Source organism: Myxine glutinosa, chromosome 5 (assembly GCF_964187855.1).
Source record: "Myxine glutinosa chromosome 5, kmMyxGlut1.1, whole genome shotgun sequence".
NCBI classification, from domain to species: domain Eukaryota; kingdom Metazoa; phylum Chordata; class Myxini; order Myxiniformes; family Myxinidae; genus Myxine; species Myxine glutinosa.
The window spans coordinates 135,368,856-135,440,944 of NC_136265.1; the positions used below are offsets into that span (position 1 = coordinate 135,368,856).

Genomic DNA, 72,089 nt, shown 5'->3' on the forward strand with positions numbered 1-72,089 from the left:
GGGTCGTCATGGCGACCACTTTTTGTTGAGGCAGTCCGGCAGGTCGAGATCGGGACATTGGATGGCTCCACGCCGAGATGGTGCGTGGGATCTCGGCCCGGGTAAGCCCCCGTCCCTGCACCGAGTGCCGGACGCATCCAGCCGCCGGCACAAAACAACCAGCATCCATTGCTTGGCTTTACGAAGCCGGGCTTTGGACAGGAATTGGCGCACCGAGAGGCATTATTGAGTAGACTGGGTGATGAGGTTAGTGTTTTGGACCCAAAATTAGAGAAAAACAAAATTTGATGATTGGCAAGGGATTGGCAGTAGTGATTGGCAGATGATGGGTAGTGAGTGGCACAATTTTAATTTGTTGAAATTTGATGTGCAAAATTGGTAGTGAGCGATGGGCCCGGTGGGTAAGGCTGGCATCCCTGCCGCCCTTCCCATGGTGGGGCAAATGCGCAATAGCTTATGGGGTGTATGGCAGTGAAAACTAGCCCGGGTGGGTTAGGTTATATTGTAGGGATCTAGCGGAGATGACATTAGGTGACGTTAAGGTTAGATAGTGACTGATACCTGTAGTGGGGACGCAGGTAGATTAGTATGGATGATAATGACGTGGGAGCGCAATAGTTTAAAGGGACGACTGGGAAGCGCAAGTTTCAGAAGGGAGTAGTTAGCTGAGATGATGCCGTGTGTGTGAGGATGGAACAGGTGTGATTGCACAGGTGTGCAACTGGACAGGTGTGTGGAGCAGTGTGTGAGTAATGAGTGTTGTGGATCAGCGCGAATGCGCTTGGGGAGAGAAGGGTGCAGGTGGCACCAGGTGTGAGAGCACAGGTGTGCAAGTACAGGTGTGTGGAGAGAGTTGGAGTAAGTGGTACGGAGTGGTGTGCATGGTGCGAAGGTGTGAATGGGGGAAGAGTGGACCCCCATCACGAGTACCCGGGGCGGGTAGTGTAAGTGTTAGGTAGAGGGTACAGGTAAATTGTGGTTGGATATTGGCATCTGTGGTGCGGGTGGCAGAATGGTGTTGTGGATGGGTGCATTAGTGTTGTGGAAATGGCTGGGCGTGTAGCCTGTTAGTGTGTGTAGTTGGTTGGGCACTCCACCACTGTGAGGATGTCGGCCAGGTGAGGCCGCAGGGGGGCTCTGGGAGCCGGTAGAGTTGTGGATGGGGCCCGAGGATCCGGAGGACGGACCCGGGTAGCCCAGTGCCAGAGAGGGCACCGAGTGGGGAGAGCGCCAGAGGGCCTTCCCCAGGTAGTTAGGTTAGGGTAAGGAGCAGGTAAGCTCGGAGGCAACTGCAGTGGTGGAGGTGTGCAGGTGGGTAGACCCACTGGGAGAGGTACACGCCACAGCCCAGAAATTGTGCGAGGGCACCGGGAGATGAATCGGGGGAGTGAGACCCCAAATTGAAAAGCACCACAGTTTGGCCAATGGGAATTGGTTTGTAGAACCCATAGTGTAAGAGGGCCAATGGTTTGGCAGGAGAAAGACCCCGGGTAGTGTAAAGTTGTTAAAGTCATTTAGGGAAATAGTTAGGATTGATGAACCTGTCGCACCATACGCAGCCACTTACCTGTGGTGATGATGACTCCACACCTGTGTTTTCTTTGTTTTGTTGCAGGAAATGAGATTGCTGTGGATTGGTGAGACGCATCACGACGTGGATGAGACATTGGGGTGATTCCATCTCTCCCTCCTTAGGAGGGACTGATGATGAATTGGTGATGGCAAATTTTGATGTTGAGTTGGAGATGGCAAATTTTGATGAGAGTTGGAAATAGCAAATTTGATTGGTTAGGAGGGAGAGAAGACGAATTTGGTTTATGGGAGGAACGGGGAAGACAGTAGGGACGTTTGTTGATTAGTAAAATAGATGTTTATGGGTAGTGTTGTGTTTTGTGGATACAGTAAGGGGTAAGGGAGGGGCCATGTAGGTTACCTGGTGGGGGGGGGGGGGGAGCGTACGGTAGGAACGTACCTGTCTCACCTGGTTCCCATGTGCCCCCAGTGTGCATCACCTTGTATTGCGTGCACTTTTGCGCCCTTACCACGATCTGGCTTTGGGGCAGAGAGAGAGAGGAGAGAGAGGTGCTGGCTTCGCAGTTGTGGGCCTGCACTTTCGCTGCTTGCTGCCTGGATCGATACACCATATGGACCGCAATGTTTGTGGCCACCCACCATGGACCGCAGTTCTTATGCGGCCAAGCACCACCCATGGATGGACCTATGGGTCAACGTGGCACCTATGCCAAACAGGTGAACCACTAATAGTTGGCACCCTGACGGCCACAATAAGGAAATGGACGTGGTTGGCGCCTTTCTTTATTTTTTTGAAAGAAGCCAGAAGGCCAAGTGCACCACACGAAGGCAAGACCAGCGGCAGAACATCGGCCGGCTGCGACACCACACAATGATCACTAAACATTTTATTGGTGCACCGGATGGTGCTGACTGTGTGATGGGGTGGTGCTTTTGGTGCTTGGAAGGGGTGCTCTGCACATTATTAAAGGCCGTAAGGCCACAGAGCACTCGTGGGTTGGTGTATCGATGCTGGCATGCGTGCTCTCTCTATGCATAACATCTGCATGTGTTCCTCCAAAAACAGGTCCTGGATCGTAGTGTAAATATCAGCGTAGTCTTGTAAATAATGCTCCCTACCGGCTGTATGTTTAGTTTGCGAATTCTTTCCGCAATTCGGTTATCCTGTGGGTGTGTTTCTGTGAGGAGAAGGGTGCAACGTCGCAGGGGGACATATTTACTCATTGGTGAATATCTGTAAAACTGTCGCACTCAGGGTAGAGTTAATAGTAGAGGGAACTACATCTGAGTGCCACACTAAAATAGGTAAAAATTTATCGGGTCGGGACGCCCCGAGGGTAGAGAAGGGTGCAATGTTGCGGATATGGGACTTGGCCTCAATATCCGCTTGTAAATACTCCCCTATTTCCCCAATACTCCCCAACTATCCCCAATCCCCCATTCCCTAGTCCCATTGCCTGTAAATAACACTGTAGAACCGACCTTCCCCTTTTTCCCCCATTAAATGTCGTGCCCAGGTCCACCGCATCTCACGTAGACAACTTTCGGACATCTTGCTAGTTATTCTTAGTCTATGTCAGTTAAGGACTCGTTTCCATTAATTCTGACTCTTCGTTGCACCAGAATGTGATTATATGGCACCAGTAGTGAGTTTAGGACCTTCCCATACCTCCTCCCATCTTCTTCCCCAAACAACAACTACAACAACAACTACAACTACAACAACAACTACAACAACTACAACAACGGCGCGGCGCGGGGGAGTGTGCGTCCTCACACCGGCTCGGTTAGCCGCCATTGACCATGCGCTCCGACGGGGTTACCACGAAGGGGCTCCCTGTCAGCCCCTCGTCAAGGGCGGAGCAGGTAACCCCCCCCGCACGCACCCAATGAGAAGCAACGGGCCGATTCCATCTGGGGCGGAGCTAACGAACCGAGGGCGTGTCACTCCCCGCCGGATATACGCGGCCACTTACCGGACGTGACGGGAGATGCGCCCCCGACTGAAGAAGACAAGTCGCGAACTTCCAGCGCTGAGAGCGACTTCCCCGCATCTCTAGACCGGACCGGGTCGATCCTGCCCTGAGCCCAGGTGCACCTGGAGCCATCGATTCTGCCTTTCCTTGCCATCAATCCCCGTGTGAGTCAGTTTTTGTCCTGTTTATCTGTCGTCTGTCGGGGCTATTATAAGAGTGTGTCTAAGTGCCTGTCTTCCTATGCTGTCCCTCTTGTCGTTGTAATCTGACCTTCCGCCCTAATATAACCTCCTCCGGAGGTCTTGAGAACTGAACCCTTGGTGTCGTGTCATTTTAATCCAGCCGTTGTGTCTTTTCCATCATTGATTTAGCATAGCGCGATTTAGTCAACGTTCGAGTATAATCGGGTAACTTGTGCGGACACGGCGGCCATTCCGCTCGGCCTACCCTAACATCAAAGTCGTGTCTGTAACAATATATATATATATATATATATATATATATATATATATATATATATATATATATATATATATATATATATATATATATATGAATTTTGGGGTAGGCATATATAGATTTAGGTAGATCTGAATAGGTATCATGCTTCGAAAGCGCGGCGTTATGTGCGCTGCTTGCGAGCAAGGAGGAAGCGGACAAGCGGTAACTTATAAGCGTCTTTATTTCAGGAGCTCACTGTAACACTAGCCCGCTCTGGGCTGCGCGCCCCATGTATATCCTCAGGCCACGCCTACCCCTCGGGCGTGGCCCTCACCCACTTGGTGCGCGGAATGATGTCACCACGCCAGTGGGCTTTTGTGTCCGCCACACGCGCCCCCCCAGAATTCCCGCGCACCTGGAGGGCCAGTTTGCGGGGCAGACGAATGACCCGGCCGAAGCGCCCCCTGGCGATCGGCGGCGTCCGGGGTGCAGGGATGCCAGGTGGGATGCCCCTGGCTGCACCTGGGATGGGTGCAGGACCGGGGGGCGGTGTGGCGGCGGGGCTGGGCAGTGCCGGGGGTCCGCCCGCAGGGGGGCGGCCCCGACGTGGGGGTCGGGCCACTGGCGGTGGATGGTCCACGTCGAGGTGGGCCGGCTTGAGGCGGTCTACCGAAATGCGGTCGGGAGTACCGCCGATGTCCAGGGTGAAGTGCTTCGACCCGGTCTCCAGCACGTGGAAAGGCCCGTCGTACGGGGGCCGCAGTGGTGTCCGATGGGCATCGTGGCGGACGAAGACGGACTCTGCCGTGCGAAGCTCCGGGGCGACGTGCGTCGGTGGGTGCCCGTGGCATGCCGTTGGCACCGGGGCGAACCTCTGGGCGGTCTCTTGCAGAGCGGAGCGCTGCTGTGCCGCAGACCATGGTGCCGTGGAGGAACTCGCCCGGCACCCGCAGCGGTTGCCCGAAGACCAACTCCGCCGCGGATGCACGCAGGTCCTCCTTGGGCGCCATCCGGAGGCCCAGCAGGACCCAGGGGAGCCTGTCGACCCAGCCACCGTCGCGGAGGGTGGCCCGGAGCGCGGCCTTCAATGAGCGGTGAAATCGCTCACACAGGCCGTTAGCCTGGGGGTGGTAGGCCGTGGTTTGGTGCAGCCGGACCCCGAGCCCCTGCGCGACCGCCCCCCAGAGCTCCGAGGTGAACTGGGGGCCGCGGTCGGACGAGATGTCTGAGGGGGCACCGAACCGGGCGACCCAGGTGGCGATGAAAGCCTGCGCGACATCGGCCGCCGTTGTCGACGCCAAGGGCATGGCCTCCGGCCACCGGGTGGTGCGGTCCACCATGGTGAGGACGTGGGTGAAACCCCGCGAGGGGGGCAGAGGTCCCACCAGGTCCACGTGGACGTGGTCAAACCGGCGTTCCGGCACTGTGAACGGGGCCAACGGGGCCTGGGTGTGCCGGTGCACCTTGGCGCGCTGGCACGCGAGGCACGTCCTGGCCCAGCCGCGGACGGCCTTCCGGAGGCCATGCCAGACGAACTTGTCGGCGATCAGCCTTTGGGAGGCCCTCGCGCCCGGGTGGGACAGGCCGTGGATGGCGTCAAACACCTGGCGCTGCCAGCCCGTGGGCACGATGGGGCGAGGACGCCCGAGGGAGACGTCGCACAAGAGGGCCGTGCCCGCGCCGTCGAACGGCACCTCGGTGACGCGGAGGCCCGTGACGGCGGTCCGCAAGGCCTGGACGTCGGGGTCAGCGGCCTGGTCCGCTGCCATCCGGGCATAGTCGATGCCGAGGTGGACTGCGTGGGCGACGGCCCGGGAAAGGCAATCCGCCACCGGGTTGTCCTTCCCCGCGACGTGCTGGATGTCCGTCGTGTACTCGGACACGGCCGAGAGGTGACGCTGCTGCCGGGCCGACCACGGCTCGGTGACCTTGCCCATCGCGAAGATCAGCGGCTTGTGGTCGACGAAGGCTGTGAATGCACGGCCCTCGAGCAGATGGCGGAAGTGCCTGACCGCCAAGTGAAGCCCGAGCAACTCGCGGTCGAAGGTACTGTAACGGCGTTCGGGCGGGCGAAGCTGCCGGCTAAAGAACGCCAGCGGTTGCCAAGCTCCACGCACCCATTGCTCGTGCACCGCGCCCACCGCGTAGTCCGAGGCATCGGTGGTGAGGGCGATCGGTGCATCAGGCGCCGGGTACGCGAGCATGGTGGCGTTAGCCAAGGCGAGCTTCGCGCCCGTGAACGCCGTGTCCATCTGCTCGGTCCAGGTAACATCGCCTTTGCCCGGCTTACCTCGGAGAGCTTCGTGCAGGGGACGCAGGAGCTGGGCGATACGGGGCAGGAACCGATGGTAAAAGTTCACCATGCCCAGGAAATCCTGCAGCCCTCTGATCGTGCGGGGGCACGGAAACCCCTTCACCCCCTCCACCTTGGCCGGCAGGGGGACGGCTCCGTGCCTGGTGACACGGTGCCCCAGAAAATCGATTATGGCGGCGCCGAACCGGCACTTTGCGGGGTTCACAATCAGGCCATGCTGGCCCAGGCGTTCGAAGAGCGTGCGGAGGTGGCGTAGGTGCTCTTCGCGGGACGCGCTGGCAACGAGGATATCGTCCAGGTAGACGTAGACAAAATCCAAGTCGCGCAGGACGCTGTCCATCAGTCGCTGGAACGCCTGAGCCGCATTCTTCAGACCGAAGGGCATGCGCAGGAACTCGAAGAGTCCGAATGGCGTGATGACCGCCGTCTTCGGGACATCCTCCGGCCTGACGGGGACCTGATGGTAGCCGCGTATGAGGTCCACCTTCGAGAAGAAGGACATGCCCGCCAAACGGGCGGAAAAGTCCTGAATGTGGGGAACGGGGTAGCGGTCGGGGGTGGTGGCGTCATTGAGACGGCGATAGTCCCCGCACGGTCGCCATCCCCCGCCGGGCTTCGGCACGATGTGCAGCGGCGATGCCCAAGCGCTCTCTGAGCGCCGAACGATGCCGAGTCGCTCCAGGGTAGCGAACTCCGCTTTTGCTACCGCCAGCTTCGTCAGCTCGAGGCGGCGTGCCCGGGCGTAGACCGGTGGCCCAACGGTGGGGATGTGATGGGCCACCCCGTGCTTGACGGCCCCCGCCGAGAAGGTGGGCCGCGTGAGGGCCGGGAAGCCGGCAAGGAGGCGGGTGAATGCGTCCGCTGCCGGAAGCGTACAGACCAACGTGGCCGGAACCGAACCGTTCGGCAAGCCGCTTGGCAAGCCGCTCGTTGAGCTGCTCGACGAGCTGGACAACGCACAAGCGAGCGAGCTGAACGTCTCGGCCTGGACAAGACGTCTGCGCTTGACGTCGACCAGGAGCCCATTAGCGCACAGGAAGTCCGCGCCAAGCAGTGCCATGGGCACGTCGGCGGTGACGAACGTCCATCGGAAAACCTGCCCTCCGAACCGCAGAGAGAGGCAGCGTTTTCCGTACGTACGGATGGGCGTCCCGTTTGCGGCAAGCAGCGCGGGGCCCCCACCCGCGGCATGCTTGTCTGACGTGCCGGCGGGAACGACACTCACCTGCGCTTCCGTGTCGCACAGGTAACGGCGCCCGGAGAAGGTGTCCGTTATGAACAGCAGGCTGCTCGAACGGCCGGCGCTCATCGCCACTATTGAGCGCCGGCCCGGGCGTTTCCCGACCTGTTGAAGGAGCATGGCGGATGACACTGCCGAGCTTCGTGGCCGAACTTGGCGTGGAACCAGCACCAGGTGGTGGAGCTGGAGGAGCGCGGCTGGCTCCGCCAGGCCGGTGGAGTTGGCGGGTTTCCCCGCGGTGGCGGTTTTCGCCGCGGCGGTGGGCGGGGCGTGGCGGCGGTCACGAGGTGCGTATCAGCATGCTGCGTATGCTGTATAAGCTGATGCTGTGGATCAGCAGCATCAGCAGCATCAGCAGCATCAGCCACGAGGGCCGTGACGGCCACGCCGACTCTCGCCCGCGTGTCCGAAGCGGCGAAGTACTTGTCCGCCTCGGCTGCCAATGCTCGGGGTTCCGTTACCCCGGTCCCGGCCAACGCGAGGCAAACCTGCGCTGGAAGTTGGCGACGGAAAAGCGCCCGGAATAGAGAACCGGGGGCTTCGTCGCCCAACAGTGACAGCATATGGTCCATTCGGACCGACGGGCGCGTGTCACCGAGCTCGGGGAGATCCAGGAGGCGGTCGGCCCGTGCGTCGTCCGTGAGGCCGAACGTGGCTAGGAGTAGCCGCTTGAGTGCCTCGTACTTGTGGCCGTCCGGTGGGTGGCGAAGGACGGACACAACTCGAGCGGCCGTGCCGGGCCCGAGGGAGGCGATGACGTGGCAATAGCGCGTGTCATCGCCGGTGAGGCGCCGAAGCTGAAATTGGGCTTCGGCCTGGACGAACCAGACTTCGGCCTGAGCCTCCCAAAATTCAGGAAGTTTGATGAAGTTGGCCATGGCAATGGCGTCGTGTGTGGAAGGATCGCTCCGGCAGATCCAACGTCGAGGGGGTCACCAGTAAAGCGCGGCGTTACGCGCGCTGCTTGCGAGCAAGGAGGAAGCGGACAAGCGGTAACTTATAAGCGTCTTTATTTCAGGAGCTCACTAACACTAGCCCGCTCTGGGCTGCGCGCCCCGTGTATATCCTCAGGCCACGCCTACCCCTCGGGCGTGGCCCTCGCCCACTTGGTGCGCGGAATGATGTCACCACGCCAGTGGGCTTTTGTGTCCTCCACACTTCGTCTGTTATGCTAGAAAAGCTCACCTGTAATAAGTTCTGTGTTTAAGCGGTTTGTCGGATAAAGGTGTCTTCGTCCCCATTACGAGGGATGGGGCCTGATAAATAGTTCTCGGGAATAAGGATAAGACCCCTATGTGTGAAACCTCGGTGATCATTCCTTTATCCCGTATGGCAACACACCACATACATTAGCTAGATCCATTAGTGCACCACATTAATTAATTCCTCCTCCGCCACAAGACGATAAGACTGACTGGAAGAACCAACAGGCAGTGGCCGCGCAGTACGCCACCATGGCGATGGAACATTGTGCACGGCAGGCTGAGGCCACGCCCCCTTCGCTGGAGATGACTTTCTTACCTTCTCAGGTGAGGACAGAAAGTTGAGCAGACAGTGTACAAGGGGCTAAGATGGAGTGGGAATGGACGGTGTACAAAATATTTGGAGGCAAACAGTTAAGACATTCTGCTTTTTGTCATGATCGCAGTCAACAGAAAGATGCCGATGGAGGTGATGGAACTGATGGAGGGGGAGCACACACCAGATGAGGACTTGACAAGGCACCACCTTGACTTGGAAGGAGACGGGGTGGAGAGTTAAGCCTTGAGATCTTCAAGATTATATTACCATCAACACCTCAGGAGGTCAGCATCCCTCAAGGTAGTGTTTGTGAGACCAATCCTGCTGTTTATATACATAAATGACTGTGGCGGACACGAAAGCACTGACGTGGTGACATCACCCCGCACACCAAGTGGGGGTGGTCCACGCTGGGGAGAGGCGTGGCCTCAGGATATACACGGGGCGCGCAGCCCCGAGCAGCTCAGTGCTGCAGTTTGAGTGCTTTGAATAAAGACTCTTTTGTATGAACCGCGTTGTCCGCTTGCTCCTTTCGTAAGCCTTAGCGCGCGCAGCATCGCGCTTCATTTGGTGCCCCCGACGTCCAGGCCTTGCGGACCGCCGTCACGGGCCTCCGCGTCACCGAGGTGCCGTTCGACGGCGCGGGCGCGGCCCTCTTGTGCGACGTCTCCCTCGGGCGGCCTCGCCCCATCGTGCCCGTGGGCTGGCAGCGCCAGGTGTTTGACGCCATCCACGGCCTGTCCCACCCGGGCACGAGGGCCTCCCAGAGGTTGATCGCCGACAAATTCGTCTGGCATGGCCTCCGGAAGGCCGTCCGCGGCTGGGCCAGGACGTGCCTCGCGTGCCAGCGCGCCAAGGTGCACCGGCACACCCAGGCCCCATTGGCCCCGTTTACGGTGCCGGAACGCCTGTTTGACCACGTCCACGTGGACCTGGTGGGACCTCTGCTCCCCTCGCGGGGTTTCACCCACGTCCTCACCATGGTGGACCGCACCACCCGGTGGCCGGAGGCCGTGCCCTTGGCATCGACGACGGCGGCGGACGTCACGCAGGCGTTCATCGCCACCTGGGTCGCCCGGTTCGGTGCCCCCTCAGACATCTCGTCCGACCGCGGCCCCCAGTTCACCTCGGAGCTCTGGGGGGCGGTCGCGTGGGGGCTCGGGGTCCGGCTGCACCGAACCACGGCCTACCACCCCCAGGCTAACGGCCTGTGCGAGCGATTCCACCGCTCATTGAAGGCCGCGCTCCGGGCCACCCTCCGCGACGGCGGCTGGGTCGACAGGCTCCCCTGGGTCCTGCTGGGCCTCCGGACGGCGCCCAAGGATGACCTGCGCACATCCGCGGCGGAGTTGGTCTTCGGGCAACCGCTGCGGGTGCCGGGCGAGTTCCTCCCCGACTCCACGGCACCATGGTCCGCGGCACAGCAGCGCTCCGCTCTGCAGGAGACCGCCCAGAGGTTCGCCCCGGTGCCAACGGCACGCCATGGGCACCCACTGACGCACGTCGCCCCGGAGCTTCGCACGGCGGAGTACGTCTTCGTCCGCCATGATGCCCACCGGACACCACTGCGGCCCCCGTACGACAGGCCTTTCTGCGTGCTGGAGACTGGGGTGAAGCACTTCACCCTGGACATCGGCGGTACTCCTGACCGCGTTTCTGTGGACCGCCTCAAGCCGGCCCACCTCGACGTGGACCATCCACCGCCAGTGGCCCGACCCCCGCGTCGGGGCCGCCCCCCTGTGGGCGGACCCCCGGCACCGCCCAGCACCACCGCCACGTCGCCCCCCGGTCCTGCACCCATCCCAGGGGTAGCCGGAGGCATCCCAGATGGCATCCCTGCATCCCGGACGCCGCCAGTCGCCAGGGGGCGCTTCGGCCGGGTCATCCGTTTGCCCCGCAAACTGACCCTTCAGGTGCGCGGGGATTCTGGGGGGGGCGTGTGGCGGACACGAAAGCACTGACGTGGTGACATCACCCCGCACACCAAGTGGGGGTGGGCCACGCCGGGGAGAGAGGCGTGGCCTCAGGATATACACGGGGTGCGCAGCCCCGAGCAGCTCAGTGCTGCAGTTTGAGTGCTTTGAATAAAGACTCTTTTGTATGAACCGCGTTGTCCGCTTGCTCGTTTCGTAAGCCTTAGCGCGCGCAGCATCGCGCTTCAACATAATCACTATTGATAAAGCTTGCAGACCTCACTTCAAGATACGAGGCTTCATTGAAATCGATCTTTGGCATCCGACACAAGACAATAATTTCATCAGTCCTACAGAGCAAATAAAGCTTCTTTTTTTTTTGTATACAACATCGAGGCTCGTGAAAGAGCGAACATTAATCACACAAAAAGTCAAACCGACACATAAAACACAAAATATGGGGAGTGGTAGACAAGATGGGGAGAAAGGGGGAAGGACACAAACAACATTTGAGAGCAAGGACATCGAGAGAACTGTGGGAGGGAGAAGGCTTGGGGGGAGGTGGGAGAGGTATAAAACATATGGACACTGGGTAAGATTATAAAGTAGTCAAGCATTCTAAACATTAGTCATCAATCCCAGTCACTTCTTACCAAGAAGATCCAGTGCTCATCTCTGCATAACTCATTCAGCAGACAAGATACTGACTCTCTCACTCACCGAGTGTTCGCCCATAAATAGGCATCCAAGATGGCCCACACCAACGAAGGCTCTTCTTCTTCATTTTCACCCACGCCTATGAATTCAAAACAATTACCACCCCTTTACAGAGGATTCCACACCCCTCCATCAGGCAGGCTGAAACAGGATCCCTGTACCCATAAGCAACCTTGAACATATTGTTAAGGACCGCGGATTGGATGTTATTTACCGAGCGGAGGTAACCGCGGCCGAACAGTTGTTCCCCCTTTCTTCCCGACTCACCCGATTCACCCAGACGTTGGCCAAATCACGCTATGCCAAATCAATGATAGAAAGGACACGACGACTGGGAAAGATGAAACGACGCAGTACAGTTCTCAAGACCTCCGGAGGAGGGTATAATTACAGTGGTGGAGAAAAGGGGGTAGATTACAAGGCAGGGTGAGGTAAAGACACAGAAGAGATGGGCACTTAAATACAGTCTTATCTTATCCCAGACAGACCACGGACAAACGGACAAGGTAGACTTACACAGGGATTGATGGCAGGGATGGACAGGTAGGTAGATGGCACAAGGTGCACCTTGGCTCGGGGACAGGATAAACACAGTCCAAAGATGCAGGGAGGTCTCACAGCGCTCGGAGGGGACGTCTTGCTTTCTCTCAGCTCGGCGCACATCTGTCGTCACCTCTCTCTCTACTGCGCATGCTCCACGGGGAGTGACACGCCCTCGGCTGGTTGGTTCCGCCCCAACTGGGGCCGGTCCGCCGCTTCCATTGGGTGCGGGGGTTACCGGGCTCCGCCCTTGACGAGGAGCCGACAGGGAGCCCCTGTTTGGTAACCCCGTCGAGCACATGTCCGATGGCGGCTCGTTAGGAAGGCCTGGTGCCCTCCCACCACTCCTACCAACCAAGCCGGATTGAGGACGCGCACTCCCTGCGCTCGTTGTTGTTGTTGTTGTTGTTGTTGTTGAAGAGAACTGTGAGGAAGAGCTGCGGGGAGGTATTGGGAGGTCCTAAACTTCCTAACGGTGCCATACAATCACATTCTGGTGCAACGAAGGGTCAGAATTAATGGAAACGAATCCTTAACTGACAGACTAAGAATAACTAGCAAGATGTCCTATAGTTGTCTTACATGAGATGCGGTGGACCTGGATGCGACATTTAATGGGGGAAATAGGGGGAGGTCGGGTCTACAGAGTGTTGTTTACAGAAAATTGGACGAGGGAATGGGGGATTGGGGAGAGTTGGGAAGTATTGAGGAAATAGGGGAATATTTACAAGAGGATATGGATGGATGCAAATCCCATATCCGCAACACTGCACCCTTCTCGACCTCGGGGCGTCCCGACCCAATAAATTTTTACCTACTTTAGTGTGGCACTCAGATGTAGTTCCCTCTACTATTAACTCAACCCTGAGTGCGACAGTTTTACAGATGTTCACAAATGAGTAAATATGTCCCCCTGCAACGTTGCACCCTTCTCCTAACAGAAACACACCCACAGGATAACCGAATCGCGGAAAGCATCCTCAAACTAAACATACAGCCGGTAGGGAGCATCATTTATACAAGACTACACTGATATTTACACTACGATCCAGGACCTGTTCTTTGAGGAACACATGCAGATGTTATGCATAGGGAGAGCACGCATGCCAGCATCGATACACCAACCCACGAGTGCCCTGTGGCCCTACGGCCTTTAATAATGTGCAGAGCACCCCTTCCAAGCACCAAAAGCACCACCCCCTTATGCACAGTCAGCACCATCCGGTGCACCAATAAAGTGTTCAATAACAATGCACAATCAAGTGTCCATGGTCACCGGTGGTGTCGCAGCCGGCCGATGTTCTGCCGCTGGTCTTTCCTTCATGGAGTGCACTTGGCCTTCTGGCTTCTTTAGAAATAAAGAAAGGCACCAACCGCGTCCATTTCTGAATTGTGGCCGTCAGGGGGGCCAACTAAAAGTGGTTCACCTGTATGGCATAGGTGCCACGTTGACCCAGAGGTCCATCAACGGGTGGTGCTTGACCGCAAAAGAACTGCGGTCCATTGTGGGCGGCCACAAAAATTGCAGTCTATATGGTGTATCGATCCAGGCAGCAAGCAGCGGAAGTACAGGCCCACAACTGCGGAGCCAGCACCTCTCTCTCCTCTCTCTCTGCCCCAAAGCCAGATCCTCGGAGGTGGGAGACAAAAGAAGACAAGTGAGTAAGGTGGTAAGGGCGCAAAAGTGCATGCAATATAAGGTAATGCACACTGGGGGCACATGGGAACCAGGTGAGACAGGTACGTTCCTACCGTACGCCCCCCCCCCCCCACCAGGTAACCTACATTGCCCCTCCCTTACCCCTTACTGTATCCACAAAACACAACACTACCCATAAACATCTACTTTACACATCAACAAACGTCCCTACTGTCTTCCCCGTTCCTCCCATAAACCAAATTCGTCTTCTCTCCCTCCTAACCAATCAAATTTGCCATTTCCAATTCATCATCAGTCCCTCCTAAGGAGGGAGAGATGGAATCACCCCAATGTCTCATCCACGTCGTGATGCGTCTCACAAATCCAAACAGCAATTTTCATTTCCTGCAACACAAAACAAAGAAAACATAGGTGTGGAGTCATCATCATCACCTCAGGTAAGTGGCTGCGTATGGTGCGACAGGTTCATCAATCCTAACTATTTCCTAAATGACTTTAACAACTTTACATTACCCGGGGTCTTTCTCCTGCCAAACCATTGGCCCTGGTTACTCTATGTGGTTCGAAGAACCAAAATCCCATTGACCATCTGTGGTGCACACCATCAATTTGGGTCTCACTCCCCGATTCAACACTCGGTGCTCCCGCACAATTTCGGTGGCTGGGTCGTGTGACGCTCCCAGCTGGTCCGCCCACCTGCACACCTCCACCACTGTTGTTGCCTACCGAGCTCACCTGCTCCTCACCCTAACCTAACTAACTGGGGAAGGCCCTCTCGCACTCTCACCCCTCGGTGCCCTCTCTGGCACGGGCTGCCCAATCCACACCCGGGATCCTCAGGCACCCACTGACACTAACGGCTCCCAGAGCCCACCTGCGGCCTCACCTGGCCGACATCTAACAGTGGCGGAGTGCCCAACCATTCACACTCATACTAACAGGCCACACGACCAGCCAATTTCACCACACCAATGCACCCATCCACAATACCATTCTGCAACCGCACCACAAATGCCAATATCCAACCACAATTTACCTATACCTTCTAACTACTCTTTAAACTACCCTCCCCGGGTACTCGTGAAAAGGGCCCACTCTTCCCCCATCCACACCTTCGCACCACGCACACCACTCCGTACAACTTACTCCAACTCTCTCCACACCACTCATTCTCTGCTCCATATATTCCACACACCTGTACTTGCACACCTGTGCTCTCATACTTGGTGCCGCCTGCACCCTTCTCTCCCCCAAGCGCATTCGCGCTGATCCACAACACTCACTACTCACCATGACACTCATCCGCAATGCTCTCTCATTCATCACTTGTACACTCACACACACCTCGGAGCATTGCCTCACCGATGCCTCATTTGAAGCTGCTCACCAGCACTTCCATTCATACTGCATCATCTGCTCTGTCTACTCCCTTCTAAAACTCGCGCTCCTCCGTCTTCCCTTACACTCAGCGCTCCCACGTCATTATCAAACACTAAGCTACTATGTCCCCACTACAGGTACCAAGTCTCTTACTTAAATCTTGTCACCTATAGTCACCTCTAGTCCCTATCAATATAACCAAGCCCTCCCTGGCTCGGTTGTCATAGCCACCCCATAAACTATAGCGCATTTGCCCCCATTGTGAGGGATGACAGATTTGCCATCCCACCACATCGGGCATCTCCCACTACCAATTTTGCACATCAAATTTCAACAAATCAAAAATTTGCCAATCACTACCCATCATCTGCCAATCATTACTGCCAATCCTTTGCCAATCATCAAATTTTGCCTTTTTCTAATTTTGGGTCCAAAACACTAACCTCATTACCCGTCTACTTACTAGATCCTCTCGGTGCGCCAATTCACTTCTAAAGCTCGGCTTCGTACAGCCGAGCAATGAATGCGGGTTCTTTGGTGCCGGCGGCTGGATGCGTCCGACACTCGGTGCAGGGAAGGACGCTTACCCGGGCCGAGATCCCACGCACCACCTCGGCACGGAGCCATCCCATGGCCCGATCTCGACCTGCCGGAACGCCTCAACAAAAAGGGGTCGCCATGACGACCCTTCCTATCAGGCTGCCCGCTCCGCTTAATGGAGCACGGACGCGGCCGTTCAAAGCGTGGCCCGGCGTGGATCGCGTACGGTGGTTCTTTCGAAACCGCCGTGGTTCGGATCCCCGCTGGTCCTCGCGGCACGCGAAGCTGCCCGACGCGCACCAAGGGCCCGATTCGACTATAAGTCGTTCTAACCTCTAACCCGGTTACCGTCGATGCCTCACCTGCATGCTTACACCCCGCAGCCCGTTCCTTGCTCAAACATCCAGCTGGTCCCATGCTCCTCGTCATTGCACCTTCTCTAACACACCCAGGTACACTCATTCCGCTCACAGACTTGGTCACACACCTGACCACCGAACACCTTGGCACACATTCGTCGTTCGCACACCTCACCAACACACCTCTTCGCGCCCCCTCCTCGGTCACCTCCTCTGTGACAATCACAGGTGTGCTCTCACTTGCACACCCAACCACGTGCCTCACTACCAACTCAAGTGTGCATTCCCACACACGCTCTACCATTCCAGGTGTGCATCCTTCCATTCCAGGTGTACATCCTCTCTCACCTGCCACAACCAACTCACGCTCCGTGTCACTGTTACTACTCTCACCTCCACTCTGGACAGCGCACTCACCCTTACTCTCAACAGCGCACTCTTTCCTCATGCACCCGTCCGTTACACCCCTTTCTCGCGCACATTTGCGCACACTCTCCCGTTACATCCTCTGTAACACTCACCACAGGCGTGCATGCTTCCGTTACATCCTCTGTAACACTCCTCACTACACGCTTCCATGTGCTCCCTCGCACACGCGCTACGACCGACTCACTCTCGACAGCACACTCACTCCTTGGCGCGCACTTTTTCCTCACACACCCCAGAGTCGGACATTCTCGCACACCTCCTCCTTCGCACACCGTACCTGTTGCACACTTCACCAACGGCCTCACGAACACCCGGGTCCATCTCGACCCCCAAGCTTATTAAATCACCTGGCGCATCATACGCACGACCATATTGGTCACCACTTACACCGGGTCCTCTTTCTCTTCGCTTCTCCTCCATCACCTGCGAATCCCTCATCCGGTTAATGAGCACATCATCACGATCCAAACACAGACTTTGGACCAATTCTTTTACTTCCTCTTTTATCTCTTTCTTATCCTCTCTCCGTCGCTTCTTAATTTCGCTCACCCCTTCTTCCACTTCTTCTCATTTCTGCTTCACCTCCTTCATCTCCTCGTGCGCCCCCTTAAGTTCTTCCTCTAACTCCACCTTATTTTTTTCTATGTGCTCCCGCACCTCCCGCTCTTTAACCTCCATCACCTCTACCACCTTGTTCATTTTCCTCGTCAGGTCCTCATGTACCGTCTGACACTTTTTTAATTACCCCTACGTCCTTTTTCATCTCCTTCTGTGTTGATTTTAAACCCTCTATTACCGCTGTGTTCTTCTTTACCTGGTCCCCCAACTCCTTTTGTCCCACTGTCAGCTGTTCTACTCCCAGCGTCAACTCCTCTATACCACCTTGCAATTTTACAGTCCCCTTTCTCACCTCCTTCTCCATGCGCTCCTCACAGTGCCTCACCTCCTCGCGCACTCCTCCGACCTCCTCACTCACACCTTTTCTGATCTCCCCTCCCATCACTTGCATCTCCTGCCCAGATGCCACCCTCATCTGCTCCATTTCCTCCCTGTGAGCATCCAATTTAGTTTCTACCCCCATTCTGACCCCCTCTATCTGCTGCCCCATTTGTTTAACTTCCCTTTCCGCTTGGTCCCTCATGTCCCTCAATTTGCCTTCCATACTGTTTTCTAACCCCTCTAACCCCTTTTTCATCCCTTCCATTTGATTCTCTTGAGCGGCCATTCTGTTTTCTACCCCCGTTAACCCCTCCTGTATTTCCCCTAATATATTGTCTAATCCCTCTATTCTACTCCCTAACCCTCCGATCTGGGCCCCCATTCTTTGTTCTAACCATTGGCTATTGGCCCCCATGTCCTCCCTCAATTTCTCGCTATTGGACCCCATGTCATTCCTTAAACCCCCGATCTGGTTTCCCATGTCATCCCTCAATTTCTCGCTATTCTGGGCCAACAGGGCCCCTATTTGCGCCATGAGGACTTGCATGTCCATCGGCGGCACGGGTACCGCTACCGCAATCCCATGCGCGGCGCCGACCTGTTGTTCACGCTCCTCTTCCCCATGCCAAGCGCCGCCATTTTGCGAACCTGCCGCCCTCACTGCTTCGCTCTCCTCATGTCCCTCAATTTGGTCTTGGATCGACCCTGCTTCACTCTCCTCTACCGGAACCCAGCCGTCTTGATCTCCCATAGCGCGACTTTCAAAATTCGGGTTTTTGTAAAACAAAAGCAATTTCAGTACTTTATAATTTTGACCAAATTTTGTCTAGATGTTTTTTTTAAAAAAATTTGGTTCGGGCCTCGTATCCCACTCCTCGACACCAGTTGTTACGGACCGCGGATTGGATGTTATTTACCGAGCGGAGGTAACCGCGGCCGAACAGTTGTTCCCCCTTTCTTCCCGACTCACCCGATTCACCCAGACGTTGGCCAAATCGCGCTATGCCAAATCAATGATAGAAAGGACACGACGACTGGGAAAGATGAAACGACGTAGTACAGTTCTCAAGACCTCCGGAGGAGGGTATAATTACAGTGGTGGAGAAAAGGGGGTAGATTACAAGGCAGAGTGAGGTAAAGACACAGAAGAGATGGGCACTTAAATACAGTCTTATCTTATCCCAGACAGAGCACGGACAAACGGACAAGGTAGACTTACACAGGGATTGATGATGGCAGGGATGGACAGGTAGGTCGATGGCACAAGGTGCACCTTGGCTCGGGGACAGGATAAACACAGTCCAAAGATGCAGGGAGGTCTCACAGCGCTCAGAGGGGACGTCTTGCTTTCTCTCAGCTCGGCGCGCATCTGTCGTCACCTCTCTCTCTACTGCGCATGCTCCACGGGGAGTGACACGCCCTCGGCTGGTTGGTTCCGCCCCAACTGGGGCCGGTCCGCCGCTTCCATTGGGTGCGGGGGTTACCGGGCTCCGCCCTTGACGAGGAGCCGACAGGGAGCCTCTGTTTGGTAACCCCGTCGAGCACATGTCCGATGGCGGCTCGTTGGGAAGGCCTGGTGCCCTCCCACCACTCCTACCAACCAAGCCGGATTGAGGACGAGCACTCCCTGCGCTCGTTGTTGTTGTTGTTGTTGAAGAGAACTGTGAGGAAGAGCTGCGGGGAGGTATTGGGAGGTCCTAAACTTCCTAACGGTGCCATACAATCACATTCTGGTGCAACGAAGGGTCAGAATTAATGGAAACGAATCCTTAACTGACATAGACTAAGAATAACTAGCAAGATGTCCTATAGTTGTCTTACATGAGATGCGGTGGACCTGGATGCGACATTTAATGGGGGAAATAGGGGGAGGTCGGGTCTACAGAGTGTTGTTTACAGAAAATGGGACTAGGGAATGGGGGATTGGGGAGAGTTGGGAAGTATTGAGGAAATAGGGGAATATTTACAAGTGGATATGGACGGATGCAAATCCCATATCCGCAACAATATTTTACTGCAAGACCAAACACCTGATGTCATTCCATCTTAGGTGGATCAATCTTCATGGCTCTGGACATGCTCTGGACATGCTGCTTCTGCTGTCTCAACAATGGATGGAGGTCCTCAATGCCAAACAGGAAATCAGAGCTGTCTCCCTTGACATATCACGGGCCTTTGATACGGTCTGGCACCCAGCTCTGCTCACCAAACTCTCCTCCTATGGTATCCATGGAAATCTCCATGCATGGCTTGCGGACTTCCTCTCTGGTCGTAGTCAACGTGTGGCCCTGAATGGATTTCTCTCATCTCCCCTTCCTGTTCAGGCTGGAGTTCCCCAAGGAAGTGTGCTGGGCCCTGTGCTTTTTCTGGTCTTTATCAATGATCTCTCCGACTCTCTGGAAAATCCTCTCTATCTCTTTGCTGATGACTCCACTCTCTGCCGCTCCATTCCTCTTCCCTCAGATCGGCAGTCTGCAGCCTCCTCACTCTCTGAAGACCTGGACAAAATCACAGACTGGTCAAACAAGTGGAACATGTCTTTCAATCCTGACAAATCTCACTCTCTTACTATGTCTCTCCGAAAAGATCGACTGGACAACCCTCCCATCTACTTTCTCAACAATCCTCTCCAAGAAGTTCTGTCGCTCAAGCTTTTGGGTCTCACTATCTGCCATGATCTTTCTTGGGAAAACCACATTTCCAAGCTGGCCTCCAAAGCCAGTCGCCGACTGGGCATCCTCCGTCGTGCGAAGTCCTTCCTCGGCACACCTGAGCTCCTCACCACATACAAGGCTTTCATCCGCAGCTCAATGGAATACTGTTCTCCCCTATGGGCTGGTGCTCCTGCCTCACACCTGGCTCGGCTTCACGCTGTTGAATCCAAAGCTTTCAAAATCATTGGAATCTCCCGCGATGAAGCTATCTCTGAGGGCCTTTCACTCACTCACCGCAGGCAGGTAGGTGGTCTTTCTGTCTTCTACCGACTCCTCTCCGGCCTTGCTCTCCCAGCTCTCTCTGTGCTCTGTCCCTCAAATATTCCTACAGGTCGCACAAGATCTGCCAGCAACCCTCTGATGGTTAAACTGCCGAAATCTCGGCTCTCTGCTCACCTTCACTCTTTCATTCCTCTTTTCTCCCGCCTGTGGAACAAACTCCCACACTCCCTTCAATCCCTCTCCTCCCTCCAGGTCTTTAAAACAGCTGTTCACCACCATCTCTTATCTTCCCCCATCCATAACCTTGATCTTTTCTACCCCCACTAATTCACCCCAGATCCACCTTGTTTGAAATTCCAACTTCTTTCCTGGAAATCCTGGCAGTGTCCATATGTTTATAACACTCCCACCCCCCCCCCCCTTCTCATGCCTCCCCCCCACAGATCTCTCGATGTCTCCCGGTCCCTGCTCTCAAATGTTGTGTTTGTGTCCTTCCCCCTCTCTCCCCATCTTGTCTACCGCTCCCGATGTTATTTGTTTTATGTGTCTGTTTGTCTTTCTGTGTGATTAATGTTCGCTCTTTCACGAGCCTCGATCTTGTATACAAAAAAAAATAAAAAAAATGGCAGCTGCCACCTTCAAATTCTTCAATGGACCTTGAACATATTTTGAACATATGCGGATTCGGGGTCCGGCACTCCCGTTACCAAGGCGGGTGGGGGGGGGGGGGGTTAATCCCCTTGTCTTTTAAGCTGGCCGTTCCCCCAACCCTAGAAGTTATAATGCTCCTTCCGGTCGGGAGTAGCCAGGCTGATTGGTCAATGAAGTCCCAAATACCTGAGTGCTACCCCTGGCCGTGAAGCAGGAAGATAACTCCTGCTCGGACCGCGGACAAGATGGAATTTGCCGAGCGGTTATCAATCCGAAGCCCGAGCCGTTAGCGGTTGACTAACCCGATCCTGAGCGATTGCCGAAATCTTGCCACGTATATTCAATTGTGAAAAGACAGACGATCGGACAGAAGAAACCAAAGTAAGGAAGAACACAGGAATTTATTACCACAATAATTAAAGAGGAAATGGAAGGGTAAATGTACAAGGGAAGAAGAAGAAGCACACAGGGCAACCTTATACAGTCTTAATTATCACGCCCAGGACAACACAAACAGACTTACACAAAAGGAGTAATGGTGGCAGGGAAGGAAGGTCCAAGCAGAAGGACGGCGTCGGCTCCGGCTCCGATCCACGCTCCAGCCCGGTCCACGCTCCGGCTCCACGGCGAAACCCAGCAGGTAGCGCTGCTCGTATATTGCTGCACGCGAGCGGACCTTACTTAGCGGGGTTCATATATCGGGGAAGGTATTCGGCTCTCTCTCTCAACGTTCATAACGTGCTGCAGTTCTACAGAAGTCCCCGGCACAGTCCGATACAGTTGGTCGCTCCCTGCGCAGTTCGTAATCATCAGCATCCCCCAGTGCAGTTCTAGGTAATCGAGCTCTTTTGGCACAGTTCGTATCAAGCAATGGTTCCCTGCGCAGTCCTTACACAATGGCCTCTCCTCACGCAGTCCTTACACAATGGCCTCCCCTCGCACAGTCCTTACACAATGGCCTCCCCTCACGCAGTCCTTACACAATGGCCTCCCCTCGCAGTCCTTACACAATGGCCTCCCCTCACGCAGTCCTTACACAATGGCCTCCCCTCGCGCAGTCCGTAATAGAGCCTTTCGCTCATGCTTATATCTCGCGCGTTGAAATCAAGCCGCCTTCATAGGGCTACGCCCACTAGCAAGCTTACCTCAGCCCTGGTTGGTCGGCGAGAGCTCGCTGGCTCCACCTTTGATGAGTCGACGGGGGACCACGCCTCCTCCCCGCGCTCCGCCCTTCCTCGCCAGCCTGACCGCGTGCGCAATGGCGTTTGATGCAGCGAACGCTGCTAGCAAGCGCTAAGGCACGTAATAGCAAGAGAGAGACAACCCCCGCCTGTAGGTGCGCATGATGGAGTAGCTTGGAGAGAGAGACAAACCCCGCCTGTAGGTGCGCATGATGGAGTAGCTTGGAGAGAGAGAGATCAAAATGCACGGGATTGAAGGACCTATCTTATTTAATTAATGCAACGCAGAGTCAAACTATTGGAAACAGAGCCTTACCTGAAACACATACTAATGAAATAACTGAAAGAGTTCCTATGGTGCCCTGCATGTTGTATATGGACTAATTAGGGTGCTACCTTTAACCTTTAGAAAATGGGAATATTTACAAGGATTATTATTTACAAGTGCCGGTTCTAAAAACCGTAACAATATTTTACTGCAAGACCAAGCACCTGATGTCATTCCATCTTAGGTGGATCATTCTTCATGGCAGCTGCCACCTTCAAATTCTTCAATGGACCAAGACCTTCCACTGCACTTTAGCTTACATTGTAAAGATTATCAAAGATCATGCAATTGTGGTTCTACTTCTCATCTCAAACCCCTTTGACATCCTCCAGGTTATTGGAATGAGTCCCAGGGCCTGCTTTATGCTCACTATAGTTCAAGTTAACCACAGGTTTTATTTTTAATCAGCTCTATTCTCATATTGCTCTTCCTGACCCACCACTTCACCCATCCAGTTTTGCACATTCTGCCAGAAACCTCATACCCTGTCCAAATGAAAACAAGAGTAAATGTAAGAACTTCAGCTCACAGGAGGAAGTGCATTGGACACAATGCCAGCACAATTGCCACCCTATGGATGCCCATGCCCTCTCCTTAAATGCTGACCATGACGCAAGGAGGCAGTACGCACCATTGTTTAAGACTTTTTGAATGGATTTTAAAGTGATTTTCCACCAGACATGGGACCAAAAACGATAACATTACATTTCAAAAAAATTATGGACGAGTTATGGCATCTCAATTAAGAAAATTAAGGGATATCAGTCAAAGTTGGTACAGTCATGTATAACGAGGTAAAGATGAACATATTATTTTTTGGCATCATGACGTCAAAGACCAGAGGATATGTAAAGTAAAACTACTTAACACGATAACTTGTGAACCAGTGATGGGATTCTCACCCAAAGTTGGTAGAAGTATGTATTATGATGCAAAGATGAATCTTGGAGTCAAGACGTCAAAGGTCAGAGGTCATGTTAAGTAAAATTTATGTTGCCACGCCAACTTGTAAACAAGTGATGGGATTTTGAACCAATTTGGTCTAGGTATATGTGATACAAAGATGATCTGATTGGATTATGGCATCTAGAGGTCAAAGGTCAGAAGCAATGTCAGGTAAAAATGTGATAACTTGAGAACAGATGAAGGGATTTAAATCAAACTTGGTACATGTATTATGATGCAAATATGAATAGATTTGATTTTGGGGTCAAGAAGTCAAAGGTCAGTCTGTAATCTACTATAGGCCTATAAGAGAGCCGTTGGTCTGTCGCCATTTTCTCAGATGGCTGAACGGATCTTCGTCAAACTTCGAGGTTCATCAGTGAGTGCCTGTGTTTGTGCCCTCCGCACTGATTGGCCGAGCGTCTCGCGCCTTTGATGTTACGTCATCGTGTGGCACGTCACTCATCTTCCCTACCCTCCAATCAGCGACCTGCTTCCAACTCGCCCCTCCCCCCTGTCAATCACGAGTCCTTCGGGTCGTGGCTATTGCCTGCCTGATCGACGTTTACCCATCATGCCGGCATTGTGCGCGGCTGCTTCCGGTCTGTTCGTCCCTAAGTCATTGTGGCGGCGGGGGAATTTAATTAATGTGGTGCTGTATTGGGCCTAGCTAATGTATGTGATGTGTTGCCATAACTCATAAGGGACACTAGAACGATCAGAGGGGACGACACACCGGGAAATTAACATAAACCCTAGAACTACTTAACATGCCTCATTCCTCGTAATGGGGACGAAGATACACCTTAATCCGACAAACCGGGCGAGACAGGTCCCTGACTTACTGTACATCGAGATGGTTCTTCTTCTTCGTGACATCGGAGCACCTACCTATGCAGATCTATCTAAATCTATATACACTAACAATAAGTTAGGGATATTGTCAGGTTCTTCGGTGTGTTTGATTTTGTGTATTAATTATGTTGAAAAAAGTTGTTGGTCCTAATTCTATGGTTATTAATGTGAAAAAACACAGCATTCTTGATTTCAATACCATAACCCCGATATATAAAAAATATAAACTCACTCCCACAATATCCCTAACTTATTGTGAGTAGTGTATGCCCCTACCCCACGGACAAAACAATATTCAACAAAAAGGTGAAATGATGATTTGACATTTGTGATAGATTCTGATTTGGATGTAATTGCTTTTCCATTATATTTGACCTCATTTCAAATATGTTAGTTTCTTTTTCACTTGATCAACGCTGGGTACTCCAGCTATAAACACTTGTACTTTACATGGGGTACAAATACAACTTTGTCTGGAGGGTAACATAGGCTATGTGGCTTCGGCCTCATGCAAGGGTCTGGGGGACCGGGGGAGGGGCGTAAATTATCTATGTAAATGTGTACCGTGTAGCACCACCTGGTGTTGGTGCCTGAGGGTATTACAATTTCCTTTTTTACCTGGGCAACACTGAGGTTAAATCACTCTGCACGGGTAAGTTTCTCCTCTTTCCCTTCCCCCTCCATACCCCAAAACGGAGGGGCCTGGCAAAGCCACCTCCCCCAAACCAACCCTCCCCACCCCCCCCCCCCCCCATATGTAGTATATCTTTCCCCTCCCTCTCCCCTCACCCGCCACCCTCTCTGCCTCCTACCCCCCACCCCTTCTCGGCAACGCTGGGTACTCCGGCTAGCAAGTTTATAACTTGAGAACAGCCAAGGGGGATCGAATTCAAACTTGATACAGGTATGTATAATGATAAACATGAACCAATTAAATTTTGGGGTCAAGAGGTCAAAGGTCAGGTAAAAATATGATAACTTGAGAACAGCTTAAGGGATTCAAATCAAACATGGTAAAAGTATGTATAATGATGTAATACTGTGGGCGGAGGCATATCGGGTGACGTCGAGTAGTGTCATTCTAGTTTTAAATGAGATTCTTCACATCCATAAAAAAAAGTCACTTAAAAAGAAAGCAATTGTTCAAAAAAAAAGAAATCTTTATTTTGTACAGTTTAAAGAATAAAATATCAACTTTTTTGCAAAGTTGAAAAAAGATCTGCACCAATCCCCCACAATGGAATGGAAGCCAACAATAAAACGATACACATTGAAAATGCCAGTCACAACCCGCAGAAAGCAGTAACTACAACCGAGTCTCCAAGATATTTCATAACGACAACACCCACAAAGCCTCCATCAATTCAGAAAGAAAAGGCCAATAAGCTTGAATTGAGTGCCATGTTCTGGAGTAAACAAAACAAACAAAAAAAATGTTCTGGCATGTTCTGTGTGCCATGTTCTGGAGTGATAGCCTTATATCCATCTGAGCTACGAACAACAACACGACGGTGAACAAAGCAATGGGACGAGCATAAAAAAGAAAATTGTACAAAACACAAAACTCATTGCAACCCACTACAAACCCAAACCTTTAGATTTCGAGAGGCAATTTGAAGTGGAAACTCCGAAACAGTCTCAAAAATAATAAAATAATTAATGTAACAGTGCAGGGGGGAAAAAGAAGAAGTCAAATAAAGCAGAAATAGAACAAGCAGCACATACATGCTGCATTAATAGGTACAAAGGTACAAAGGTAATAGGTACAAACCTCATCCCAAAGAGCCTATAAATACTTACAAACCATATTGCACTCAAAACCTTACTTGGCCCATCTCTCAACCCTTTCAAGATCAAAAAAAATATTTTAAAACGATTTGCACCACGTCTCATTCCAATTTAGTGCTTCACACCCTCAAAACAAGACAAAATACTGGAAATGTGGGAAAACAAGCAAGGTAGGGGCAGAGGTAAAGAAATCAACAGCCAAGATGGATGGACATGCAAGAGACGTTAATATAGGAAACCTGAGAAGGGATAACCACTCGAGAGAAAGGAATGGCGAATTTAAATATCCCAAGTGGAAATGTAGTTAAAAATAGAAATAAAAACCAAAACAGATAGACTACAAAATTGAGAACTCTAACCAAATGCCCATTAGTTTTTGGATCCTCCCATTGTGTGACGAAGGAAGAACGTGCCTTCAACCCAAGTATTCTGGTGGTCAAGCATCTGGTTCCACACATTCGCTTCCTCCTCATTCGAGTCCAGCCATGGCTCCTTCGGTGCCTCCCCCTCTTCTGCCAGGCAAGAACGGCATCAGGAATGAGAGGTACATGTCAGGGTGTTAGCACGATGGGCAAGGAAAGGTTGCGTAAGCAATACGACAATTGTACAACATCCCGAGAGGGAAGGGAAACAAAATTGATTAACTGTTAAATGGCAATAAAACAGACAAACCTGTGCCGACGCTGAGTCGTAAACCACCCAGGAAGTGGTTGCTCACGATAGTTTCGTGGTCCCACACAGTGAGCTCAAGGCAACGTTTAGCGAGAAGTTCTGGCGTCACATTGGGGTACACCAGCGTGAAGTTCCACACCGGGTTCACCTCCTTCGAAACCACTGGCGTTTTCATCTTTTCACTCTTCGTCTTTCCATCCAGCAGGTATCTGGGGGTCAAAGGACAACATGCAAAGCCTCCACGTTAATTTGGGAGGAGATGGAGACCCTTGATAGCTCATGATTAATCTCAACTCCATTCCAAGACTCGGTGGCATAATGGCTCGGGTGTCCACCGAGTCGAGGTGGTCGACAATTCAAACTCCAGCGGAGTTGTACCAAAGTCTATAAAATGGTACGTGCTGCATACTTGCTTCATGCTCACTATTTAAAAAGGATAGAGCACAGATACAACCACAGGTTCGAAACCATTACACAAGCTCGATAGGCCTAATGGCCTCACGATATTGAAGTTCCTTGTTAAGGAACTCGTACTATTACGCAAGCCTTGTAAGTGGCACAAGCATCGATTCAATTGGCCCAACGTTACCCTTTGACAAAAGGATCTGCAGTGCGTCCAGCTTTGGCTGCTGTCAAGTTGCGTGCCTCCTTCACCTGGACATACAGCTCCCCCGTAGTACTGGGCACCTTCATTTCTGGCCCCACGTTTTTGGGTCGCTTATACCAACTAGTTTTCTCTGCGAGATGAGGGCAAATCACAAAAACAGTTCAAAAATAATTAAATTGAACATCAAAAAAGGTATACAGCAGCAGCAGCAAAAACGGGTAATTTAACCCCATCCTGCGAAGCACAGTAGTGTCCATCTCTAGGCTGGAGCTCCATAATCACTGCTGGAGAGCAAGCCCCAAGCACCAATCGTTTTTATTTCAAAGTATAAAGCCTAAAACATTTTTCAAAGGTACCATTTTGGGCACTCACCTTTTACTTGAACAGATTTCTCTTTTACGTCTTCTGGAGGAACATATTTCAGGCCCAAAAGCAACTCCCCCTTGTACTGAGGAAAAGCATCTGTCGGCATCTTTATCTGCATTCACAGGGCGAGGGAAACATTCGCTAACGAGTACAGTTGGAGGTCCGATGAATCAATGAGCGAGCAAATAAATTAAAGCAAAATAAAGGGTCAAGAACGCCAGTTGGATATTTCACAATGACTCGTAGTCAACAGTAAACGTTCAGAGGATAAGGGTGGAAGATGCAAGATGGAGAGGAAGGTAAAGCTATAATGGACGATATACATTCTTTAGGGAAGAGGGTCAACATCTTGCAGAGATGTCGATATTAAATTCATTTTTAACTCAACTGGACTACCGTCCAGTTGAGTTCATCACATACTGAACCCGTCTGTCGTCGTCGTGTCGTCTGTTAACCTTGACGTTAACACTCCAGCGTCCACAAATATCAACTGATTCTGACATGCAGCATCCTTACCCCAAGGACCAGGTTGGTATTACATTTCAGCCCGATCCGTTGAAAAATGGCGGACTTAGGCGACCATTTTGTTTTTGGTCATGAAAACGACGTTAACACTAGCGTCCACAACTATGAACAGATTTTGATCAAACTTAGAATGTTTAACCCTTACCACACACGGTAGGTTGCTATTGCATTCCAACCCGATCCATCACAAAATGGCCGCCATAGGCCGCCATATTTTCAGCTCCGAAACGACGTTAAGACTTTAACGTCCACAAATATTTATGGATTAGGATTATGGAATATTTCATTTATCTAACAACTGACCTACTTTAAAGTTGTCCAGTCAGTTGAGTTCAGTTGAGTTCTGCTTCCCTGGAAGCTCTAGTTATACAATGGTGTCAGCTCGTGGAGGAGCTAAACAACAAAGGGTAATGGGTTTACAAACAAAGGGTATGCGGTGGATGGACCTTCACAATGAGGAACAAATGAGTACCAATGCGCCGTAGAGGAACAGAATGGGAAAATAATCCGCACGTGTAGATGGCAGGTCTTTTGAAAGACTGAAATAAGGACGAGACAAGGGAGATGATGCTACAATCGAGAAAACAAGGGGACTACTTCATAAAGTTGAGTAGACAGTCTCGACTTTGGGAAGGTAAAGGTTTCTAAAGGAACAGGTGTGACCTGGGGTGGCTTGCACATGGCAGAGGTAATAGAAGGGAGGAAGAGGAGCAAGGCCAAATTCAAGGGTGTATTAAATAGAGAGTCCACAAACATGCTACCGGTGGGAGAGTGACAATCCTTGGGCAATAAAAATCGCTGGTATGATTTACACGTGCTCCTGTGGATAGATGGGTGGTGAATTGGTAGATTTAAAATATATATACATTTTAAAAGGTGTCCATCACACCATGTTCAGAAATATAAAAGGGGCATGTCACAGGAATGATTGTCAAAATAGAAATGATGCACGTGACCAATTTTGGAATCCCTCAAACTACTCCTTACCTTAGGCCGGAGAGCAAGCCAATGTTTGGTGCGGTTCTCAAGATTCCATGTGTCCATATCTATTTCCGCCTCGCCCAGGAAGACGTTCCGGCCAAAGCGGTCATGGTGCCACACCGAAAACTGCAGCGTACGTGTCACCAACTGACTCTGGGAAATGGGGTACTGTGTGTGTGTGTATGGGTGGGGTGGTGGAGTGGGGAGGGGATAAACAAAGCAAGGAGGGGGGTCAGGGCGGCACATGTTCGGCCTTTGTATCAAACAAAGCAGGAAACGGACAAGATCCAACACCACCAGCAAGAAGCAGAAAAATGCAATTCAAACTTAGGGAGGGGAAAAGGTGTGGGGCGGGGGGGGAGGGGTGGAGCGGGGTGAAGGTTCGAACAAAAAATAGAACAGCACTCTGTAGAGAACATACCTCCGCCAGGTTTAACATTTCACGTTTTGTATCCCACCGATTGGTTGGATCTAGATTCGGACCCGAGCTGTAAGCTAATCAGCTTATTCTTGTTGCCTAACCAACTCATCCATAACTTTTTTTAAAATATCTTGCTATATATTGGTTTATCTCTATCACTCAATGGTGAAGAATCACTTATATTTAACTCTCGTATCCAGATCCGTATCTTCACCAAAATCGAATCAGTTATTCCTCGTCAAGAGGCAGGCATGAGGCCCATAAAGCTTGTGCAATGGTCACAAACCTATGGTTGTTTGGCCATGCTCTATCCTTTTTTAAATGCAGTTTTGTTTCCCCAAGCAAGCTCAAACCATTTTTAAAGTCTTCGGTAGGACTCGGCTGGGGTTCGAACCACCGACTTCCCAGACTCAGAGGATGCTCGTTAAGAGTCGCAAGATCGTCATTTTAAGAGATGCAACCAGACATTTCCTTTCCATTTTACAGTAACGAAGTGAATACAAAGAGAGCTGCACGGTACTATTCCCGTTACCTTCAGGTTTTCGTTGTATATTGGATCGAGGGTGGCATGTTTGATGGAGGTCTTGCGTTTGCTGGCTCGTGACTTGTCTGGCAGGAGGTACGTTTTCACATACCTGACACGTGAGACAAGACGCATCAACCAAATACTGGTGATAAAAAGTCAGTTTCTTAATTTGTCAAGAAGACAAAAAAAGGTCCCTGCTCTCAAATGTTGTGTTTGTGTCCTTCCCCCTCTCTCCCCATCTTGTCTACCGCTCCCTATGTTATATGTTTTATGTGTCGGTTTGTCTTTCTGTGTGATTAATGTTCGCTCTTTCACGAGCCTCGATCTTGTATACAAAAAAAAAAAAAAAAAAAAAAAAAAAAGAAGAAGGAGAAGCAGAAGAATAAGAAGAAGAAGAAGAAACAAAAGGAGCAAGAGATCAAAATAAAAAATAAGCATGTAATTTTTTTTTCCCACTAATAAGATGAAAATGCTCATTTCCAAACCGTAGTAACCAGTTGGATTTCTTACAAATGGGTTACATCGATGCTACAAGTTGCTCTTGCAATCTTGCCACATGGTATCTTATGACGACAAACTGTGCACAGATAAAATTGTCAGAATGTGAAGAACATGTGCTTACGGGTTCGATGTGTTGACCTTCGTGTTGGCAACTGCCAAGTTCCGGCACTTGTGTATGTGCACACACAATGTCCCAATCTTGTAATCGTATAGGAGCGAGCAAAGCAGGTCCCCCTGTACGTCAACGTTGCCAAAATCCACATCACTATAGGCACTCAGCAGGCTGGCCTGTAAGGTGCAGACTTATTTTAAAACATCTTGAGCAGTTGCTCAGAAGTTTGAGATTCAACCCCCAAACCCCACAAGCACATCCCTTCTCACCATCTCCACTCTCGCCCTTTTCCCAACTAAAAATGCCCAAAAGTTGACTTTTTAGGCCAGTTATCATTGCACCATTTTGCCAAAGATCAATCCAGGTGTATCCCTCTTGTGTAAACAGCATGACTGCTGGAGGTGTGTCCTCACAGTAGAAAGCATCGTTCGGCTCTTGAGCTTGCTTCCAGACAGTTGGCTCATTGTCCGACCCTGATGTTGCGACACCAACTGGTCTATGTCCGATTCGCTGTCCTCTCCTCCATCCGACCGTTTGACCTACAATCACAGAAAAGTGCATCACCTTCGACTCGACCACACAATTATGATTAAAGAAATAAATTAATGGTACAATACAACATTCCAAAATGAAAATGGGATACAAGTCCCATCTCAACAGCAACAACCACCAAATCTCAACAGCAACCACCACCAAATCTCAAATTCCAGATATTTCCACAATGCACTGGGATGGCTCCTTCAATCAAAAGCAACCTCAGTTATAGTCCAAAAGCTCACTGGGATGAAAACTCGTATCACCAAATGGTTCATAAACACGATTAACCCAAATCCCCAAATTAAAACGAGTTCTTACCAAATCGGGGACCGAAACACTACGCAGGCTCATTCCGTTGCCCACGCTGCGCAGGTCGAGCTCCGACTGCGCACGGCTCCCCCTCGAAGATTGCTCAGAAATCGAATTGTCGTCGACGCCGTTCTTAAAGCATTCCTCTTTTGAATTTACCACAATCTCTGGGATTGCTAAAGGAGCATGTTCTCTCCGCTTCTGCAATCAGAAATGTGTAGGTCAATAATGCTTCCAGAGCTGAGTTTACGAATGTCAACCAAGGAAGTCCAAGAACAAACCCGAACAATCGATGGGAACAGTTTGACCTCCACCCTCACTATCCCACAGTTAAGGAGTTGAGAAAGCGCAAGTTCACCTGACAGGTTCTCAACTTGACACCTATTGTCCTTTCTCCTTGTTTAATTGCCTCTGGCATTTCCAGTGCCAAAAAACCAAAAAAGAAATAGTAAAACAGACTTAAAACATCTCAACTTGATGCAACTGACACCGCATAAAGATAAGGGATCAAACCTAAAACCAAAATGATAAAGGTCAAATGTCACACTAACCGACTGATTGTATAAAACCAGAGCCAACTCGGTTTCAGTTTTTAGCGATCACGTGACAACAGGCGCCATGTTTAAGCCCGAAAGTGACTAAACAATGAATGAAACTCAGGAACATAAAAATAAACCTGTCTCTAAAAGCAGAAAGTTTCATGCACGCATAGACTTAATATGCAACTATGCATGCACACTTGAAAGCACGCGCGCGTGCACTTGACGTAGGGCTCCAACATGGCGCCCATTACCGAGTTGGCCAAACGCTGTGTATAAAGGGCTCTGTATAAAACCAGGGCTATGGAAGCACAATGTTGAGGAAACATTTGCGGTGAAGGGTAAAGTTATCTATCTATAATTCCAGTAATCTCTGTTTGTACGTCTGTACGTTTGTACGTCTGTTTGTCTGTGACCGCTGTTTCTCGACAACCACGGGTCCGATATACTTTTAACTTGCCAGGTATATTGCTGGGGACCTGAGGATGTGCCTTTTCAAGGTTTCATATTAATCGGACAATTACTTACCGAGCTATGTCCAAAAAACGATTCAACCAATCAGAGAGCAGCGAACGATCGCGTGTGCCGAACGTGGAGGACACACTCTGCCTCGGATGGCACATTTGAGAGCGTATTCATTTATTTCACGTTTGCAAACTATGTTGGCGTTAAACTATGTTTTAAAACTAATAAAACCGAATTTGCGATTCATTCGCTTTCCTGCGCGTTTGTGCACGCGATGGCGATTTCTTTTCTTTACCAAACTCCGGAAGCCGTTCGCTTTGGACCAAACCATTGCATGTAAATAGAGGGGGGGGATTGTCACCGTACTCGCAAGCCGTTCGCTTTGGACCAAACCATTTCATGCAAATAGAGGGGGGGGGATATAATTTTAGATATAGATATAGTACGGGCAATGCCCTAGTATATATAAATGACACAAAGGTATCGAAGAGACAAGTCGACTCACCCCGAACGCTGTTGACGAACGAGGATAGTGTTTAAGAGCCGAAGCAATGCTGGCGTCATCACCGTCATCAGGCTCACGAGCACTTTCATCCAGATAGCGATCCAATCGATCGATTTCGGAATACATGCTACCACTTTCAGAATTAAGCGATGGGGATGTGGGTCTGCGCAGGTCACCGGCTTGCACCTCATCCTCCGAGGAAGCCTTTTCCTTGCGAGTTTTTAAAGAATCGTCAGCATTCTCAACATGGCTGCTAACAGTAACAGGGGCCGGAAGGGCGAAAGGCTGTGAGCTTTCGAGATGTTCCGTTGACGTCCCCGAGACAACTGCAGTCACTTCCTCTGGAGAAGAGTGACGCTTCCGAACATTTCTAATGAAACGATGGGCATTTATGGCAATACGCAAGCCACTGAGTGGTTTTACAGGGGAGGGTCCCTTTAAGTGATCGTCGTTCATGGCAACTTCAGCGGTGTTTCTCTGATGATCGGGGCTAGGCTCCAAGTGCAAGGATGTGGTGCTACTGGAGGAAGTGGGAGACTCCTTTACAGGGACATTATGAGGACTTTGAGTCTCAGCAATGGAGGCAAGCGTGGCCTTATTGGGGGCAGGTGTAATGGCGGATGCTTTCCTTCGGTCGATGTGTCGAGAAGTCCCTGATGTCGCCCTTGAGGAAAAAAAAGAAGAAAAAAAGGTCAACGGTTATCAGAGGTAACCTCAACATTTCAGGTTGCCTTTGAGATCAGAATGCAACCAAACAAAATATGAAAGATATAAATTAAGGTCTTTGCAGCGAAGCCTTGCCTCGACTTGTCAGACCGATGGCTGCGATGAGAATGTATTGTCGGCATGCTCATAGCGTCCCAGTTCTCTTCAGGTTCTTTGGGTTCCTCAGGAATTCTGAAAAGACCCCACAAAAGCATTTTGCTCTCAGAGATATATCAGTTTCGACACCTCTTAACCCTTTGAGTACGGGATTTGTTTTGGATAAAAATACCCCCGGTAAGGGATAAATTTGGAATTTTGTTACGGGAATGCAAACACGTACTGACGATCTATTTATAGGTAGAGTCGATGACGTGTAGCAACGTCATCCGTACACAAAACTTGTTCGCGGGTTGTGGCACTGGACGTCATCCGTACTCAAAGGGTTAAGACAGAACAACAACATTTTCATGTTTAAACACACAAAACTGATGGCATACAAAGGAAAATGAGAAAAGCTAAAGCCGACACTGCAATGGGGTGCCTAACCAACAACCACTCAGGCCGATTCCCTGGAATACCACTGCCATGGGGAGTAACACCCTCACTCATGAAATAAACTATTGTGGGAACAATTTACATCATGATAATTGCGGTCATTATGTAAACGAACACAGGAAAGTCAGCCAAACCCCATCTGGATGAAATAGGTTAAGAAACAAATCAGCATATAGGAATAAATGACTAACGCCCCAATTTTCCTTAACATGGCATGTGTTTGTTCTGACGAAATACGGAAAGTAAAGGTTCATTAAAATAAAAAATAAAAAAAGCTGGAAGGGGCCCCAACACTTGTTTAATTGTCTCAGGGCCCATTCTGGCTCTCAGCGGTCCGGCCCTGGTAACTAGAAAGACGAAGCTGAATGAATACACGTTACGGTGGTGGTGAGGATTCTCACCTCGAACTAAACTATGGCCCTTTACTGCTAAGATTGAAAACAAGTTGAACAATCAAATAAAACATCACCCAGTACTTCAAAACATCAAATGTGAGCCCGTCCTCTTCCTCCTCAAATAGTCACCCCACACACTCCAAGATGGCGTTGTCATCTGCTCCGAATGCAGATAAATCTTTCCGTGAAGTTAAACTTTGGCAATGACCCAATGAAAGCACGATGGGAAAAGTCCCATGGAATGCCTATAAACATGACTGCACCATGTGAACAAGCAAGCACCGATCCCTCGCAGACATCCTACCCCCCACAACGTACCAGATCAGACAAAGGATGCAACACGGAAGTGCATAATGCATTTTGGGTGACTTCTACACGAGCCAACCATTGACATCACGAGTTAGCAGGTAGCAGGTAGCAGGCAAGGTCAGGAGTAGTAAACTTGTTTTGACAAACTATTCATCCTTTACTTACACAAGACAACCTGTAGGTGTAGGTAACACAAACCTCATCAGTTGAACTGAACGGGCTGATCGAGGTGAATCTGGAAGCTCCTGCATGCTCCCAGCCGATCGATTAGACGTCTCAGATTCTTTGGATCCCCGTCGATGCTCCATGCCTCAAATGAGATTAGATCAAAAGCAGCATTACAATGGGTAAAAAAAAAAAAAAACAATGGCAGAAATAACTAAAACAGCACTCAGTAGAGCGCATACCTCCGCCATGTTGAACAATTTACCTTTTGTATCCCACTGATGGGCCGGATCTGGATTCAGACCTGAACCAAAATCTAATCGAATTGCTCTCATCGCCTAACCAACTCATCCACCAAGTTTTTTCCGAAGTCATCAACAACTTTTTGAAATATCCTGATATATCCCACATGGCCAAAAGTATGTGGACACCCAAACATCACACCCATATGTGTTCATCGAACATCTCATTCCAAAATCATGGGCATTAATATGGAGTTGGTCCCCCCCTTTGCTGCTATAACACCCTCCACTCTTCTGAGAAGGCTTTCCACTAGATGTCGGAACATTGCTGCAGAGATTTCCTTCCATTCAGCAACAAGAGCATTAGTGAGGTCAGGCACTGATGTTAGTGATTAGGCCTGGCTCACAGTCGGTGTTCCAATTCATCCCAAAGCTGTTCGATGGGGTTGAGGTCAGGGCTCTGTGCAGGCCAATCAAGTTCTTCCACACCGATCTCGACAAACCATTTCTGTATGGACCTCGCTTTGGCACGGGGCCATTGTCATGCTGAAACAGGAAAGGGCCTTCCACAAACTGTTGCCACAAATTTGGAAGCACACAATCATCTAGAATGTCATTGTATGCTGTAGCGTTAAGATTTCCCTTCACTGGAACTAAGGGACCTAGCCCGCCCGCATGAAAAACAGCCCCAGACCATTATTCCTCTTCCACCAAACCTTGTAGTTGGCACTATGCATTCAGGCAGGTCGCATTCTCCTGGCATCCGCCAAATTCAGATTCATCCGTCGGACTGCCAGATGGTGAAGTGTGATTCATCACTCCAGAGAACACGTTTCCACTGCTCCAGAGTCCAATATAGCACCTATGGTTGACCAGGGCAGCTCTAGCAGGGCAGAAATTTGACAAACTGACTTGTTGGAAAGGTGGCATCCCATGACGGTGCCACGTTAAAAGTCAGAGCTCTTCAGTTTGGCCCATTCTGCTGCCAATGTTTGTCTATGGAGATTGCATGGCTGTGTGCTTGATTATATATACCTGTCAGCAATGGGTGTGGCTGAAACAGCCAAATCCACTTATTAAAAGGGGTGTCCGCATACTTTTGGCTATGTAGTGTATATCGTTTTTGGTCCCACATCTCAATAGCAAAGAATTCCAAAAAAAAAATGATCCGGATTTGAATCTTCCCCAAAGTTCAATCTACCTGTCCTTGTCACACACAACCTGCCCACAAAGTTTCGTCGGAATCCATCCAGAACTCCAAAGTATCATGCAATATATGGTTTTTGATCCCTCTCAACAGGGGAAAAATAATCACATTTAAAAAAAAAAGGTATCTGGATCTTCACCAAAATTGAATTAATTCTTCCTTGGCACAACCAACCTGTCCACCAAATTTCATTCAAATCCCTACATAACTGAGATCCTGCTCACGGACAAACACGACAGACAGACAGCAAACGGGGCGATTCTAATTTGCAAGTTCAATGCTCGGCCTGGACATTTTAATTTCAGTCTAATTAAACCTTTGTGATTAAATTATCCCCCGACCAGGCACCACCCCCCCCCCCCCCAATGATATTGTGCCCCCTTTGCCCTTCTGCCGCTCCAGCATCCCTGAATACAAGTATTACACATTGGCAGACTTCGAGAAATTCTCAACTCGCTGCAATCTCACAGCTGGGGGGGGGGGGGGGGGGGGGATTGGGGAGGACTCGCTTCACTGCCACTCCCCCCCCCCCCCCCAATTAACTAATTGGCCAAAAGCACAGATTTTATGCTATGAATGCAATGCATCAGACTTTTCAATAAGACAACATATGGCACTCACCAATTTATTCTCCCAAAAAACAAATTGGACTATGTGCTCAAAGAAAAAATAAAATAAAAATCCGTCTAGATTTTTTTTTTCTTCCAAAGAACGAACACGTACACGTGCACCATCCCTCACCCGATCGATGCCTGATTGATCGTCTAACAACCTCCACGCCTAAAGGGTCACCACCAAAACGCTTCTTGCACAATTCACGGAACCAGTCCCCAGTCTCGGCCTTTATCTTCCTGCAAACAAAAAACAGTAGCGAAAAGATTGAGGTGTGGTTGAATTCCGAGACAACCAGCAGGCAATTTGCCAGATGAGATTTTTCAATGGTCCTTCAAAATTGAGTCCACGATCATTATTTTGCCAATTGCACTCAGTTCCCCCCCTCTTGACACGAGAAAGGATGGTAGAACCGGTGCACCTTTAAACATTCCTCGTTTTAACCCACGACACGCCTTGCAGACTCACATCTCTTTGCTGCAGACAATGCACCACCATGGCTGGGTGGTGCTCAAACCCTGTCCCCTGTTGGCATCGCTTGTGGCCGCATCGTTGGTGGGCACCTGACAATCGGTGCACACCATGTGATTGCAGCCCGGACACTGCTGCCCGGTGTTGAAAAGGAAGCCCAAACTGGCCTGACAGCGCGCACATGACTTGTCATTGGCCGACTTGTCACCGTGCCGTGCTCCTTTGCGCTTCACCTGGTTCAATTCTCTACGTAGCTTCCTACAGGTGGAAGGGTGGAAGGATAATGAAGCTCCGAGGAGCACGGGCATGTACTCGAGAAAAGTTCAGCGGTGCATTTCACAAGCATTACAGAAAATGCGCATGTGGGACTTGCAGAAGTGTTGGGATTTACAATCCCCCGACACCCCTCTCCAGATAAACCGATTGAAGCAGAGAATTCCAGCCTGCATCTTGCAAAATCCAGAATATTCCAGATAACTATCGGCTGGGATACACAAGTCCGCTGTGGGCATATACTAAACAAAATAAATAGAATTACTCACTTGAGACGCGTTGCTTCAGAATTTTGCAGTTCTTCATTCCTCTGAATAACTCCAAGGATAGTCCTCTTCTCTGCCTCAGAGAGGAAGCTCAGGTCCAAATCCATCGTCAGAGTAGTTGGGATTGACGCTTATCGTTTCCAACTATTTCTACTCACCAACAGAGATCATAGCAATTGTAAACCTGGAAAACATCAAAACAAAAAGTTTACCTATTGAAACAAATAATTGCAAATATCTCAGCTGGTAAAGTTCAACATTTGTTTTAGTACACCGCTCCTTTCCTATGCCATCTCCAGGCGCTGCACGACGTCATCACCGGGCACAGAATTTTGAGATTTCTTGTTTTCTTGTTTGTCCGGATGACATCTCAGCCATCCTTCGAGTTGGGAAGGTGAAATTTGGGCACAATAGTGAGCAAGTGCTTTGGCAAAAACGGTATTTTAAAAATTAGTTATTTAATTATTATCGATTAAGTACTTATTTATTTCCCTTCTCTTCTGGGAATTATCTCGGGCACCTTTTGAGCTCGGAAGCTGATATTTTGACAAGACGATGACCAAGTGATTTGGCTGTAAATGCTATTTTTGCTTTATTGATCAATTATATAATTATTCGATTGGTTACTTAATTAATTTTTTTAAAGTTATATTCGGATGAAACGGTGGTGGTTTTGGTATTCTTTTAGCCAGTTGATCAATTATTTAATTATTTTATTATTATTAATTATTTATTTTCATTATTAATCATTTTCTTTCTCATCTGGGCAATATTTCAGGCACCTTTTGAGCTCAGAAGCTAATATTTGGGCATGACGGTGACCAAGTGATGGCTTTTAAGGATATTTTTGATTGATTAATCGATTATTTATTTGGATCAATTAATTATTATTTTTTGATTAACGACTTATTTAATTAATTTTCAAAAAGGTACAGCTTCGGATGAAGCACTGGTGGTTTACGTATGCTATTAGCCAATTGATTAAGAAAATATTTTATAATCGCCGTTTATCGATTTTAATGATGCAATTAATCAACTAGAATGCCACTCAGTAGAGCGCATACTCCCGCCGTGGGTGGCCGCTGCTGAGCCCTGTCTTCCAATGGTAAAAAAATTCCTGGATCTGGAATAATATCCTGAGCTTCATCAAAAAATAATCAATTCTTCCTTATCCCAAGGGCAATCATCCAACCAACTTTGATCCAAATCCGTTCAGAACTTTTCCAGATATCTTGTTCACAAACACACGAACACACAAACGAATGCATTACTCCCTGGCAGGAGTAATTATTGTACACCTCTCCCTCCCAATACAGTCTCCATGAGCTGCACGGTGGTATTGCCAGGCGCCGGAGGCGCCCCGGCAATGCCACGCTGGAGGATATTTATTTATTTGGCATGGGGGCGGTGTACTTTGAATGTATCTGTACTTGTTTTCTTTGTTTGTTTGTTTGTTTGTTTGTTTGTCCGGGCAATATCTCAGCCATTTTTTGAGCTAGGAAGCTGAAATTTCGGCACAATAGTGAGCAAGCAAAGTTAGATTCAGATGAAACGGTGGTGCTTTAGGTATTCTAGTGGCCAGTTGATTAATAATTTATTTTACCATTATTATTCATTTATGTTTGTTATTAATCACTTATTTATTTTCTCATCTGGCCAATATCTCAGGCACCTTTTCAGCTCGGAAGCTGATATTTGGACACGACAGTGACCAAGTGATGTGGCTATAAAGGATATTTTAGATTTATTGATTAATCATGTAATTGATTATCGATTAGTCAATTATATATTTTTCCGATTAATGACTTTTTAAATTAATTTTCAAAAGGTTCGTTTCAGATGAAACACTGGTGGTTAAAATAAGAAATTATTTTACGATTATTGTTAATCGATTTGAATTATGCCATTAATCAATTCATTATTGTACACTTCCAATAGTCTCTGTGCTGCGCTATAGGATATTTATATATTTAAACTGGGGGAGGTGTACTTTGAATGCATCTCTACTTGTTTATTTTTTTATTAATGCTTTCCCAGGTTAGATCTGGTTAGCCGTCAATATAGCCAGGAGGTGTCCAAGCCAGAATCTGCCCACCCTCCTTAGCTACCCCGGTTAGATGCCTGAATCACCATAATCATAATCCCTTCGTCTCACCTCCAGATTTGGATAAATTTATGACGCTGATGCCTTTTATGTGCGCATGTCACACCTGCACCTGCTCCATAGCTCTACTTTGCAAGCTGACATTACAGCTGGTGAGAAACATGTTGATCCAGCTCTACAGTGACAAGTTAAAATTACTCTCAAGAAGTGTCCTTTGCTCATTGGGTAAATTTCTTTAAAGTCATCGTATATGAAGAAAAAAAAAAAAGAAAAAGGTTATCCAGACCAAATAGCATCCAAATACTGCTTTACATTCGTTAGTGAATCCCGACAAGCTCCCCGCTCCAAACTCTGCCATGTACTCGTGTTTGCTAGATTTGAGGCCGACGTAATATTTAGGTCATTCATGTTGCCTTTTCAAAAGTACAACTTGTACCCAATAAGCTTTGGGTGCAACTTTCCAACTTTAAGTGGAAAGGGCAAGGTCAAGTTAGACAAGCGATGGAAATATAAAAACTGGTTTTCCATTCCTCCACGTTCTTCAGTCTCCATCCATTTTATCATTGTTACTTATCCATTTCTTTGCAATTGCATAACCTCATCTCTGCCATTAGCTCGTCCTTTGTCTGCTTTGGTTGCCAAGACATGGTTGCATCCCTGGCAGAATTTCTAGTCGTGCAACATGTGCCATGTTGGGCTGGTCTCTTCCTCCTTTGTTGCAAATCTGTTGCGACGTTGGAATACGATCAAGGCGCTGTATACGAATTTAATGGTGGAACTTGGAAAAACAGAAATGAAAAACTGCCCTGACAAAAAAATTAATAAAACAAAAGTAATCCCTTGGGGGTAGTTTTTTAGGTTATGAGCATAAACGATCTTACAGCAGGTGTAATAAAGGAACAATGACCGGTCTTTTGGCTTGACTTGCTTCAGTGGCAATTTGCCGAGATCATTCAAATAGTCCAAAACCGGCAGGAAATGGAGAGAAATGACAGCGTTGTCAATCCATGACCGGTCTTTTGGCTCAGTGCAACGACGACGTTCCTGGAAAAGGACTAAATGACACCAAACTCAATCCCTAACAACGGTTGTAGGCATGAGTTGGTTAGCTAGTCATGGCTGACCCATTCAAAAACAAAATACATGCGAGTGCAAGTAGGCTCAAAAACATGGGATGGAAGCATTAGTGAAATCAAATGGAAGACAAATACTGCATTGGAATCATCAGGAGGAACCGGGATAGGATTCGGGTTTCAACAACTACTCCAAAACCCTGCAACACCTGTGTACAACAGCAGCAACAATCAACTGAACTCAAATTTTAAATTCCTGGCAATAAATCTGAAGATGTTCAAGCACGGCAAACAACCAAGCTGTTCACCACTCAAGTGGAATCGACGAGAGGTTTGCTCGAAAATGCATATTGCAGTACTCAACTGGGAAAACTTTCCCAATGAGCACTCGTCTCGCAAAATTAGTCAAACTCTTCCTAACAAGCAATCTTCACCTTTGGGCAGCTTCAAAGCATCGATTGATATTCAATGCCTCGCCTGTCAGTACAAAACATGTCAGGAAGCAACTTCAACAACAATAAAACATCCTCCAGCATTCTCCAACACTTGCATCATCATCTTTCAAAGCAAGGTGTTAAAATTCAGATGCAACAAGACCTCATTTGTACTTCAAAGTATTCCATAAAAAACGGGCTGCTCTGAAGTGTTTCGGGCTGTGAGCACAACAAGAAACCCAAACATGATTGTTTGAGATTCAGTTGTGACAGATGAGGTGCAAACCTCTAAGATTAATGCTGAATAAGTGCATGCCCATTCCATTGTGACCTAATCACGTCGTGCCACGTTATGGCGAACGTTTTCACGTAGGAATCCTACGTGGTAGTAGCAATCGCGATACCGGGTATGCCCACCTCTGGCAGAAATCACTGCATTGCACCATCGGTGCATTGAACGTAGTACATTTTCTCATTGACTATGGGCACGATTGCTTAAGGCACGATTTAGGCATGATTGCTTAAGGCGCGATTGCTTAAGGCACGATTTAGGCACGATTGCTTAAGGCACAATTGCTTAAGGCACGATTGCTTAAGCGAATAAATGTTCTAAACCCCCGCAGACCTGTCCCCAAGGACATCGTTTCTCAGAACACCAGACCATTTTGCAGGCCTTCATTGGCTCAAGATGCAAATTCCAGCTTTTGCGTTTCATCTCGATTTTGCACCACCCTTGGATAACATCTGTGCTAACATGCAAATGAACACCATTTCAATCTTCAATCCTGTTGCCTGTTCTGCCTGCGTATTCTCTTTGACCCAAAACACCAGAAGCTCTTCAAACTTTGGGGAGGGAGGACCAAAATGGGTCAACATCTTCATTGTCACTGGGAGTGGAGTGGGTTGGGAACATGATGTTACTGTTCGAATGAACCGGAAAAGCAATCCACCAGGGACACCTCACGGACCTCGATGAAAGTGGGGTCTCCTTACAGAATGCAGGATATAGGTGGGAGAAGGTGGCAGAACTTAAGCAGTTCCAGAACAGCAACTGATGTAGGTGCGCATGAGGTACAATGTCATTTTCTACCATACCTTAGTTCTGAAAGTTATCAGTTAAAGGATGGAGGGGCATTGACGACATTTACTTTCCTTTGACTGCCCCCAAATCACACGCAGGACAGAAATTAGTTGTCAGTGAACTGTTACATGAATTACAAGGACATCAGACAACACAGGTGGAAGAAAAGGTTGAAAATGGATTATTTTGCAGATAAAGTTCCAATGCATGTTAATCATTCAAACACCGATGCAAGTTGTAAAGGTTGTTCATTCAACACCAACACTGGGTTGTACAGTTTCTTAATTAGAACCACAGTAGAGTTTAGATAATCTTTCATTTGACTTCCAAGGCCAATTTCTAAGGGGGCAATCGTCAGAGGAAATGAATGTATAAGTGGTAGAAAAGTTAATGAGGAACATTGACTTGTTCACGCCATTGTCGTCATTCGTATGCAGCATGTGGCATGTGGCATGTGGCTGTGGGTAGTGCCAGTTCTCGCAGGAGCTGTGCTGCTGTTGCGGTGCCCCCTGTAGGTTACAGCAGGAATTTCTAATTTGGGCAGGATGCTGACAAGCCCACAAACTCTTCGCGAAGCACACGGTGGGAACTTAACATCCACAGAGCAATGTCGGCACAGGACACCGTTCAATGGCCATCCGAGGAAGACATACACATGTTTATAGCTGGGCCGAGATTCGAACCCAGGCTAGATAGTTCACGGGTGTGCATGACTCGAGGCTGCCGTGCCAGGCTACGTGTTTAGGACACAACTGTTAACATGAAAGTCTGAAATAATCTGGAACAGTTGTACAAGGTCAAATCCTGGAACTACAGGAAAGTTTTGTGAATTTTTTTTAAAGTTTATATCCTAAAGGAAAAACGTGTAGCTCAAAAAAAATTCCTTAAAAGACAAAAGGTAAAAGGAGGCCATTTGGATCCTTAAAGTGCAACATTTTTGTGTTCCATTGTAAGACTTCTTTAAGTGGTCTAGTTCACAAACTGGAGGATAATTTATCTCGGACAATCGACCACCGATGCTCTTCACATATCCAGTCACAGGTAACGCAAGGTTGAATGTGGGCACAAACCCATTCATGATCAGGTGTAACCTCAAGCCAAGATAGTTTTCCAACAAAATGATTCATCAAGTCTAATTAAGTGCTAAACCCATGCCTTGTCCCCAAACCCTGCAAGGTGCAGCAAGTGCACAATCAACCCCCTTCTGGTGAAACTACACAAATCCAGAATCACTGCTCATCTCCACCAATTTGTTCCTATTTTTCCCCACCTGTGGAATAAACTTCCACATCCTCTCTTCGATGTCATTCTTCCCTCCAGGTTTTCAATACAGCTGTTCGCCACCATAATCAGATCATCCATCCCCAATCCAAAACTATGGCATTTTCTACTCCCTTTAGTTTTTCCTTCGAGAGTTTGCTTCTGTATACACATTCGACAAATGAGGGAGGATGGGATGACAAGCCACCTCTCTTTTGTCCCTTAACCTTGCTGTTGATGTCCCCCTCCCCCCCCCCCCCTCTCTTTCTAATGTTCCTTTTGTATTACATCCTATGTTCTAACTCCTCCACGAGCTTAGATTTTGTATACAAAAATAAGTTTCAACTCTCCCTCCATGTCAAAATGATGCTACTCCATTCCTAAGGGCGAGTGCCAAAGTCTGAGCAGAACTTGAACGCAATGTCGGATGCATTGCTTGTTTTCTTCTTAACTTTACAAACAAAAATCACAATATGGTCAAACACTTGGAATATGTCTTTAAATCTTTTTTTTTTTCTATTTCCACACACTCATCACTCGCTGTACCCACCTTACCCAGTCAAACTCAGCTGCTGCTGGAATCTGTCCTTCTCTCCTGACAAGGTGGAGAAGTTTGTCAAACCTCGACTGATTCTGCAACTGGACCAGACGGCATCAGCCCAAGGGTCCTAAAATCCTGCTCTGCCACTCTTTCTGACCCTCTCTCTGTTCTCTTCACCCTTTATTTTGCTCAAGGTCATCTGCCATCAGTTTGGAAATCAGCCAACATTACCGCTTTACACAGAAAAGTGCAAAAACAGATCCTTGCAACTACCAACCAACCAGCCTGCTCCAAATAATCAGCAAGGTCATGGAATCCATCATTGCTTTTGATATTAAATCCTTACTCTTCTCTAATGGCTTGATCTCGGATGATCAGTTTGGATTCAAACCTGGTCATTCTACTCTGGACATGTTGCTTCTGCTGTCTCAACAATATATGGAGGTCCTCAATGTCAAACAGGAAATCAGAGGTGTCTCCCTTGACATATCTCATGCCTTCGATAAGGTCTGGCACCACGCCCTGCTCACCAAACTCTCCCCTTGTGGTATCCATGCAAATCTCCATGCATGGCTTGCGGACTTTCTCTCCTGTCGCAGTCAATGTGTGGCACTAAATGAAATTCCCTCATCTCCCCTTCCTGTTCAGGCTGGAGTTCCCCAAGGCAGTGTTCTGGGCCCTGTGCTTTTTCTGGTCTTCATGAATGATCTCTCTGACTCTCGAGAAAATCCTCTTTTTCTTTGCTGATGACTCCACCCTCTGCCACTCCATTCCTCATCTCTCAGATCAGCAGTCTGCAGCCTCCTCACTCTCTGCAGACCTGGACAAAATTCACAGACTGGTCAAACAAGTGGAACATGTCTTTCAATCCTGACAAATCTCACATTCACTGTCTCTGTAAAGAGCGTCTGGAAAACCCTCCCATCTACTTTCTCAACAATCCTCTCCAAGAAGTTGTCACTTTAGCTTTTGGGTCTCACCATCTGCCATAATCTTTCCTGGGAAAACCACATTTCAAAGCTGGCCTCCAAAGCCAGTCGCCGACTGGGCATCCTCTGTCATGCGAAGTCTTTCCATGGCACTTAAACTCCTCACCACAAACAAAGCTTTCATCTGCAGCTTGATGGAGTACTGCTCTCCCCTCTGGGCTGGTGATCCTGCCTCACACCTAGCTCAGCTTCACACTGTAGAAAGCAAAGCTTTCAGAATCATTGGAATCTCCCACGATGAAGCCGATTCTGAGAGCCTTTCATTCGCTCACCGCAGGCAGGTTTGGTGGCCTTCGTCTTCGAGACTCCTCTCTGGCCTTGCACCGCCTGCTCTGTCTGCTCTGTCCACCACATTCCTGCACGATGCACAAGATCTGCCAGCAACCCTCTTCTGGTGAAACTGCCAAAATCAAGACCTTCTGTTAACCTTCACTCATTCCCCCCCCCACTTCCAGAATGAACTCCCACATTCTCTTCAATCCCACTCGTCCCTCCTGGTCTTCAAAACAGTTGTTCACCACCATCCCACATCTTCCCCCTTCCAAAACCTGGATCTTTTCTACCACCGTTAATACACCCCAAATCCACCTCCTTCAAATTCCGTTGTCTTTCATGAAAGTCCTTGTGGTGTCAATCTTGTTTATCCTGTGTACCCTGTGTACCCTGGCCCCACGTTAGTTTGCCAGGTTATTTGGAAAAAAGAAAAGAAAAGTGTAAATTCAACCAAAATGAAATTTATACTACCTGGTCTTGCATGGTCCCACGTGACTGTTAATCAACTTGCCATAAGGTGTCGTGTGATTTTACAAATATGGTATAGTTCACCTGCAGCCAATCAACTTCCCATGAGACCATGCACACTTTACCCAAATGGTGAAGTCTTCCTGATATTAGTGACAATTTTGGTCTTGAAGAATGAATGAATGAATGAATGATCATTTTAAGGCCATTTTCCCCGCTAGAGCGGGGGTTAGCCTTGCGGGCCCCATGACAATCATGGTTCCCTGTTTGAGGCAATGTTTTTATGGCCGGATGCCAGACCATAATTTTGGTCTTGAAGACCTCTACAAATTAAGCAAGATATTCTAATGCAAAATAAGTTGCAAGGAAGTGGACACAAAATGAATGACCAAAGCTCCTTCTCAGATTCGGGGAGTGAAGATGGGTAACAAAGCTTAGGCAATAAAGTATATAATCACATAGAAATATGCAATTAAAACAAATTGGGTGAGTTTGCCCGACGACCTCTCGATGTATATATATATATAGTCGCGCAACCGCCGAAATTTATATCATGCGGTCACGGATGCCGATCGCGAAGGCTTTAACCCCTGAGGCGAAAACTCAATGGCAGATTCCGAAACCAAAGCTACCCAAGCGTGCGGGATGGAGGGGAGCGGCGAGACCCCCACAGCCTTATCTATTAAACCAATCACCCGGAAAACTGCGTTCAGGTATATGTACAAAAATAATGCAAGGGCTTATTAAATGAAAAGCAAGGACAGGAAAAAGCACGCGCCGGTAATAAAATATCCTAATCGGGATCCCGCACACCAGATATCAAAGACAAGCCGAGGGGATATGAATGAATAAAAAGAACACGTTCGTCATGTAAAATGTACGCGGCGTGCGGTCTTATCTGTCTCGTCATTGGCTGTGGCCGCCATCCAACACCGCTCCGTTCGGCCCCGACCGTGCACCACAAGGTCCCTTGCTCCAAGTGCCACAAGTCCAACACAGGCCAGCGGCTCCACACGAGGTCGATTCGAACCACAGTCCTCGTCTCTGCGAACTCAACTCTGGATCAAACCCAACTGCCCCAATGGCGTTTGGCGCTCCTGACAACTCTGCGCACGAAAAGTCCAACTCGGGATCCAACTGCCCAAACGAACTCCTTTCTCAACTCGACTCATCTACTCAGGCCGTGAACTGCGAACCAACTCGTGTTCGGCGCTCGTTCATCAACTGCCCAAAATGGCGTACGGCACTCGTTAATATCCCCGGCTGGTGACGTCAGCTTTGGCGCGCTGCCAACCAATCAGAGCCTCGTAACTTCCCGCCCTCTGTCGACCCGCTTCGCGCCTCCCACGCCCATTCGCGCCAACCGAGCACAGCCCTCCTGGGCGTGGTACTCAAGGTGGATAGGCCTGTCCGGAGGTGTAGGTGGCGGCGGCCATTATTGGCGGTGTCCTGGCCTGGTTTCTTCCCAAGTCATGTCAGGGGAAGGCGTTACACTGAAGGTCCTAACTAATGTTTAAGTGGTGTGCAGTGCCAAAAGGGACAAAGGTTTGGCTAACCAGGTGAGGACACACAGGGGCTTATTCTTAATCCCTACACGACTTATCACTCGAACCTCCTGGTAGATTCACAAGTATACATCTTAACCCGACAAACGCCGACACATGAACTTATTCCAAGGTAGTTTTCCTTACCGCGACACCTCGAAGCATGTTACCTACTCAGCTCTATCTGCTCTACATATCACTAGCCACCAGACATATTATTATATATATATATAATAATAATAAATAAATATATATATATATATATATATATATATATATATACATTATATATATGGATTTTGACAGGCACGATCCCTACCTCGAGAAAGCAAGGCCAAATTTATGGCAAAAGACTTGAAGCTCAGAATTGACAGCCCAGCAGTAATAAACAAATTGGGCCTTTCTCAATTAGCTCGCACAAATCGATTTGAAAGAAAGATATACAAAACAAAAATACAATTGCATTACATGTCTCCATATGGTAAATCAAAATCCATTTATCGGCTATTATCAGATTACATCATAAAATTACACCCTGCTGTCCCCCAGGAGTAAAGACCTTGCATTTTGGAAGTGCTCACCGATGTCTGTTGTGATACACCAGCAAACCGTGGTGGCTCACTCGCCGAGGCGATCACAGGCAAATTGGAACGAATGACAGAATGGTAAAACGGATCGATATGGCCTGTGATAGATACAAGCCAAACCTGACACCTTTATCCATCATATATTACGGATTCATAATCGGTCAAATGTCCTCCGAGATGGTACACGAGGCATTGAAACCAAAAAAAGATTCAACTTATAGAAGAAAAAAAAAATCCCAAACAAATTGCTTAACCCCCCTTTTTTTCTTCATGTGCATGGGGTTCACTCACCCCCCCCCCCCCCAAATAAAAATAAAAACCCACACTGGAGGGATTTGGGTGTAATGACCTTCATTGCTTATTTCCAAGTGCACCCGAGTCCGAAGAGCCAGGCGATACCGATTTGACCATTTAAATGTAACCTCTGGGGGCAGAGATGGCTGCTCCTATGTAACATGTACAGCCACGAGATCCTGCGATGGAATGCGAGAGTCCCCAATGATTGCACAACCGTTATGCCATCAGAATACATTTCTGACGTCACCATGGTGCTTTGCCACCACAGGATGAATTTCAAAACCCCACTAGGCATACAGACTGGGCCCCACATGTATTCCAGAACCGTACAGCTGACATTGCCAAGGTAAACATGCAACACAACATGAAATGTCTCACAATAAAAATGTTGACAAGACTTACATATCCCATCCTACCACAACAAATGTATGAGAAACAGGAAGAAAAAGACATAAGATGTCATTGCCCCGATTTTAGTAATTGTGCTATACGGAGTTAAAGGTCGTCGGTTGGCACTCTTTCGTCAGATCACAAAACAAAATCCTCTTCATATGTATACCCACGCATCGTCTTTGTGCCAAGTTCGAACAAAATCCGTCCATGCATGTCTTGAAATAGTTGTGGACATGTTTAAGTAACAAAATAGCCAGTCGGCCATCTTGGATCCAATCTAAAAACGAAATGACATGCATATTATGTAAATCATTATCAGTGCGCAAGGTTTGAACAAGATCGATAAATGCATGTCTGAGAAATGGTCGAGGACGTGTTCAATATTGGGGGTATGGGGGGGTGGGGGAGGGGAGGGTTAAACAACGAAATTGGCCAGATAGCCCTTTCGACAGAGACAGAGACAGACAGAGAGAGACAGACAGAGAGAGACAGACAGAGAGAGACAGACAGAGAGAGACAGACAGAGAGAGACAGACAGAGAGAGACAGACAGAGAGAGACAGACAGAGAGAGACAGACAGACAGAGACAGACAGAGAGAGACAGACAGAGAGAGACAGACAGAGAGAGACAGACAGAGAGAGACAGACAGAGAGAGACAGACAGAGAGAGACAGACAGAGAGAGACAGACAGAGAGACAGAGACAGACAGAGAGACAGAGAGAGACAGAGAGACAGAGACAGACAGACAGAGAGACAGAGACAGAGAATTTTCTGGATTGGGAGACACATTCCAAGTGTTTCACCAAGTTGTGATTTTGTTGATGTCTGAATAGAGGGAAGAGGCTGCTACCTGCCTATCTGAAGGATGAGGGACGTCACGGCAGAGGGTGGGGTCATCAGCAAATAGATATAGGATTTTCCAGAGAGTGAGACACCTTTGATGAAGATTAGGAATAGGAAGTGGCTTACATTTAACTCCAGCCTTAACAGGTAGAGGAGATCAAAGGTTTCCATCAAGTGCCACGTGTTGGCTATGGGAGCAAAGGAAGTCCGTAAGCCTCGTGTGGAGTCGGCCTTGGATGCCATAGGCAGCGAATCTGGAGAGCAAGGAGAGATGCCAGACTGTCAATGTCTCGAGAAACGGCCCCGATCTCATGTCCGATATTATAGGCATCTGTCTATTGTTGGGAGAGTGGAAGCAGCATGTCTAAGGTAGACCAACCTGGTCTGAAAAAACCCCCCCATGTGTTCTCCCCTACCTGTTATTCCTCCCGACACCCATTATTTGTCCAAGTCTCCCTCTGTTTTGTCCTTCAACCCCGCTTTGTGCCTCCCACTTTCCACTGTTGCTTTTCGTCTGCTGTGTCTTGATACGTTCAGTGTTCTCGCTCTACCACAAGCCTCGACTCTGCAGACAAAAATGCGCCACCTTTGCAGCATCCTGTCCTGAACCAACTAATGTGTAAGTGTTTAATAAATTAAACAAATAAAAATAAAAAAAATTAAAAAAATAGAAAAAGAAAAATAAAAGAAAAATAACGTTCACAAAAAATGGAATTAAAAACGATTAGAAAACTTCTAGAAGCTCCAAAGACAGCACGAGCAAAGTCTGCAAACTACTCCACAAACCCCAAAAAGAATTGTTGATGTTAATGAGAGAGACAAAGAGACAGACCCCTTAAGCTGCAACTGGGAACGCACTTCCTGACAAACATCCTTGTCCGAGTCGCTGCCCAGCTACTTCCTTCCTGCTTTTCATCCCGTCACAAAGACCAGTTTAATAAGACTATTTGACAAAAATATTCTTCCTTGTTAATATCAAACTTTGCAGCAGGTGCAGCACACCAATCCCACCATTAAAACATAGAAAGTATAAAGTATTTTAAAAAAATTTGGTGTAAAGACTTGGATACAGGTGGACTGAGGCCTTGCTGAAGAGTAGGCCTACGCCCTGGATGTCAGCAAGCAAAGACAACTCTGAAGAGTTGTCAGCACGAGGCGGGGTGCATGGCCTTCAAAAGCAGCAGAACGAGTGTGACTTGATTGGTTGGCTTTGTTTGACAAACAAGGTACACACCTGCCGTTCCAACGTTGCCTCAATGCTGAGATGCCAACATGAAAACCATAAAAACCATAAAAACCATAAAAACCAGCTGAAGTCAACACACATTGCTCGAATTCTTGAATTTGGAGGCAAATTTTAGAGGGGCGAATGCAGATAAGCTCACCTGCATGACCAGCACAAGGTGGATACTTCACACAATCTTGAAACGAATCCTTCACACTATTTCTCCACAGCCATTATAGTAACTGCCAGGAGTGTCCATGTCGTTAACTCAATATACTGGTTTCAGAAGGTGGAACAGAGCCCACCCAGGTTTCAAAGTATCCACAGGTTCGTTTGTGTTTGTGTGTGGCGTTTTGTGTGTGTGGTGTTTTTTGTGTGTGCATATGTGTGGTGTTTTGTGTGTGCCGTGTTTTGTGTGTGCCGTGTTTTGTGTGTGCCGTGTTTTGTGTGTGCCGTGTTTTGTGTGTGCCGTGTTTTGTGTGTGCCGTGTTTTGTGTGTGCCGTGTTTTGTGTGTGCCGTGTTTTGTGTGTGCCGTGTTTTGTGTGTGCCGTGTTTTGTGTGTGCGTGGTGTTTTGTGTGTGCGTGTGTGTGGTGTTTTGTGTGTGCGTGTGTGTGGTGTTTTGTGTGTGCGTGTGTGTGGTGTTTTGTGTGTGCATATGTGTGGTGTTTTGTGTGTGCCGTGTTTTGTGTGTGCCGTGTTTTGTGTGTGCCGTGTTTTGTGTGTGCCGTGTTTTGTGTGTGCCGTGTTTTGTGTGTGCCGTGTTTTGTGTGTGCCGTGTTTTGTGTGTGCCGTGTTTTGTGTGTGCCGTGTTTTGTGTGTGCGTGGTGTTTTGTGTGTGCGGTGTTTTGTGTGTGCGTGTGTGTGTGTGGTGTTTTGTGTGTGCGTGTGTGTGGTGTTTTGTGTGCGTGTGTGTGGTGTTTTGTGTGCGTGTGTGTGGTGTTTTGTGTGTGCGTGTGTGCGGGGTTTTGTGTGTGTGTGTGGTGTTTTGTGTGTGCGTGTGTGGTGTTTTGTGTGTGCCATGTTTTGTGTGTGCCGTGTTTTGTGTGTGCCGTGTTTTGTGTGTGCCGTGTTTTGTGTGTGCATATGTGTGGTGTTTTGTGTGTGCGTGTGTGTGGTGTTTTGTGTGTGCGTGTGTGTGGTGTTTTGTGTGTGCGTGTGCGTGGTGTTTTTTTGTGTGCGTGTGTGTGGTGTTTTGTGTGCGTGTGGTGTTTTGTGTGTGCGTGTGTGCGGGGTTTTGTGTGCGTGTGTGCGGCGTTTTGTGTGTGCGTGTGTGGTGTTTTGTGTGTGCGTGTGCATGGTGTTTTGTGTGCGGGTGCGCGGTGTTTTTTGTGTGTGTGGCGTTTTGTCTGCGTGTGTTTTGTGTTTGCGTGTGTGTGTGCGCACGCAGGATTATGCAGGGCAACCAAAGTTGAAATCCCATCGAACAAATGCATGGTCTATTAATGTCCTTGTAATTCATGTTAAAGTACACTGTTGCCCACCTATGTCTTTGCCCTATATTGCCTTTGCCTTCCCAGCACAAACCAATCAGTGGGAGAAATTTGTAATTTGTTCAGGGTGACGGCGATAACTCACATACTCTTCAAGAATGACACCGCGGAACCTTTAATGGTCACAAGCAAACGCTAGCAGATAGGACACTCAGCTTAATGTTCACCCAAGGGACGGTGATGCAGCCTCCGACCTGCAAAGCGCCAATTAAACCGTTTATAGTCGAGAATCCATCTCCGACTCAACAGCTTAAAGGTTTCTGCACCAACCTGTCGTTCCAAAATTATTGTACAGTATTATCAAATGCTTCTCAATGAACGAGTACAGCAATAGGTGACATCACATACTAATTGGAGAATGACAGATATAGAAAAACAAAACAATCAAACCGAAAAAAACAAAGGTCAACAGTCGAAAATAAATCTAGAGCTATTGTTATTAAGAATTGCACAGCTTATTGAACTTCATCCTTCTTGGCAATGAGTGATGAGCCTTTAAAGCAAAGGCAAGGGGTGACACTAGTCTGGGTATAAAGTTGATTAAACTTTGGTGCTTTGACAGGTCGGCACTTTAAACTCTTAGAGTTAAACCAAAAAAAAAGATATAAATATATATAAATAAATAAATAAATAAAAATAATATATATATATATATATATATATATATAAACTAAAAAACCCCAAAAGTTCATAGAGCACCTGAGCCCACACATTCTTGAGAACTAGGCCATAGGAAGGGATTAAAAAAAAAAAAATTTGTATACAGAGTCGAAGCTAGTGTAAGAGCTAACACATCGAGCACAAAAACATGCACGGACACATAAAACAAACAATAAAGGGAGCGGGAGACAAGAGGGAAGAGAGGAAAACATACAAGCACAACCACAGTAGAGAACAGGGACGTTGGTAGATCTGTGGAAGGGAGGCTCGGTTGGGGGGGTGAGGGGTGAGGGGTTGGTGGAGGGAAGGGGTACACGGTATAAAGGAAATGGACACTACTAGGAATTGCAGGAAAGAAGTTGAATATTGAAAGAGGCGGATTTGGGGTGTTTTAACAGGGGTAGAAAAGATCAAGGTTTTGGATGAGGGAAGACAAGAGATGGTGGTGAACAGCTGTTTTAAAGACCTGGAGGGATGAGTGGGATTGAAAAGAGTGAGGGAGGTTGTTCCAGAGGTGGGAGAAAAGAGGAATGAAGGAGTGAAGGTGAGCAGAGTGTCTTGATTTTGGCAGTTTAACCATAAGAGGGATGCTGGCAGATCTTGTATGTCCTGAAGGAATATTTGGGGGACAGAGCACAGACAGAGCTGGGGGAGCAAGGCCGGAGAGGAGTCGGTAGAAGACGGAAAGACCACCAACCTGCCTGCGGTGAGTGAGTGAAAGGCCCTCGGAGTTAGCTTCATCGCGGGAGATTCCAATGATTCTGAAAGCTTTGGTTTCAACAACGTGAAGACGAGCTAGGTGTGAGGCAGGAGCACCTGCCCAGAGGAGAAGGCAGTATTCCATTGAGCTGCAGATGAAAGCCTTGTATGTGGTGAGCTCAGGTGTGCCAAGGAAGGACTTCGCACGACGGAGGATGCTCAGTCGGCGACTGGCTTTGGAGGCCAGCTTGGAAATGTGGTTTTCCCAGGAAAGATCATGGCAGAGAGTGAGACCCAAAAGCTTGAATGACAGAACTTCTTGGAGAGGATTGTTCAGAAAGTAGATGGGACGGTTGTCCAGTAAGGTGGTCCACAGATATATGTAATATTTAATATTATTAAAAATCCATGCTCCACAAGGCTGCCCTGGTTCATATGTTTATAAAGATCATATGAACCAAATATGAGGTCAATTGGAACTTATTTAGAGGTTGCTCAAAAAATAAACATTTTTAATTTATCCTGTTTTTTTCAGATGGCAGAAACTCGCAGCTCTTCCGCAGTTTTGTTGCTGGGCAAGTCTGAAAAGGAAATAATATGTGGGGGACTACCAACAAAAGGACACACATTGCAGAAAATGGTGTACTATCACATACAAGAACACCTTACAGTTCGTGAAAGTGCCAAACTTAGTGTACAAGCTGTGTGTGCATACTGAGAAAGCACGAATTCCAGTGCAGAGAGTAGATTCCTGTGAGCGCCAACTTTTGAAGTTGTATGATGCCTCCAAACTGGTAAAGAAAAATAGAACCAAGACATTCGAAAACTATAGAGTGAAGGAGCAGATGTTCAAAGATGATCTTCAATCCCTCTTCGATATCTCACCAAATGATGCGCTTGAGAAAATGACGAATGAAAAAGACAAAGCATTCCTTGTCATGCAGCGTGAGGATCCCTCAAGTTCACGTATGGGATCTGTGGACAACACTCTGGCAGTGAAGGAGAACAGAAAGCGTATCAGGCTTGAGAATGAAGATAAAAGAAAGAGGAAACATGCTGCTGAGACTCGAACAGCAATGCAATCTGTTCCATCAACATCGGCTGTGGTTGATGATGATGAAGAGTGTGAGATTGAAAGCTCCGATTCAGGGGACAATGAATTCAAACTCCAAAGTCCATTTTCTGCCAAACAGGCGAAAAAGGCTCCCATCAAGGTGATCACTCCAGCAATAGTGGCAACTCTGGACAGAGTAAATCTCTCAGATCGGCGTGCTGTTTGTGGCGTGCTTTTGCACAATCTTTTGGCCATACCATTGAAGACAAGTGCAAGCCAACAATAATAAATAATTTGAGTAATTGAAAATAGATAATTATCTATGAATTGATGTATGATGCCAAAAATTCTGTATCTTATTATTCATTAAAATTTGTCAACATTTTGAGCAACCTCTAAATATTGTCCAATCAAGCTCAAATTTTCACCACAAACTACTTTCTTCAATAGGAATAGAGGCAGGCTTGTGGAGTAATGAAAATCCAATCTTCAAAATTTTGGACCACCCTGTTGTCCAGTCGGTCTTTTCTGAGAGACATAGTGAGAGTGTGAGATTTGTCAGGATTGAAAGACATGTTCCACTTGTTTGCCCAGTCTGTGATTTTGTCCAGGTCTGCAGAGAGTGAGGAGGCTGCAGACTGCCGATCTGAGGGATGAGGTATGGAGCGGCAGAGAGTGGTCATCAGCAAAGAGATAGAGAGGATTTTCCAGAGTCAGAGAGATCATTGATGAAGACCAGAAAAAGCACAGGACCCAGAACACTGCCTTGGGGAACTCCAACCAGAACAGGAAGGGGAGATGGGAGAATCCCATTAAACCACACAAGGTACCTATGACGACAGAATACCATACAAGGTTCCTATGCTGGCAGAATCGTGTTTAGGTGTACAAATTCGCCTCTAAGCTGTTTAGCCTGGGTTTGAATCCCTACTCGGCTATAAACTGTCATCCCGGTGTTTCATCAATGAGGTGCCGTCCCTCGGATGGATGTTAAATGGGCATCCCGTCTGCCAGCATTCGGTGAACATTAAAGATGCCACAGCAAAGAGGTGAGTTATCGCCTGCACCCTGAACGGATTACACATTCCTACCCCAAATAGAGTCGAACGTCATTCCGGGCCAGCCGGTTCGTGAAGAAATCGTCGCCCAGCCGACCCTACAAGAAAAGGTGTTAATCATGGCCGTTAAAAGACTCCACATCACTCTGGTAGTGTCCACATCATGCATTGAGAATCCCACAGGTTCGTGACGTCACAGGTAGATTTCTAAAACGGACCAAATACTGTCACCTTGTTGCGAACATTCTCCAAATAAAGGTGTGCACCCCACCTTCTTGCAAACCTCCCAATTAAATGAAAAACAGATTTAATCCCTTAACCAAACACCAGCCAGGTAACAGCAATAGTGCTCATAACTTCAAATGATAAATCATACAGTACCTGTACCTGCAATCCATGCACGAATAGGTGTGCAAATAAGCCAGGTAGATTAACATGTACAGGAAATGAGTAACCCAAATGTGGACACCTTTTCGGTCCGTCGGACAAAGTCTCGGTAAAGGTAACCGAAGAGCTCGAGAGATGCAGGAACAGATAATCTTACAAGGTAACAACGAGATACCAAACACCGATCACTCACTGTGAGATTTTGTAACTTTCTGTAAAGTTGTAAAAGTAAAATAAAGTTCAGCGGCGATTGTTGGTACCCACAAACTCGAGAATGAAGGACTACGCCATAAAGTTTCCATCACGTCCGACCGGAAATCCCTACACCAGCTGCACACCTGTACTGGAATCTCGAAGGTGTTGGAGGATAGATCCCGCGGGACTTCAGGGCCGAAATCAGCTGGAGTTAGTAACGTTCAGCACCTCGTCTAGCCGAACACACAAGGCAAGAGGAAGGCCAGGGGGAGACGACGTGAGTGGATAAGGGGTGGAGCCGTTGCCACACCTTGGCAGCTCCGTGAGGAGGGCGGGGCAAACGGCGGAAAGTGGGCGTTTCCTCTGCTGGCACGCCCACAGTCCCGAGCGGCACAACTGCCACCTGAAGCACGATCATCATAACCTGTGTGTGCATGCTTATTCAATTGGGCTTCGAATCGGACTCAGGACTGCCGTCCTGGCAATGCACAGGGAGGATGTTGCATTGTGGGAAACTCCGTTCCTGCCCACCCCATCTTTACCTGTTGTAGACCTTCACTAAAAGACGGTTATTATTATCATTTAACAAGTGCAGTCATTTAAAAGCAAATCCAGCGATTGGACCTCGATAAGCGTTTGCATGGGGCTAAAGCACGGGCGTGATGGACCAAACGACCTTTTCATTTAGGTTACCGTATCTGATTCTTCATGAAGTTAAAGGTTGAAATAGCATACATGGTGAATTGTTATAATGATCATGTGAGGTCGGACTCTGGGTAAGACCCTAATGTACACACCGAACCCACTGGAGGTTATATTAATGGTGGGCCAGGTTAAGGAGATGTAATTCGAATATAAACTGCCATCCTGGTGTTTCACGGGCAGGGTGACCGATCAATGTGTGTGCAGTCCCTCGGATGGACGTTAAAGATGCCATGGTGCCCTTGGCTTGGTGAAGAGTGTGTGAGCTATCGCCGGCACCCTGAACGAATTTCAAAAATTTCCGAAAAAACTTAAGTTGAACGTCAGGCCTGGACAGCCGGTTCGTGAAAGACTTGGGCCAAGCTCCATTGTGGCCGGCGAAGAAGAAGAAGAAGAGGGATTTGGAGGGGTACAAATTCCGGCATTTTTACGGACCACAGGTTGGCGACCATTGCGGAGGCTTGATGGACGTATAAATGTCCTCTTCCTACGTTGAAGTTGCTTGTAAAGTGTATATGCGAATCAGCAGCTGCTTTAAGAGCATCAATCAAGTTAGAGGAGGTGGCTCAATGAAATATTTTGGTCAGGTGGATAAAAGTGCCAAATTTTTCATGGACGTTTCTGACGTCATAATGATTAATTTCAGAAGGGTAACCACCCAGAAATAGTACAAGGAGACTTCAGTAGGGGAAACTGAAATTCAACATCTCAATGAAATTCAACATTACAATTCAAATTCAATTTGAGTTGATTGAAATTCAACAATTCAATGAGTACTCTCAAGACAACTCTCTTACCTGTCTCCCTCCTCCAAATCCTGGTGGCGTCTGGTCACATCTGTTTCTGGTGTTTGTTCTCCCCCTCCATCCCATCCCTTACCTCAAATGGCGACACAGTTGACACCGCACGTGACAAAGCCGATTGCCTCAACTCTGTGTTTGCCTCAAAATCTTGTGTCCCAAACCCATCCTTCTCCGTACCCAGTCATACCCAGCTGCCCCTGGACTCTGTGTCCTTCTCTCCGGACAAGGTGGAGGAGTTTTTGTCAAACCTCGACTCTGATTCTGCAACTGGACCAGACGGCATCAGCCCACGGGTCCTAAAATCCTGCTCTGCCGCTCTTTCACTCCCTCTCTCTGTTTTTTTCATCCTCTCTTTTGCTCAAGGTCATCTGCCATCAGCTTGGAAATCAGCAAACATTACCGCTTTACACAAACTAGAGGTTCCAGGGAACCTGAACTCAACCAGTCTATATCAATATGGTTAGAATATGCATAATAGAACCACAAACGATAAAGTTTATATGTGCGTTTATATGTTTATATGTGCGTTTATATGTGTTTTCAAATATCTTTAAGTGGCAAAAGGCACAAGTTTCATCAAATTTGATCAGTATTTGTGACTTTTAGAGCTTGGACGTCGTCCAAACTGATGTTTATGGGTCAAGTCCTGTCATAGGTCACGACGAGGTCATTTTTCGGACATCGTCAAAACCAGTAATACGTAATACGTATTACGTGGTATATGTGTTGAGGTTTGTTACATACTGTCTACACACCAAGTTTCAGCCTTCTACCTACAATAGGAAATACCGGATTGACAAAAATTGATTTTTCAATATGGCCGCCCTGCCGCGCCCATTTTTGGGCGTGCAACGCCCAAATGCAATCCCAAACTAGTTTATGTCTTAAAGATGCTACATAACAAGTTTCTTCAAATTTAATCAATATTTGTGACTTTTAGAGCGTAGACGTCGAATTGTTTATAGACGACAGTCGGACGACGGACGACGGACACTGGGTGTCGACAAAAACTCAGCTGGACATGGTCCAGTTGAGTTTAAGAGGTGCAAAAACAGATCCTTGCAACTACAGACCAATCAGCCTGCTCCCAATCGTCAGCACCGTCATGGAATCCATCATCACTTCTGACATCAAATCCTTCCTCTTCTCCAATGGCTTGATCTCGGATCATCAATTTGGATTCAGACCAGGTCACTCTACTCTGGACATGCTGCTTCTGCTGTCTCAACCATGGATGGAGGTCCTAATGCCAAACAGGAAATCAGAGCTATCTTCCTTGACATATCACGTGCCTTCGATACGGTCTGGCACGCCACTCTGCTCACCAAACTCTCCTCCTTTGATATCCATGGAAATCTCCACGCATGGCTTGCGGACTTCCGGACTTATTTTCTGGTCGCAGTCAACGTGTGGCCCTGAATGGATTTCTCTCATCTCCCCTTCCTGTTCAGGCTGGAGTTCCCCAAGGCAGTGTTCTGGGCCCTGTGCTTTTTCTGGTCTTCATCAATGATCTCTCCGACTCTCTGGAAAATCCTCTCTATCTCTTTGCTGATGACTCCACTCTCTGCTGATGACTCCACTCTCTGCCGCTCCATTCCTCATCCCTCAGATCAGCAATCTGCAGCCTCCTCACTCTCTGCAGACCTGGACAAAATCAGCCTGATCAAACAAGTGGAACATGTCTTTCAATCCTGACAAATCTCACTCTTACTATGTTTCTCCGAAAAGACCGACTGGACAACCCTCCAATCTACTTTCTCAACAATTACCCGCAGTCCGCAGTTACCCCCCTCCCCCCAAGCCCTCTCCCTCCCACGCATCTCCCTGCTCTTAAATGTTGTGTGCTCTCAAGTGTTTGTGTGCTTCCCCTTCTCTTGTCTTCCGCTCCCTCTTTTTATATATTTTGTTTGTCTGGTTGATTTGTTTGTGAAGTAAATGTCAGCTCTTTCACGAGCCTCGATTCAGTATACAAACAAAACAAACAAAAAAAAAATCCTCTCCAATAAATTCTGTCACTCAAGCTTTTGGGTCTCACTATCTGCCATGATCTTTCCTGGGAAAACCACATTTCCAAGTTGGCCTCCAAAGCCAGTCGCCGACTGGGCATCCTCCGTCGTGCGAAGTCCTTTCTGGGCACACCTGAGCTCCTCACCACATACAAAGCTTTCATCCGCAGCTCAATGGAATACTGCTCTCCCCTCTGGACTGGTGCTCCTGCCTCACACCTAGCTCGGCTTCACGCTGTTGAAACCAAAGCTTTCAGAATCATTGGAATCTCCCGCGATGAAGCTAACTCCGAGGGCCTTTCACTTACTCACTGCAGGCAGGTAGGTGGTCTTTCTGTCTTCTACCAACTCCTCTCCGGCCTAGCTCCCCCAGCTCTCTCTGTGCTCTGTCCCCCAAATATTCCTACAGGTCGCACAAGATCTTCCAGCAACCCTCTTCTGGTTAAACTGTCAAAATCTAGGCTCTCTGCTCATCTTCACTTCTTCATTTCTCTTTTCTTCCGCCTCTGGAACAAACTCCCTCACTCTCTTCAATCCCACTCCTCCCTCCAGGTCTTTAAAATAGCTGATCATCACCATCTCTTATCTTTCCCCATCCAAAACCTTGATCTTTTCTACCCCCGTTAATTCACCCCAGATACACTTTTTTGAAATTCCAACTTCTTTCCTGGAAGTCCAAGCAGTGTCCATGTGTTTTATTCCTTCCCCCCCCCCCCCCCCCGCCTTCCCAAGCCCTCCCCCTCCCACAGATCTCCCAATGTCCCTGTTCTCTGCTGTTGTACTTCTGTGCTTCCCTCTCTCTCCCCATCTTGTCACCCGCTCCCTTCATTATATGTTTTATGTGTCCCTTTGTTTTTTTGTTTTTGTGATTAATGTTAGTTCTTTCACGAGCCTCGATCTTGTATACGAAAAACAAACATAGGATATTACCCACAGATATGACGTCATATGTCCTCAGTAGGTCTTCTTATTACAGTTATTGGAAAATTAAACACCAAACAGTCAAAAGTGCATACAACTAAACTAATATAGATGTCACCTGTACATTTATTCACTTTAAATAAAAAGACATTGTGTAACTAGAACGGCACTCTGTGGAGGGCATATCTCCACCTGGTTGGCCATATCTCCCAATGATGAAGAATCACTTTAAAATTCTACTAGCCGGATCCGGATCTTCACCAAAATCTAATAATTTCGTCCTCGTCACACATGCTACATCTCTGCCAAATTTAGTCCGAATCCGTCAACAACTTTTTGAGATATTTTGTTAACAAACGGACAGACAGATAGACAGAGGTGAAAACATCCACCTGTGGTGGCGGAGGTAATAATGCTTCATAAATGATGGCCGTGAATAGGGGACAATGTGGACAATATCTCTTGTAGTCTGATGTTTTGGACAGTTTTATACAGACTTGCTCTTCAATATTTCAATTATCTTGGGAAAAGTTTAGACCTTTAGTAATAACAAATGGCATTGATGTTATAGAAACAGAAATTATTTCCCAATTCAAAAGCTACACATATGTCTGCTTGTGGATGGTTGATAGTGAGTTTTTTTTATTGAAGTTTTTGATATATACCCATCTGAAATTAATCATATAGTTCCCTAAAGAAATTCTGTGGAAAATTTGGTGCTTTTGTCCGGTCTGTAATGGTATTTCCTCTAAGCCACATTACTAAGGCCTGATGTCTTAGAACCATCAAAAAACCAAGATGGTGACCATATTATTTTGTCTGGGTGCCATATGCTGGGTGGAGTCAACTGACAAATGTGGGTGCGGTTCGGCAGCTCTCCAATGGATGCACATTTAAAAAAAAAAAAATTGACCCCCGACAAGAACAACAGCAATGCCGAGCTGTTGTACACCTGCATCACAGGTAAAAACTGGAAATTTAGGAGTAGCTGGGTTTTTGGAGAGTTAACACGGGTAGAAAAAAGATCAAGGTTTTGGATGGGGATGATCTGAGATGGCGGTGAACAGATGTTTTAAAGACCTGGATGGAGAAGTGGGATTGAATATAGTGGGGGAGTTTGTTCCAGAGGCGGGAGAAAAGAGGAATGAAAGAATGAAGGTGAGCAGAGAGTCTTGATTTTGGCAGTTTCACCATAAAAGGGGTGCTGGCAGATCTTGTGCGACCTGAAGGAATATTTGGGGGACAGAGCACAGAGAGAGCTGGGGGAGGGGGGGGGGGGGGCAAGGTCGGAGAGGAATCGGTAGAAGACAGAAAGACCACCAACCTGCCTGCGGTGAGAGAGTGAAAGGCCCTCGGAGTTAGCTTCATCGCTGGAGATTCCAATGATTATGAAAGCTTTGGTTTCAACAGCGTGAAGACGAGCTAGGTGCGAGGCAGGAGCACCGGCCCAGAGGGGAGAACAGTATTACATTGAGCTGCGGATGAAAGCCTTGTATGTGGTGAGGAGCTCAGGTGTGCCGAGGAAGGAGTTCGCTTGGAGTAAAGAATAAGTTTGAAGCGAATGTGGAAAAAAAGGAGGGATGAATGAATGGAGGTGAGCAGTGACGCATAATAATTTTGGGAATTTCACCAGAAAGGGGTTGAAGGTGGGCCACGTGCACCCTGAAGAGTTCTGGCGGGTTGGAGGGGGAGTAAAGCACGGAAAGGGTAGAGGGTGTAAGACGAGAAAGGAGGCGGTAGCAGACAGAAAGACCATTGACCTGTCTGCGATGGAAAAGTGATCGGCCCATCGACTCGGCTTCATCACGAGAGATTCCATTTAGCTTGAAGGTCTTGGTTTTCACTTCCACAGGTGCACTCTGTTATGGAATATGCACCACAGGCATGACTGCCAAGCAAGACAAAGATGGATAATCTTGAGGATGCTCAGAAGAAGGCTATCCCAACAATAAGCCTTTAAGGATGGACCACCTCAGAGGGACATCCACATCTTCCCTGTCCACCGCAGACACCTTATCTCGGGACTTGTCCATGCTATAACATCGACAGTGGGAGAAACCGTTCCGGACTCCTCAATGACAGAGGCTGCATTTATTTAGGAAGAAGCAGAATCCAAAATGTTTGACCTTCTAAAGTCCCACACAGTTGCCCATAGCAGCACCTCAATTGCAGCACCGATTCCCATCTGGTCCACCTGCCAGGGAAGCTTTGTCCACCTCACCTGTACTCTAAAACCAAAGGTCGAATAGGTGCCAATTCGTATAACACTTTGCTAGCCAGGAGAGATTACTTTACGAGCAGCTGGAGCCTTCTTCCGTATACCTCACATGGAGGCAGGTAGCATAATTTGTTCGGTGGTCCAGCTGTCATTGATGCAGTGCCACCTGTCGGTTAGATCAGGAATTTGTAATTTAGCCAGGGTGTCGACAATAACTCGACGACACTTTGTGAAGGACAACGTGGGATGTTAACGTCCACCTATTGATGCTGTCAGACGGGACGCCTAGTTTAACGTCCACCCGAAGGACAGTTTATATCTGGGACAAGATTCAAACCCAGGTTGGATAGCTGATGTGAGTGTACATACCTCTATGTTATCCTATCTTCCACAGGTGCATCCAGCTGGGGCCTTGTGACCACATCTAAAAAAGTGAATATCATAAACAAGGAAAGTTGCAATGATTTTATTCAAGCCGCATAATAGTACAGTGCAATCATTATAGGTGACGAATAAACAAGATAATCATTCAATCAAAATCATTAATAGACCCAAGGGTTCCAGGTTTAAACAGGTCTGAACAGGTGCTCGTTGATCTAACACGGTGCAATCACAAAGTTTGCTGAGTTTAAGAAGATAAGTCCCACAATTTCCTTCTGAGAAGCTATTATTTGTTTGATAGATCTCCCATATTCCGTGAACATGTTTCGGAGGCCTGGATGTACACTCGGACACTCGGACGGACACTCGGCTATACCGTGCCGGAAGAGCGATTAGCGCAGTGGCGGACAACATAAGTGCTGGTAAAAGGAGTCTAACCGAAAACACACGAAGCAACAAACAGTATACATGATTATCTGATGTACAAGGAGATTTATCTAAAAACAAGAAGATGAAAAAAAAAAAAAAGACAGCACTTGTACATTCCACCAAGGAATGTCCTTTCTGGCCACAAAAGGGGGTTTAAAAACCCACCCTTCTGGTGCTTTGCATTGTAGAGCACACGGGCCTGCAGAGCATCACGCGTTAAGCCGGCTGTCCTCTCTGCATTTGTGTGCGGATATTGTGACCCGTTTCATTTCACGCAAAACGATATTTTGTCGGCCTCTCGAATTACTCACACGGAAAACGTTTCCCACGTGTCCCGTCAATTTGACCCGTGAGCCGTCATCGTTTGTAACGGACGGACAAGGTAGCACAAGGACACGATGCGGGTATCAAGTAGTTAGCGGAAGTCGAAATTTTGACTCGAATAAATTGATATGTAAAATAAACAGTTATTTAATTATTACTTGCACAAAATTCTTCGTATAGCCAGAACGAGAGCAGCATGTGACAGCAAATCCCATTCACTGTCACTATGTATGGAGATATGGGGATGAGAGGGTGGAGGGAGGAGAGAAATCAAAGATAATCGAGATGGTAGGAAGATGAGGTTAACAAAACTAAAAGTTCAAAAGGCAACAACATGATCATACATAAGTCAGATTGACAAAAAGGTTGTCATACAACTAATTACTATGCATTGGCTGTCCATCTACACCTGACTAATCGCTGTAATAGCTTTGCAATATTCCAAGTTTAAATCAACGGGCAACAAGAGCCAGATGAGAAACTCCTTCCACCTGCAGAACAGGTGAATTCCAGATTATTCTGTTCTTTTTTTTTTTAATTGCTTCCGTGATGTAAATAAATGTGCACTTTGATCGAACAACGATGATGATTATTTTTGCTCATTGATGGCCTTGGTGTGTTTGTGCGTTCGTCTGTTCATCTCGAGCTCACATACAAGGTAAATAGTGCGTGCGTCGCCCCCATTACCTGCCCAAGTCACGACATCTATGAAGAGCACAATGCAGGCCGAGCTTTTACACTTGAGCCCAAAGTAAGAGTCTAAAATGTTGCTGCACCTGATTCCGGGCGGGAAAGACAACCGGATCGAAGATAGGAGACAGAATTTGTCTCAAAAAAAACCTGTAGATCGGGAGAATATATAAAAAAATGGATCCGGAAAGAAATGCAAGAAAGACATGGCCGAACAAGTTAAGAGAAAGCAAGGTGAGGGTAAAGGTTTTCACCAAGTTGTATCCAAAAGGCAAACGGGGTACGGCCCACTGATGTCGTCAGCTCATCGTCACTGAAGAGGGTTGCACTTGGACGACGAGACGTCAGACACATTATGTGGCCGCCTTATTCGCCATTCTGAAACAAAAATGAAAACACACCTGTTGCAGCAAACCGGATACACCGTTAAAGCAAAGGCACGATCGACATCAACAACTTGGGTAACACGTGGGGTCGTTTTTGTTCCACATTGAAGACCTTGTATCCCATAATGTGCAAGTCAAAGGACAAAGTGTTCATTTTTTCTCAATAAAACATCCCTGACGTACACAAAATAAAAAAATAAAAACTTTTTGGTTTGTTCTACAGTATAAGGCTCATGGAAGAGATGTCACACACAAATTACACACGCACAATGAGAACAGACGCCAGACAATACAGGACATGACTTTTAACATGAGACAAATACAGCCATTGACCTTTCAGGAAGTAACTTCCTGGTGCACTCTGGGTGTCGGCCATGCCATCTCGTGACCGCCACCGAAGGTGAACGGAGGTTATGTTTTCACCCCTGTATGTTTTCACCCATACGTCTGTCTGTGAGCAGCATATCCCTAAGTTATAGACAGATTCGGACAAAACTTGGTGGACTGGTTGGGTGTGTTGACAAGGACGAATCGATTCGATTTTGGTGAAGATCCAAATCCAGACTCGGATACTAAATTTTTAAAAATCGATTCTTCACAAATGAGAGACGGGGCCAAAAACGATATATAGCACGATAGTTCCAAAAGTTGTGGACACTGGACAGATTATGACAAAACTTGGTGGTTGAGTTGGGAAGGATTCAACCCATGTCCTTATAAAAGGTCTTTGTCCGAGGTCACCAAGTCCGATCGGTGCAGCTGTGCAGCGATCGGTGTAGCCGTTTGTGCGGCACCCGGGAAAATAACGTTATGCGGGAGTCCAAACATGAAAATGCTGGAGGCCAAAGCTGAAATTGGAAAAACAATATAGCCTATTTTACTCCAGGAGATCCCAGGATTACCCACCCAAAATATCGTTGCTATCGGATCAGCCGTTTTTACGGTACCTTCGAACGGACGGCCGGACATTTGGTGAATCTTACTATAATTCACCAAATGTCCGGCCGTCCGTTCGAAGGTACCGTAAAAACTGCTGAACCGATCGCAACGATATTTTGGGTGGGTAATCCTGGGATCTCCTGGAGTAAAATAGGCTGTGTTGTTTTTCCCATTTTTCCAATTTTTCCAATTTTCCAGTTTTTCCAAACACGATGGAATAATATTTACCGATATGAACAGTGATGTGGCTTTTGTTGAAATTATACGTACCAGGAGAGAATAGATCGACTCCTGACGAACTCTTCCGATATAAACGTGCGGCTCCGAAGTAACACGGCAGCTTGTGCAAAGCGACTGAGAAACAGGTGTAGCGGCCGCTTCCATGTTACAGATTCGGCGCGCACTCTTCACACATAAACGTGCGACTGAGAAAGAGGTGTAGCGGCCGCTTCCGTTTTGCAGAATTCAATCTTTTTTCAAAATGGGTGCCATGTACTGTTTAGATTTTGATGATTTGCGTGTGATACGATTCATCGGATGTTTATATGAATCGTTTAAAATAAAAAAAGCCTTCAATTTCTGATATTTTGCCTTTTAATTTGGGCTTCCAAATTGAAGCTCCGCCCCTAGGGCGGGTACCGTTGCTAGTTATAGTAAGATGTGAACAAAAGCCCAACGTGTAAAATGGCGATAAATGCTTAATCCCATAGTTGCCCAGCCTCACTGGTCACGAGTCCATTCCGCAACAAGGAATCGAACCATGGCCAAACTCACTTGTATTTCATGAGTCTCCCACCCTGAATCACTTGGCAGGTTTCATTGGTGAAATGGCAGGCGAAGAGCAACCAGTTACGGGGTTGCACACGGTATGCAAACCGCATGAAGAGCAGCGAGTACATGCAGAGAGCTGGGAAAAAGGAAACGTACATCGTTGAGGATCACACCCGACAATCAGCCATTCTCCTTTAAACACAAGGAACTTCCGACTGCATATTTCAAGAATCGAGGATATTATTTGGCACATGAGTGTATGCTAGTCTGCTGAGGGTCGGTATGGTGTGTGGATTGGAATCCCGACCCAGCTGTAAACTGTCCTGTCAGCCCTTTCCATAGTTCATAGTACAAACATGCTGCATCATATGAACTTAGAAGCATTTACTCCTCAAAGTATAAAAAATTAACTGTGCCATTTTGCCTTGATCCACCCCATAACCCCAAATCCACCTTTTTCATGTTCTGTTTTCTTTCCTGAAAGACTTAGTAGTGTCCATCTTGTTTATCCCGTGTAACCCACCCCAGACCTCTCCCTTCCACAGATCTCCCGATGTCCCCGTTCTCAACTATTGTTGCGTTTCCCTCTCTCCCGCTCCCTATATTATTATGTTTCATGTGTGTTTCTGTTTCTGTTTATGCTTTTGTGTTTTTCTGTGTTAGCTTTTACACAAGCCTCGACTTTGTGTAAAAATTTTTTTTATCTCTCTCTCTGTCTCTCTGTGTCTGTCTGTGTGTGTGTGTGTGTGTGTGTGTGTGTGTGTGTGTATATATGTCTCTGTCTCTGTCTCTGTCTCTCTCTCTCTCTTTCCCTCTCCCTCTCACACACACACTCTCCCTCTCACACACACTCTCCCTCTCACACACACTCTCCCTCTCACACACACTCTCCCTCTCACACACACACTCTCCCTCTCACACACACACTCTCCCTCTCACACACACACTCTCCCTCTCACACACACTCCCCCTCTCACACACACTCCCCCTCTCACACACACTCCCCCTCTCACACACACTCCCCCTCTCACACACACTCCCCCTCTCACACACACTCCCCCTCTCACACACACTCCCTCTCACACACACTCCCTCTCACACACACTCCCTCTCACACACACTCCCTCTCACACACACTCCCTCTCACACACACTCTCCCTCTCACACACACTCTCCCTCTCACACACACTCTCCCTCTCACACACACTCTCCCTCTCACACACACTCTCCCTCTCACACACACTCTCCCTCTCACACACACTCTCCCTCTCACACACACTCTCCCTCTCACACACACTCTCCCTCTCACACACACTCTCCCTCTCACACACACTCCCCCTCTCACACACACTCCCCCTCTCACACACACTCCCCCTCTCACACACACTCCCCCTCTCACACACACTCCCCCTCTCACACACACTCCCCCTCTCACACACACTCCCCCTCTCACACACACTCCCCCTCTCACACACACTCCCCCTCTCACACACACTCCCCCTCACACACACTCCCCCTCTCACACACACTCCCCCTCTCACACACACTCCCCCTCTCACACACACTCCCCCTCTCACACACACTCCCCCTCTCACACACACTCCCCCTCTCACACACACACACACTCCCTCTCACACACACACACTCCCTCTCACACACACACACACTCCCTCTCACACACACACACACTCTCACACACTCTCTCTCTCACACACTCTCTCACACACTCTCTCTCTCACACACTCTCTCTCTCACACACTCTCTCTCTCTCTCACACACTCTCTCTCTCTCACACACTCTCTCTCTCTCACACACTCTCTCTCTCTCACACACTCTCTCTCTCTCACACACACCCTCTCTCACTCCCTCTCTCACACACACTCTCCCCCCCTCTCAGCCCCCACATGCTCCCTCTCTCACCCATAGTCATCCGACCACTGATTATCTCCGGACTCTTTTTCATGTCATTGATGGCCGCGATGGGTAAACCCCAATTGGCGACGGGTCCCCAGAAATGCTGCAACACACAAAACAAACAAAACATGTAACACTACTCTCCTCACTTAGAAACCAGATACGCAACCGACACTGTTGCCATGGTCGCTAATGACACAATGAAGAGATTATCCATTATCGAGTTCAAGGATTTTTTTTTGTGTTTTTGTTTTAACCCAATAACATTGGCTTTCACTTCCTGCTTATTAAACACTTTTTATTTTCCTCCTTTATTCCGTGGAGCTTCTCGATTGCACAAGCAATAACAATACAGAATGTTTGAAGCACAAATATCACACAACGCGTGCTATGGATTCCACATTTTGAGTCTCATCATCTACTCGGGTGTCTTTTTCTGTACAGCATCGGAGGCTCATTTCCAAGGACATTAGTGTCCAGCAAGTAAACACAGTAAATGGGATTCCAACCTGGGCTCCCAGCATTAAAAGCCATGTGATGGGATGGGAACAACAAACAGGTCTACGAGAGTCAAAAACATCCATCACACAAATATGCTTTTTACATTGCAAAATCGAAGATTTTTCAAGTATGTGGCTCATTGTGGTGGAATCTTGTGGTGAGGCTGTTGCCCTGAAACAACTTGCTTTCGTCTCCTGGAAAGCAAATCCAACGGAAGGAAATCTCATTTCCTTTCACAAAGCCCGAAACAAGTGTGTGTCCACCCTCAGGAGAGCCAGGAAACAATATCTCACCGTTCTCAAGACCGAACTCTCTTGTCTGTCTCCCTCTTCCAAATCCTGGTGGCGTCTGGTCAAATCTGTTTCTGGTGTTTGTTCCCCCTCCATCCCCTCCCTCACCTCAAACGGCTTAACGGCTGACTCCGCACGTGAAAAAGCTGAATGCCTCAACTCTGTGTTTGCCTCTAAATCTTGTGTCCCAAACCCATCCCTCTCTGTACCCACCGTACCCAGTCGTACCCAGCTGCTCCTGGACTCTGTGTCCTTTCCTCCTGACAAGGTGGAAAAGTTTCTGTCAACCCTCGACTCTGATTCTGCAACTGGTCCTGACGGCATCAGCCCACGTGTCAGCCCATCAGCCTAAAATCATGTTCTTCCGCTCTTTCACTCCCTCTTTCTGTTCTCTTCACCCTCTCTTTTGCTCAAGGTCATCTGCCATCTGCTTGGAAATCAGCCAACATCACCGCTTTGCACAAAAAAGGTGCAAAAACAGATCCCAGCAACTACAGACCAATCAGCCTTCTCCCAATTATCAGCAAAGTCATGGAATCCATCATTGCTTCAGATATGAAATCTTTCCTCTTCTCCAATGACTTGATCTCTGATCATCAATTTGGTTTCAGACCTGGTCACTCTACTCTGGACATGCTGCTTCTGCTTTCTCAACAATGGATGGAGGTCCTCAACACCAAACAGGAAATTAGAGCTGTCTCCCTTGACATTTCACGTGCCTTCGATACGGTCTGGCACCCTGCTCTGCTCACCAAACTCTCCTCCTTTGGTATCCATGGAAATCTCCACGCATGGCTGGCGGACTTCCTCTCTGGTCGTCGTCAACGTGTGGCCCTGAATGGGTTTCTCTCATCTCCTCTTCCTGTTCAGGCTGGAGTTCCCCAAGGTAGTGTTCTGGGCCCTGTGCTTTTTCTGGTCTTCATCAATGATCTCTCTGACTCTCTTGAAAATCCTCTCTATCTCTTTGCTGACGACTCTACTCTCTGTCGCTCCATTCCTCATCCCTCAGATCGGCAGTCTGCAGCCTCCTCACTCTCTGCAGACCTGGACAAAATCACAGACTGGGCAAACAAATGGAACATGTCTTTCAATCCTGATAAATCTCACACTCTTACGATGTCTCTCCGAAAAGACCGACTGGAAAACCCTCACATCCACTTTCTGAATAATCCTCTCCAAGAAGTTCTGTAACTCAAGCTTTTGGGTCTCACTATTTGCCATGATCTTTCCTGGGAAAACCACATTTCAAAGCTGGCCTCCAAAGCCAGTCGCCGACTGGGCATCCTCCGTCGTGTGAAGTCCTTCCTTGGCACACCTGAGCTCCTCACCACATACAAGGCTTTCATCCGCAGCTCTATGGAATACTGCTCTCCCCTCTGGTCTGGTGCTCCTGCCTCACACCTAGCCCGTCTTCACGCTGTTGAAACCAAAGCGTTCAGAATCATTGGAATCTCCCGCGATGAAGCTAACTCCAAGGGCCTTTCACTCACTCACCGCAGGCAAGTTGGTGGTCTTTCCGTCTTCTACCGACTCCTCTCTGGCCTTGCCCCCCCAGCCCTCTCTGGGCTCTGTCCCCCAAATATTCCTACAGGTCGCACAAGATCTGCCTGCAACCCTCTTATGGTTAAACTGCCAAAATCAAGACTTTCTGCTCACCTTCACTCCTTCATTCCTCTTTTCTCCTGCCTCTGGAACAAACTCCCT

At 48.1% G+C, this 72,089-nt stretch overlaps 2 protein-coding genes across 5 annotated transcripts in view; both read right to left on the bottom strand.

The window, feature by feature from the left end:
• Nucleotides 1–25,537: 25,537 nt before the first annotated feature.
• LOC137427029 (synaptotagmin-like protein 4) lies at nucleotides 25,538–57,397 on the bottom strand. 3 transcript variants are annotated; one of them, XM_068116143.2, is made up of 16 exons: nucleotides 57,254–57,397; nucleotides 38,456–38,636; nucleotides 37,911–38,171; nucleotides 37,572–37,681; nucleotides 35,415–35,526; nucleotides 34,054–34,149; nucleotides 33,253–33,916; nucleotides 31,753–31,944; nucleotides 31,311–31,436; nucleotides 30,907–31,073; nucleotides 30,291–30,393; nucleotides 29,344–29,505; nucleotides 27,838–27,943; nucleotides 27,448–27,595; nucleotides 26,859–27,067; nucleotides 25,538–26,698 (listed from the first exon to the last, which is right to left on the bottom strand). In XM_068116143.2, exons 2-16 carry the CDS (start codon nucleotides 38,557–38,559, stop codon nucleotides 26,556–26,558), a joined length of 2,703 nt encoding a protein of 900 aa, XP_067972244.2. In that variant the 5' UTR covers nucleotides 38,560–38,636; nucleotides 57,254–57,397; the 3' UTR covers nucleotides 25,538–26,555. The 3 variants fall into 3 exon arrangements, with proteins under 3 accessions (XP_067972244.2, XP_067972246.2, XP_067972245.2); XM_068116145.2 differs by having other exon boundaries at nucleotides 25,538–26,695; nucleotides 57,254–57,390; XM_068116144.2 differs by lacking the exon at nucleotides 57,254–57,397 and adding an exon at nucleotides 50,467–50,594.
• A 6,814-nt stretch (nucleotides 57,398–64,211) lies between these two features.
• The window catches only part of MPC1 (mitochondrial pyruvate carrier 1), a 12,337-nt gene continuing 4,459 nt past the window's right edge, over nucleotides 64,212–72,089 (bottom strand). The window contains exons 3-5 of one of the 2 annotated variants that reach the window (XM_068116141.2): nucleotides 69,601–69,697; nucleotides 67,684–67,816; nucleotides 64,212–65,962 (exon numbers count right to left, since the gene is read on the bottom strand). In XM_068116141.2, the coding sequence (XP_067972242.1) occupies nucleotides 65,938–65,962; nucleotides 67,684–67,816; nucleotides 69,601–69,643 (201 nt within the window). In that variant the 5' untranslated portion in view covers nucleotides 69,644–69,697 and the 3' untranslated portion in view covers nucleotides 64,212–65,937. The remainder of the gene's footprint in view (nucleotides 65,963–67,683; nucleotides 67,817–69,600; nucleotides 69,698–72,089) is intronic. The other variant, XM_068116142.2, reaches the window with a different exon arrangement.

Bases quoted from the DNA above. Each gene is read 5' to 3' on its own strand.
- LOC137427029 (XM_068116143.2), bottom strand. From the start codon at position 38,559: ATGGATTTGGACCTGAGCTTCCTCTCTGAGGCAGAGAAGAGGACTATC. The intron at 38,172-38,455 runs GTGAGTAATTCT...TTCCACCTGTAG, and splicing joins TCTGAAGCAACGCGTCTCAA to GAAGCTACGTAGAGAATTGA. The intron at 35,527-37,571 runs GTGAGGGATGGT...ATCTCATTTGAG, and splicing joins ATCAATCAGGCATCGATCGG to GCATGGAGCATCGACGGGGA.